This window comes from Malus sylvestris, chromosome 7, assembly GCF_916048215.2.
Source record: "Malus sylvestris chromosome 7, drMalSylv7.2, whole genome shotgun sequence".
Taxonomy (NCBI): domain Eukaryota; kingdom Viridiplantae; phylum Streptophyta; class Magnoliopsida; order Rosales; family Rosaceae; genus Malus; species Malus sylvestris.
In genome coordinates this window covers 4,067,877-4,138,170 of record NC_062266.1, presented here as the reverse complement: position 1 = coordinate 4,138,170, position 70,294 = coordinate 4,067,877, and the positions used below count along the sequence as shown (strand labels likewise).

At 39.4% G+C, this 70,294-nt stretch overlaps 7 protein-coding genes, 1 long non-coding RNA gene and 2 pseudogenes across 11 annotated transcripts; 4 read left to right on the top strand and 6 right to left on the bottom strand.

Annotated features, from left to right (window-relative positions):
* Positions 1–2,439: 2,439 nt before the first annotated feature.
* Positions 2,440–6,154, bottom strand: LOC126629663 (uncharacterized). Of its 2 annotated transcripts, XR_007625823.1 has the most exons (3): positions 3,139–6,154; positions 2,958–3,055; positions 2,440–2,782 (listed from the first exon to the last, which is right to left on the bottom strand). XR_007625823.1 is itself a non-coding variant. In XM_050299759.1 (2 exons), the coding sequence occupies exon 1, from the start codon at positions 4,692–4,694 to the stop codon at positions 4,020–4,022; it is 675 nt and encodes a 224-aa protein (XP_050155716.1). In that variant the 5' UTR covers positions 4,695–6,154; the 3' UTR covers positions 2,440–2,782; positions 3,139–4,019. The 2 variants fall into 2 exon arrangements, 1 of the variants encoding a protein (XP_050155716.1); XM_050299759.1 differs by lacking the exon at positions 2,958–3,055.
* Positions 6,155–8,980: 2,826 nt separating this feature from the next.
* LOC126629662 (uncharacterized) lies at positions 8,981–11,119 on the top strand. Its single transcript, XR_007625822.1, has 4 exons — positions 8,981–9,213; positions 9,315–9,383; positions 10,092–10,154; positions 10,931–11,119. It is a non-coding gene; the product is annotated as an uncharacterized LOC126629662 (long non-coding RNA).
* A 12,869-nt stretch (positions 11,120–23,988) lies between these two features.
* Positions 23,989–24,651, top strand: LOC126629027 (uncharacterized). Its single transcript, XM_050298921.1, has one exon. The coding sequence runs from the start codon at positions 23,989–23,991 to the stop codon at positions 24,649–24,651; it is 663 nt and encodes a 220-aa protein (XP_050154878.1).
* A 7,362-nt stretch (positions 24,652–32,013) lies between these two features.
* Positions 32,014–34,172, bottom strand: LOC126629660 (chitinase 2-like; annotated as a pseudogene).
* A 3,186-nt stretch (positions 34,173–37,358) lies between these two features.
* Positions 37,359–37,985, top strand: LOC126629659 (dnaJ protein P58IPK homolog B-like). Its single transcript, XM_050299758.1, has one exon. It carries the CDS (start codon positions 37,359–37,361, stop codon positions 37,938–37,940), a length of 582 nt encoding a protein of 193 aa, XP_050155715.1. The 3' UTR covers positions 37,941–37,985.
* Positions 37,940–38,560, top strand: LOC126629026 (uncharacterized; annotated as a pseudogene).
* A 199-nt stretch (positions 38,561–38,759) lies between these two features.
* Positions 38,760–39,701, bottom strand: LOC126629025 (uncharacterized). The gene is made up of 2 exons (XM_050298920.1): positions 39,681–39,701; positions 38,760–39,323 (listed from the first exon to the last, which is right to left on the bottom strand). The coding sequence occupies exons 1-2, from the start codon at positions 39,699–39,701 to the stop codon at positions 38,760–38,762; spliced, it is 585 nt and encodes a 194-aa protein (XP_050154877.1).
* A 102-nt stretch (positions 39,702–39,803) lies between these two features.
* LOC126629023 (uncharacterized) lies at positions 39,804–40,958 on the bottom strand. The gene is made up of 2 exons (XM_050298919.1): positions 40,905–40,958; positions 39,804–40,599 (listed from the first exon to the last, which is right to left on the bottom strand). The coding sequence occupies exons 1-2, from the start codon at positions 40,956–40,958 to the stop codon at positions 39,913–39,915; spliced, it is 741 nt and encodes a 246-aa protein (XP_050154876.1). The 3' UTR covers positions 39,804–39,912.
* A 132-nt stretch (positions 40,959–41,090) lies between these two features.
* LOC126629658 (peptidyl-prolyl cis-trans isomerase CYP22) lies at positions 41,091–44,121 on the bottom strand. The gene is made up of 7 exons (XM_050299757.1): positions 43,814–44,121; positions 43,670–43,693; positions 43,462–43,549; positions 42,856–42,948; positions 41,928–41,960; positions 41,755–41,811; positions 41,091–41,350 (listed from the first exon to the last, which is right to left on the bottom strand). The coding sequence occupies exons 1-7, from the start codon at positions 43,981–43,983 to the stop codon at positions 41,240–41,242; spliced, it is 576 nt and encodes a 191-aa protein (XP_050155714.1). The 5' UTR covers positions 43,984–44,121; the 3' UTR covers positions 41,091–41,239.
* Positions 44,122–45,529: 1,408 nt separating this feature from the next.
* LOC126629657 (protein unc-13 homolog) lies at positions 45,530–60,544 on the bottom strand. 3 transcript variants are annotated; one of them, XM_050299755.1, is made up of 27 exons: positions 60,324–60,542; positions 60,156–60,188; positions 59,873–60,048; positions 59,725–59,789; positions 59,012–59,357; positions 58,483–58,549; positions 58,230–58,383; positions 57,099–57,266; positions 56,849–56,959; positions 55,908–56,117; positions 53,990–54,091; positions 52,775–53,005; positions 52,401–52,475; positions 51,958–52,041; positions 51,150–51,332; positions 50,885–51,040; positions 50,552–50,644; positions 50,339–50,410; positions 49,830–49,947; positions 48,912–49,090; positions 48,244–48,325; positions 48,001–48,105; positions 47,814–47,920; positions 47,157–47,234; positions 46,963–47,058; positions 46,340–46,435; positions 45,530–45,841 (listed from the first exon to the last, which is right to left on the bottom strand). In XM_050299755.1, the coding sequence occupies exons 2-27, from the start codon at positions 60,161–60,163 to the stop codon at positions 45,668–45,670; spliced, it is 3,336 nt and encodes a 1,111-aa protein (XP_050155712.1). In that variant the 5' UTR covers positions 60,164–60,188; positions 60,324–60,542; the 3' UTR covers positions 45,530–45,667. The 3 variants fall into 3 exon arrangements, 2 of the variants coding, with proteins under 2 accessions (XP_050155712.1, XP_050155713.1); XR_007625821.1 differs by lacking the exons at positions 45,530–45,841; positions 46,340–46,435; positions 47,814–47,920 and having other exon boundaries at positions 46,987–47,058; positions 60,324–60,544; XM_050299756.1 differs by lacking the exons at positions 45,530–45,841; positions 46,340–46,435; positions 46,963–47,058; positions 47,157–47,234 and adding an exon at positions 47,245–47,337 and having other exon boundaries at positions 60,324–60,544.
* Between the last annotated feature and the right edge of the window lie 9,750 nt (positions 60,545–70,294).

Genomic DNA, 70,294 nt, shown 5'->3' with positions numbered 1-70,294 from the left:
TCGTTTCAAATTCAAGGCATCAAACAATGAGGCCAAGTATGAAGCCCTTCTAGCAGGATTACGTTTGGCCAAACACCTCGGGGTTAAACAAATTGATATTTTCAGTGACTCCCAATTAGTGGTCAACCAGGTTACCAACAACTTTGATGCTAAGGACAGCTCCATGGCAGCATATCTTGCGCAAACACAACTTTTGCTCAAGCACTTCCACTACCAGATCACCCAAGTTCCTCGAGCGGCAAACAGTCATGCAGACGCCCTGGCTCGCCTCGCCTCAGCTGTGGAAGACAAGATTGGAAGAAAAATTCATGTCGAACTGTTGGCAACACCAAGCACCATGGCCGCAGAAGTATGCAACTTACAACAGGGGGATAGTTGGATCACCCCGATCTATAATTTCCTTGCTCATGGCACCCTCCCAAATGATAAAGTCCAGGCTAAGCAAATTCGATACAAGTCTACCCGCTACCTGATCATCAATGATCAACTCTATAAGCGAGGTTTTAGCCTGCCATACTTAAGGTGTCTTACGCCTGCCGAGGCGGAAATCGTCCTTCGGGAAATACATGAGGGAGTCTGTGGAGATCATGCTGGATCTCGGTCCCTAGCACACAAGACTTTTCGCCAAGGATATTACTGGCCAACACTCCACCAGGATGCCATCAAAGTATCCCGCTCATGTGACAAATGTCAACGATATGCAACTATTCCTCATTCCCCTCCAGAGCCTCTTACTCCTATGATTAGCCCTTGGCCCTTCGCCCAGTGGGGACTTGATTTGATCGGCCCAATGCCGGCAGGGAAGGGCAAAGTCTGTTACGCAGTCGTTGCAGTGGACTACTTCACAAAGTGGGCCGAAGTAGAACCCTTGGCAACCATTACTGAGGCAAAGATAGAAGACTTCGTGTGGAAGAACATCCTTTGTAGATTCGGCATTCCCAATGCGATAGTCACTGACAATGGGCGACAGTTTGACAACAAGAAGTTCAGGTTGTTCTGCTCTAAGTTCAACATCAACTTATGCTTTGCCTCTCCAGCTCATCCCCAGTCTAATGGACAAGTTGAGGCCATCAACAAAATAATCAAGCGCACTTTGAAAACCAGCTTGGACAAAGCTAAAGGCTGTTGGCCAGAATTTGTACCCCAAGTTCTTTGGTCATATCGCACTTCATATCGGACTTTAACAGGAGAAACTCCATTCTCACTTGCCTTTGGCACAGAGGCGGTTGTCCCTGTTGAGCTCGAGCAAGCAACATTCCGAGTCCAGAACTACATTCAAAGTGAAAATGACAAACAACTCACCCTCAACTTGGATTTAGTCGAGGAACACAGAAACCAAGCTCACTTGAGGAATGTCGCCTACAAGCAGCGCATCTCCAACTATTATGACTCTAGGGTCAAGCCTCGTTCTTTCAAAATAGGAGACTGGGTCTTAAAGAAAAGATTACTCTGCGACAGAGTCCCGAGTGAAGGCACACTTAGTCCAAACTGGGATGGACCGTATGAAGTCATTGGCATCAGTCGCCCTGGCTCTTACACACTTAGAAGCTCCGATGGCAAGACCCTTGGCCATCCATGGAACGCTGATCACTTGAAGTACTACTACAAATAGACTCACGATGTACAAGTGTTGAGCTATAGCCGTTCGGCATCCTATGTAATGAAGGCCATTTGGCAATGAATTCAATAAAGAGGTAATTTAGCCAACTCAGCCCTCACTCTTTTACATTCATAGCAAGCGATGCCGGAACCCTTCTCAATCAGAAAGCAATCCGTCTTCCACAGTCACTACAAAACAAGCAAATGAAGACCGTGTCAAGCGCCAAAAAAAAAAAAAAAAAAAAACAGCTTCATCCAAAAAGCTTCACCCGAAAAGCTTCACCTCCAAAGCTTCACCCACAAAGCTTCACCTAAAAAGCTTCACCCAAAAAGCTTCACCTCCAAAGCTTCATCCAAAAAGCTTCACCCGAAAAGCTTCACCTCCAAAGCTTCACCCACAAAGCTTCACCTCCAAAGCTTCACCCACAAAGCTTCACCCACAAAGCTTCACCTAAAAAGCTTCACCCACAAAGCTTCACCTAAAAAGCTTCACCCAACAAACTTCACCCGAAAAGCTTCACCTCCAAAGCTTCACCCACAAAGCTTCACCCAAAAAAAAAACTTCACCCGAAAAGCTTCACTTAAAAAAGCTTCACCTACAAAGCTTCACCATCAAAGCTTCACCTAGAAAGCTTCAACACCAAAGCTTCACCTACAAAGCTTCAACACAAAACCTTGCTCCAAATAAACAAATTTTGTTCACAAAACCCAAGATGCCCTTGAACTTGTACAAAAACACTTGGGTAAACATAAACATTTTTTGTTTTACACCCACAAGGGCCCAAAATTTTCCTTCTTATTTATTCACTTATATATGTTCCCAAACATATTATAATAGATCCAACAACAAGCCAAAGTCCCAAGTTTCATAATGGACAAAAGTACAAGCAATTCATCAATAATGAAGGTGCTACAAAAATTAGAATCTGCCCCAAAATAGAAATCCAACCCAAGAAACTTTTTCTCTCTCTCCCTCTTCCGCCTCCTTTCATCTATCAAATTTCTGCAACCTCTGCTCTTCTCCAATGGAGCTGAATTTTGGACACCCTATAGTTCTTGAGCATATGAACAACTTTCAAGAAGGAACCATTTCTGTTTGAGCGACGGAAATTAAAGTGTTGAAGCTCCAAACATGATAGTCGGCTTCTTGCAGATTTCGAAGCTGTTGTGATGTTTCGAAGATCTGGAAATATTTAACCGTTAGTTCATCCTGAATTTTTGATATGTTATGAAAGAGTCGATGAGTAACAACTTCAATGAAGAAAGAATACCGATCTGAACAAGAGAAAATGGAGTTTCGAAGCTCACAACAAATCTGACGGGTTGACAGAAAAATAATAATCAGTCATTCATCATACCTGGATTTCTGGAGTTATACTGCTCCGAGGGATCTCAAATTTGGATATGTTGTAGTTCACAAGCTGAGGAACAACTTCAATGAAGAAATCATGCTGATCTGAGCAAGAGAAAATAGAGTTTCAAAGCTCACAACAAATCTGACGGGTTGACAGACAAATGATAAACAGTCACTCATCATACCTGGATTTCTGGAGTTATACTGCTCCGAGGGACCTCAAATTTGGATATGTTTTAGTTCACAAGTTAAGGAACAACTTCGATGAAGAAAGTATGTTGATATGAACAAGAGAAAATGGAGTTTCGAAGCTCACAACAAGTCTGACGGATTAACAGAACATTGATGAACAGTTACTCATCATACTTGAATTTCTGAAGTTGTACTACTCCGATGGATCTCAAATTTGGATATGTTGTAGTTCACAAGATAAGGAAAAACTTTCATGAAGACGACTTTGCAATCTGAGCTATAGAGAAAGGTGTTATCTTGCATCCACTCAGGCTGATTAGTGGAAACGAAAAGCAATTCCACCAAAGAAAAGATGAAAAAGAGAGAAAAGCCACTAATTGCACTTGATCTTGTCTAGTCAATAGCATGCAGCATCAAACACACAAAAGTTGGAAATATTTTTAGATAAAGCATATACGAATGTGTGACATCGAAACAAGAATTCGTTACTTTGACAAATTAGTAACACGCGAGACACCTCATTCGGCAACTCTCTTCGCCTGAAGACTTGAGGGACTCCCACCATATGCTACTGCACCTTGATACTCGGCAGTCTCACAACCACTCAGTGACTTGGATTTTTCAAGTCTCCAACCGAGAAGTTTTCCTCACTCGGGAAATTAAGGGAACACTACCTCAAACTACATGCTTCACTCACAAAGCTTCAACAATACAGGTTTCAACAAAAGCAAAAATTCAAAGAACTTTATGAAGAAGGCTTTGGTGTATTTAACACAATATATTGAAATGAAGCAAAGCTTATTTATTAATATTTTCGATAAGCCACAAATATGTACATATACATGAGTCAAAATAAACAAACAAAAGGGAGCCTTCACAAAGGTTGCTTAGGGGAAGTCTCAGCAGTCGGTAGAGCCCCAGAAAGAGAAAGCACCGGAGGGTGGTTATCCGGAGCCTCAGTACTTGACAAAACCCCAGAAGGATGAGGCATTGGAGGTTCATCATTTGAAGCTTCATTACCAGGTACAGCCCCAGAGGACGAAGGCAATAAATGCCTTTGGAACAAACCCACAAACCGCTGATGATCAAGTAAAACCTTACCATCAGATTCCTTCATCTGGTCAAGCTTCCTCTTCATGTTTGTAGCATAGTCATGGGCGAGCCGGTGAAACTGCTTATTCTCATGCTTGAGCCCTCTAATCTCCTGTTTGAGACTCATCACTTCAGCAGCCAATGATTCAACTTGGTGGGTTCTAGCAAATAGGCGTTGGGCCATATTAGACACAGAACCTGCACACTGAACACTAAGAGCCAGAGAGTCCTTAACAGCCAACTCATCAGACCGTTTGGAAAGTAGTCTGTTATCTTTGGGAGTGAGAAGGTTCCTGGCCACCACTGCAGCGGTCATATCATTCTTCATCACAGAATCCCCAACGGTAAGAGGACCAGTAGGGGATATGAAGGATGGGCGCCATATGTTGTCTGGAGAAGGCGTGGCTGTCTCTTCTCCAAGGTTCAGGTCAAAACGACGGTCGGATGGTCCAGACATTTTCAAATGTGTTGAAGAAGGAAGAGGTCAGACAAATCAAGATCTTAGAAGTGCAAGAAATGAGCTTCTACTGGTAGAGATTCAGGTGTGCTGTGGAACTTAATGCCAGCCTCTATAAAAATCTGCACTCGACGGAGCTTCAGAAATCGAAGAGGCGTTTGCTTTCTTAAAAGCTGGGCTGCTCAGAGACCACGAGGGCCGATCTCAGAAATCGAAGACGCGTTTGCTTTCTCAAAAGCTGGGCTGCTCAGAGACCACGAGGGCCGATCTCAGAAATCGAAGAGGCGTTTGCTTTCTCAAAAGCTGGGCTGCTCAGAGACCACGAGGGCCGATCTCAGAAATCGAAGAAGCACCTGCTTTTTCAGCCTCGTCAGCACCTGTCACATGCACAATCAGCTTTGCGAAAATTACGGGCAATCTGTCGAAGATTTCTGGTGAAGTAAAAAGCACGTGAATCTTACTGTTCAATCACCGCTCTCCATATGCACCATCAACTCCTCGGGTACCACATATAACTTTGTCAAAGATCTCTGACAAAGTTTAGGCACGAGAATTTCGAAGTTCCAGCTACCCTACTATTACCCATAAGGGTAAAGGAACAGCACCACTGCTTGACAACTGGAAAGTCCCTATGTGTGTCGACCTCCGTGTTTTGCGGCAAGACAGGTTGGCAAGAACGTCCAACCTTTACTCACATTCGAGAAAAGACTCCCAACATAATTACTTTCTCAAAAACCGGAGTAGCACCGCTTTCCGAATCTCGAAAGTCAGATCCTCGACGGGATTGCTTGTTCGAAAACCGAAGAGGCACAACTCTCAGAACTTCGAGAGCCAGATTTCCTTAGATAAAGCTTGTCTGTAATCTTCACACGTAACATCAGCTTTCCAGATACCACATACCACTTTTTCAAAGTGCTCTGACAAAATTAAAACACGTGAAGCTGGCAGCTCCCACTACATTGCTGTGACCAAGAAGGGTAAAGGAATATCATTACTACTTGTTATTGGGAAATCCCTATATACATTGACCTCCCTCCTCAACGGACAGGCAAACCTGCAAAAATGCTCAACCCTTTCTCGCATTCGAAAAGGCACCCTCAACATAACCTCTCGAAATACTCAGCTTTATTTCCCCCCGATAATACCTCAGCAAATAAGCCACACCAAGAACAAGAGTATCTCATATCATCAGGGTCGAAAGCAAGAGTATCCCATATCATGCTTTCTCCCTGTCTTTGTCTTTGTCCTTGTCCACACCTGCAGGACAAGGAGAAAGAGAGCAGTCAGTCGGAACCTGAAATCAAACCTCCAATTTGGAACTGACTGCCTGGAGCCTTTGCCTGGTTGCTTACTTAGCATTGCTCTCGAGTACTCATCCTCAACTGCTGTCAAGGTCACGAATTCCACCGGCAAATACCTCATGACAGTTGATCAGATATTGGCTCTTTACACTAAAGCTGCCAAGCGGGGATGAGTCACTATGAAGGAATGTTCTGAAGGACAATTTAAATGCAAAGGTTGCACACCACTTCTGCCATGCAAAAGATTGAAGCAGAAGGTTCAACGGTGGGCTGAAACAGATCACTACAGCACGACACCTTTCCAGACCACATTCATTATTCCGTCAACAGCAAAAGTATCCCATATCATCAAGGTCGAACGTACTCTAGATTTGATGGACTTGTTTTGACCCTCAAATTTTTGAGTCGGCCTTATACTCTGAAGGGCACCAGAAAACCCTCCAGCATAGTTCAAGAATAAGCCTGTGGAAAGTTACTTCTTCAAAAGCAAAAGTATCTCATATCATCTCTTATCCATTTGCTTCTCCTTATCCTGGCAGTTGAATGAGAGACAAGGAGAATGAGAACAATCAACCGGAAGCCGAAGTCAAACCTCTGATCCTGGGTTGCTTACTTGGAAGTTTGACTGCTTACCTTGTCTGTCACCTCTTTCGGCAGATCTCCTAGCTCGGCGACTTGGGGGACTCCTACTATAGGGTTTGTATCACACTTGACTAAGCCTGAAACTACAACTAAGCTTCAAGTGAAATTGATACATTACCTTGTGCGTCAACATCAGCTAAATACACCATTCCCGGATGGAGGAAAGGTACTTCCAGAGAAGGGCAGATGAAGATCAGACCACACTTCGGTACTTAGAAGTTTCGTGATTACTCAAGGGATTGGATCTTGCAAGTCCCCAACCGAGGAGTTTCCCTCACTCGGGAACTTAGGGGAGCACTGTTTGTACCATACTTGACCAATCCCGAAACTACCGAGCACCGGCCAACGCTATACTGTCAAGGACCCAGAAGAGTTCCCCTCCGACCAGGAGGCCAATCACTACTCGACACGTGTCAAGATTAGAAGCCAATCAGAGCGCAGCACGTGTCGACATCAAGAACCAATCATAACATGACACATGTCAATGTGACAAAGCTACAAGTTTTTCTATAAATAGGGGTCATTCCCCCACAATATTGGCTAATGCCATTTGTGTTAAATCATTCACAAGAACTCACTAAATTGAGAGCTTGATCCTTTGTACTTGTGTAAGCCCTTCACTACTAATAAGAACTCCTCTACTCCGTGGACGTAGCCAATCTGGGTGAACCACGTACATCCTGTGTTTGCTTCTCTGTCTCTATTCATTTACGTACTTATCCTCACTAGTGACCGAAGCAACCAAGCGAAGGTCACAAAACCTGACACTTTCTGTTGTACCAAAGTCTTCGCTGATTTTGTGCATCAACACAAGTCACCAACGAAATAACTTCCCTCACTCGAGAACTTAGGGGAGCACTGTTTGTACCATACTTGGCCAATCCCGAAACTACCAAGCACCGGTCAACGTTATACCATCAAGAACCCAGAAGAGTTTCCCTCCAACCAGAAGGCCAATCACAGCGCGACACGTGTCAACATCAGAGGCCAATCACAACACGACATGTGTCAACATCAGAGGCAAATCACAACACGACACGCGTCAATGTCAGAACAAAGCTAAAAACTCTCTTCTATAAAAGGAGATCATTCTCCCACAATAATCCCTAATGTCATTTGTACTAAATCATTCACTAGAACTCACAAAATGAGAGCTTGAACCTATGTACTTGTGTAAACCCTTCAAAATTAATGAGAACTCTTTTACTCCGTGGACGTAGCCAATCTGGGTGAACCACGTACATCTTGTGTTTGCTTCCTTGTTTCTGTCCATTTTCAAACTTATCCACACTAGTGACCGGAGCAATCTAGCAAAGGTCGCAAACTTAACACTTTCTGTTTTACCAAAGTCCTCATTGATTTTGTGCATCAACAATGTATAATTCCATGTTGTGCACAAAAATCTGAGAATGCAGTAGACTCATACTCTCCTCCTCTATCAAATCCAAGTGCTTTGATTTTTCTCTCAAGTTGATTTTCAACTTCGGCTTTATATGTCTTAAACATATTCAAAGCTTCGTCCTTGCTATGAATCAAATAAACATAGCAATACTTACTGCAATCATCAGTAAAAGTGACATAATAATTCTTTCCTCCACAAGTTGGTGTGGATTTAAAGTCACAAAGATCACTATGAATTAATCCAAGTAATTCATGTGATCTTTCCAGAATTGACTTTCTCATTTGCCTGGCAAATTTTGATTCAATACATATTTCACACTTATGATTAAAATCAATTTCTAATTTAGGTAATAATTCTAGTTTAACCATTCTTTGCATGGAACGAAAATTAACATGTCCTAATCTAGCATGCCAAATATTAGAAAACTCAACAATATAAGTATAAGCATTTATTTTATTGGCAGCATCGATGGCAATTACATAGAGTTTCACGAGGCCATCAACCACACAACCCTTTCCAACAAACATCTCACCCTTGGTAAGTACAAATTTGTTGGATTCCATTACAAGTTTAAAGCCCTTAGGAATCAGAATAGGTCCAGAAACCAAGTTCCTCCTTATTTTAGGAACCTGCAGCACATTCAACAAGGTGAGACTCTTTCCAGATGTGAATTTGAGTACCACTTTGCCTTTGCCCTCCACCGCAGATGAGGCAGAATTACCCATATACAGCTTTTCTCCATGGGCAACAGTGTTACAACCCGTCCCGGGATTTACTGTATAGAAAATATATTTTTGTATTTTCACCAAATTTGGGAATTTATCTTACTTTTAAAATTTGTTTTTGGTCTTAATTGGTGAGCCCGTGGGGCCCATCTTGTTTTATTTTTATGTTTTCTGGTCTCCCTCTCTCTTCTCTCAGTTCTCAGTTCTCTCTCACCTCTCCCGCAACTCTCTCTCTCCCTCACTCTCTTGGCTCTCTCTATCTTAACCCATCCGAGAGTTTTTCTTACCAATAAACATCACCATCGTCTTTATCTCGTTGCTACGAACTCAACCATAGTCTTGACATCTTGGAAGTCGAACCAGGAAGCCCCGTGCACGAGCTCCGACGCAGACCGACGGATTTCGAGGCCATTTCCGGCCAAACCACGACGATTTGGCAGGCGTGCAAGGTATCAATCTCTTCGTCTCATCGAGTACTATAACTTTCATTTTTGTTTCACTCAATTTCGTTGAGTATTGAAGAAGTTAGACTCATTTGAATCTTACCCAGTTTCCGGCGACCTCCGAAGATTTCAAGGCAATTGCCGGCCAAACCACAGCGAGTTAGACATCGTATGAGGTACCATTCTCTTCGTCTCTTCAAGGGCTACAACTTTCGTTTTTGTCTCGCTTGATTTCGTTGAGTAGTGATAAAGTTATGGCCGTTTAAAAGGAGTGTGGTTTTCCGGCCGATTTCCGGCTTTCTCTCCCATTGGGTCCAGCGACCCACCAAAACCCAAGGCTTTGGGCCTTCCCTGCCGAGCCCAACCCTTTTGTGAGGCCTTAGGGCCAGGCTTTGTGTGTGTGTGTTATGAGGGCCGGCCTTTGGGCCCGTGTGAGTGTGTTTTGGGCTAGGTATGTGTGTGTGGGTTGTGTGGTGTATGTGTGTGTGTGTGTGTACTGGTGGGTGTATATGTATGTTGTGTGGGTTTGGGCTCAAGCCCAAACCACCACCCCCTTTTCGTTCCTAAAACCCTAAACCCTTGGGCTTTAGGACCCAAGCCCTAATCCGGATCCAAGCCCAAAGCCCAGACCCGTTTGACCTGGTCCGACCCGAACCTTGACCCGTTGACTGACCCGGTCTGACAGTTGACCCGGTCAACGTTGACCGTTGACTTTGACTGGTCAATGTTGACCGTTGACTTTGACTTTCGGGTTGACTTTTCTGGTTTCATCCAGAAACCTTTCCTAGGCTAATTTCGACGTTCTGGACCCGTTTTTGAAGTCCGTTTTCCCAAATTCAATCGTTTGAGTAGAGTTTGACTAAATGGATCATTTATGTGCTTAGGTGAATTTAATGACGGCGGTTCCGTTATTCCTATTTGGTATGGCGTTGCACCAACGGTGTACGGTGAGTGGACCCCTTCTAAAATTACATGATTTGATAATTTAATTGCATAAATGATTAGTATGCCCACGGATTTATGATTTGATTTATGTGAAGCCAGTTGATTTAATATATTAATTATCGTCTCGTGTTTTGGTGAGGAATTAATTGTTGGCCTATATTGAGCTATATTTTAATGTATCGTATTTTCTATAAAAACCATGAACTGGTAGACTATCTGATAGATGGCGATAGGATGCTAGAACATGTTTTTGAACCCCTCTTTATAGTGTAGACGATGATCGGTAATCTATGCTACGAAGTGGTTATTTATGAGATGCGTAAATATTTGTGCGTACCTAGTAGACACTATGCCGCCTGGGGCGAGGAACTGGTGTTGGCATTTAGGCCAGGAGAAATAATCCCTAACTACGGGCTGAGGGACATGGAGCAGGTATTGGGCCGGGAGTTGGTAATCTCTGGCTACGGGTGCAGAGACCACGGAGCAGGCATTGGGCCGGGAGTTATATTTATTCGGTGATCTTACTAGCAGCACACCGCGCTTATGAGACGATCTGTGAGACGATTCATGCTTTGGTTTTACGCGATGATTTATTTGATGCTTTCCGCGTTATGGCTTTTGAGATATTTTGGCATGCTAGGATTTTTATTAAATCCATCATTTATTATGCTAGTAGTTTTCATTATATAAACTGTGGGGGATAGTATCTTGATAACGGTTTTATTATTATATATATATGAACTTGGTCCACTCACCCTTGTTTTGCGCCCCCATTCAGAATTTAGAATCAAGGCACCTAATCCCGGCGTGAAGGCATTTCCGCAGCAGCATCTTCGGATCCTCTCGATGTAGGACCCATTCTTTTATTCATTCAATTTTATCTAAATTCTTCTTAGTGATTAGGTTTAGTTGTATGCTCTGAGCACGTTCCTAAAACTTTTAACTCATTGTAATTCAAATTTCTAACTCTTATTTATTTCTTATTCTTAGCTTTTATATCGATTAATGACTTTCGTCACCCTCGGGTGTTGGCCATCACGTGTCTATCCTGGTATTCGGGAAATATCAGGGTCGGGGCGTGTCAAACAGGATGGTATTCAGTGAACAGATTTCTGTTAGCGTAAATGTGCTTAGTAGCACCAATATCCAACAGTCATTCACTCACATTTGAGACCATGTTGACCTTGGACACAACAGCAGCCAATTCTTCATTGGTGGTTGCCATGTTAGCATGGTTGTTATTGTTTCTATTGGCATGATTTCCATCCTTGCGATGATAACAATCTTGTGCCTTGTGACCAGATTTGCCACACACACAGCATGCGCCCTTAATCTTCTTCAGATTCTTGCCTTTGAGAGTAAAGGCAGATTGTATAAATTGCTTGGTTTACGGAGCCTTACACTATATTTGGATGAAGAAATTTAAGATTACTAAGGAATTTTAAAATGACTGAAATTTAAATGACGAAATTTTATTTTATAGAATTTGTGAATTTTCTTGTTTGGGTAACCTAAAAGAACAATGGAATTGAATACGGAATTTGTTGTTTTTAAACTCTCAATTATAGAAATTGGAAAATGACACTTATTTACATGGAATTTAAACTTGGGAATTGAAGGTCCCAAATTCCAAGTTTTTTTTCCATGCGGAAATTCTAAATTTCTATATTTATGAACAAGGGAATTGGTGCATGTCAATTTATAAATTCTGTCTTTAATTCAAATTCCAAGTTTATTTCCCTCATCCAAACATAATGTTATTCTTCTTCGGCTTGGCCTTGGAGTTTCCTCTCTCAACATAATTTGCATTGGCTTCAATGGCAGCAAAGCCACCAGAACGGTCTACCTTTCTGTGGTCTTCTTCCACTCGTAGCCTCATAATCAAATCCTCCATATTCATCTCATTACACTTCTGCTTGAGATAAATTTTGAAGTCATTCCAGGAAGTTGGCAACATTTCGATTATTGCCCCAACTTGGAAATGCTCACTGATCTCGCATCCCTCGGAGTGCAGTTCATATTTTTGGATTTCTTTGACTTGAGAGACAACAGATTTTGAATCCACCATTGTATATTTGAGAAACTTACCGATAACAAATTTCTTTGAACCGGCATCATCAATCTTATACTTTTTCTCCAGGGATTCCCACAACTCCTTTGCTGTCTTGCACAGAGAATAAATGTTGTAGAGATTGTCATCCAAACTATTCAGAATATAATTCCTGCATCAAAACTCGGAATGATTCCAAGCTTTAATTGGCATGACAGTCTCTTTCGTCATTGGATTCTCACTAGACTTTAAAGCTTCTTCCTTGACAACATGAGCGAGATTCATCGTTTTCAGGAAAAACATCTTCTGTTGCCATCTCTTGAAGTCCAGCCCTTTGAACTTCTCAGGCTTTTCAGAGTATTTTGGCACATCGCTATTCACATTCACAGATTGTTGATCCATAAATTTATGTTTCAAGAATGTTGGATATATGTGAACAATCTGTGATAAATTTATATATGCTAATAAATAAATAGTGTATGAACAATGAAATAATATTAAACAGAAATATTGAAGATCGAGGCTTGCATACCGCAATGTCTTTGAAACAGAAATTTTGCCCCTACTCAGTGCTTGTAGTTCTACGGATATCTGCTTTACCAGGATTCAACGATCAAGTCAGAATTCCAGTGCCGAAAAACTTGACTTCTGGCGAATTTTTGTGTGGTTCTCTCAAAAAGGATATTTGTGATTGTAGAAGAAGAATATTGATTTTCTGTGTCTTAAATGCCATGCAGATAGATGTATATATATTGAGATTATATCTGTTCGCAATAAGTATGAGAATGGGATGTGACTATTAGGAGATATCTCTTCATATGGGGTGTTGTGTTCTCTGCATTTTTTCATTGACTTCAGACTTCATCTGAAAAATGAGTCTGTTCAAATAAAAAATAATTAAATTTGATATTAATTAAAAACAATTAATTAAAGAATTTAATTTTCAGAGCCCCATGGCCCATCTTTTGATAATTAATTACGAATTAATTAGCACACTCAAAACCCAACCCCAAGGATGAGTCCAATTTTATTCTCCAATGCCTATTACTCCATTTACTTTCTATAAGGGACAAAACCTTATAAAGTGAGAAAATCTTTTGGGAATGACCAATGTGAGACAAAGGAATTTCTACTCAAAATTTCCAATATTCCTCGTTTTGTACTTAATTTGCCCCCTTGAAAATTTAGAGTGCTTACTATGTTGTATGTACTTGTAATTTCTCCAACCATTTATGATATAGCCAGATTTTGGATAGTAATTGTTGTACCATATATTAGACCTCAATATTTGAGCTTCATTACTTAGCGCATGATCTATGTAAGAGGGGAGAAAACCCTTATTCTATAAAAGGGCTCCCTCACACTCACTTAAGGAAGGAGGGAAACATAGAGAAAGGGAAACATACAGAGGACAAACAAGAGAGGAAACAAAATAGCAAAGAGAGCAAACACTGCCTCTATAGCCTCAATGTATATTTAACATTCATTTACATAGTGAAACGGAATCAACACCAGTGTGGACGTAGCCTCAGCTTGAGGTGAACCACGTAATATCTTTGTGTTCTTGTGTGTTTGTGTGATTCATAGTCGGATTTACTTTGGTCCAAGATCGGTCCGATTTTATGCATCAACATTTGACACCGTCGGTAGGAATCGACACAAAAAGCTCTCTACTTTTTTCATCTCACCACCATGAAACTCTCACAACCTCCACCGTGAATCTGTAAAACCCAAGAACCCTATCCCTCACCTGCGAGTCCCTCTCCTCGTTTCTCTCACGATGAGAGGCTTAATCTCAAATGCGAAACTCCTGGCAAGCAGCAGGCCATGGGCCTCATCTCTGCGCAGCTACATCTTGATTCCGATGGTCATTGAGCACTCATCCCGAGGGGAACGCGCGTACGACATCTTCTTCCGCCTCCTCAAGGAGCAGATCATCTGCACCAACGGCCCTATCAACGACGACACCTCCCACATCGTCGTCGTGCAGCTTCTCTTCTTGGAATCTGAGAACCCGTCCAAGCCCATCCACATGTACCTCAATTCCGACCGTGAAGAAGTGCGTGGTAGTTGGGTTTAGTTTCGACGGGATGGTAGCGTTTAAGCTAGCCGAGCTCTACCCGGACCGGCCTAGGTTCTTGTACTGCATATTATTCGACACCATTGCAGACACTGTGAGTCTGCGAGGAGTCAAGTGATGGGGAGTGGATCGGCCTACGAAACCTAGACGAAGGCGCTGCAAACTCGCCAAGACCACCAGTGGAAAACCAACGAAGAAGATGACTCTCCTTCTAATTCATGAACTAGTTTATTATTTAATAATTTATTATTATTTTGCGTTGGTCTTGTTACTGCAGCGTTTGCTTTACATCTGTGTGTATATTCGTTAACGGGAGACCACATCATACATTTGCTTTACAGCGTTTGCTTTACATATGCGTTTTCTTTACAGCGTTTGCCTTACAGTTAGCAATATATTATTTGTTTTTATGATATGTGTATATATAGTGCATCCCCATTGTCATTATATTAAGAGAATTTTAACGTCATTATACTAAGAGAATTTTAACGAAAAATTTCAGGTACGGTTTATTTTAATGAAAAATCACATTTTTACCCTAAAAAGTTAATCCTGATACTATTCATTTTATCTTTTATTTTATCTTATTGTTAAAACTCAAAATTTTCAAAATATTTTCATTAGTTTTCCTTTATATTAAAACTACACTCCTGCTGTGTGCACTGTACGAGAGGAAACATCATTATGTTTTCTCAATATCATCATCTATTTAATATTTTATTATTATTATTTTATGATATTTGTTGCTGTGTGCACTGTACAAGAGGAAAATCATTATGTTTTCTCAATATCATCATCTATTTAATATTTTATTATTATTATTTATGATATTTGTTGCTGTGTGCACTGTACAAGAGGAAACATTATTATTTTTCTCGATATCATCATCTATTTAATATTTTATTATTATTATTTTATAATATTTGTTACATGTGCACTGTACGATACTACCCACAGAGGAAAAAGGAGATAGGATGTTTATCTTTTGTTATTTCATTATTATCATTTATGTCTGACAACTCATTATTTAAAATTATTATTGCTTTATATGTAACTATAATAAAACCGTACAACCACTACAACATTTACATTATGTAATTATTTTATCACCTCACATGACTATTTCCTATGGCAAGTCTGACCACATCACAAATACTTATATTATTTGAATGGTTGTGGTGAAATACAACTGTTTGTGGCACAATATATTTATATACCTCCCTAATAGTCATCATGTGTAAGATTATTATCGTCAGATTGTCTTCCATTATTTTTCCCTAGTGACACATATTTGGCTATTGCTCATTGCCTAGTGATATGTGGGGCCTTTAACTATGTCACTACCACACAACTGAATAAATTATTTATTTGTAGTAGGCACATAGTACAATATTTTGCCTTGACAAACTTTGTCAATTTGATTTATTCATTATGCATTCATACTTATACGATCATTTATTGTCAAGAATTATTGAGCAACTAGCTCTATTGATCAACATTGTTGCTGATTAACGAAGCCTACCAACACTATTGATCAGCCTATGGATCACTAAGCCACATGCTTATGGTGACAAAGATTTAGTCTAAACGATGATCTCTTGTCTGACCGGACACCCACTTGCTCAGACACTCGCTTATTTGGACACTTATGTGCTTGGACACTCGCGAGCTTGGACACCCATTCGTTCGGGCACTTACGAGCTTGGACACCTTTGAGCTCGAACCCCAATTCACATACCCTACGGATGGCCCCAACTCAAAGACCCGACTTGTGGACCCAAGAGTTAACTCATAATGAGCGCACGCTGACGTCGAGTGCATACTCGTAACGAGGAACGCCACGAGCCGAGCCGTCTTCCAACGAGCACCACCTCTAGCCAAGCATGTCACGCCCTGATCCCGACATACGTCCAGGATCAACACGTGACTTCACAAAAAACTCGTATCCCAACATACCCCCGCATTCGGAATATGACAAATCACAACTCAAGAGTTGAATTCACATAGAAATTTTTTATATAGTTTATGGATGCATCTAACCTCTTCGTTAGATTGCCTACGTACCCTCAATAAGAATCAAGCCATTCGTAGTTCAACTTCGCTATAACTTGACATAAAACACAGTCCGTTCAAGCCAAAAGACATAACATTCCTCAATCAAACATTTGGACTTTACAAGCATGAATTATTCGATTCAAGCTACATAACAACCCACATGACAATCAAGGTTTCTATTTCATCCATCATATAAATCATTATGTTTCACATAATACCGCAATTCATAGTATATAACATATCAAAGAACCAATGAAGCACAATATTATTCTCAATTCACAATGATCACTGATCTAATCGTATTAATAACAATCATATTCAACATCATTCCACAATCACCTCAAGTAACCCATTCCATGAAACAAGGATGCATGATCTTAGCATTTATCTACGTTAATCGATCAATATGATAACATATCTTTTCATGAATTTAATTAAAGAACTCTATATAATTCCCTACTTGGGTTATGAGCAACAGTACGACAAATCTAATTTATATTCACAAGGTTTAATGTGAATAATTCCCATTCATTTGAATTTAGGGTTCTAGACTAACCTTTTGGAAATGTGCACGAGTAAGGATTCCGGACCACTCAACGGAATCCCACCACATCGGGTTCCGAACCACTCAACTGAACCAAAATATCAATTGGTTTCTCGTAATTTACCCAGACCTGTTGCATGTAAAATCAGTGCCATCGATCACGGTTTATTAATCTCAAATATAAGTTCGTAAATATGAATACATAGTCAAGTCTCTAATAACTCCAAAGGAGTCACCCAGACATCCAACGGCCTTTTAAATTCAAACCACAAGATTCTCAAAATCCATTGTTCATATGTACATTAAAAACTAGGGCTAGAATGATGCAGTTCGGCCGAAGTCTACATCTTTGAAGCTATCTCAATCCAAATTCAATAAACCCCAAGGTGAACACGATCCCTGACCATCTCTCAACGGAATCACGAAGTATGAGGGATCCCGGACCCTCTTAACAGGATCCAAGTGGGTATGATTCCGAACCATCACTCAACAGAATCGCGGAATACAATGCATAATCACCACTAAATGAAACCCAAGTTAGATACGATTCCGGAACATCACTCAACGGAATCGCGGAGTAGAAGGGATTCCGGACCATCTCTCAACGGAATCCGAGTAGATACGATTCCGGACCATCACTCAACGGAATCCAAACAAGCATATGATTTCCCCATCAAATGTACCACGTACAACTAATCCTTCTCACTTCTAGAATGCATATGGTCCCCCAACGCAGATATACCAAGCAAGACCATTAGTGACCCCTCAACGCGGATTAACCAAGTGCGATCCATATATAGTATGGTCCCTTAATGCGGATTAACCAAGCAGGACCATCCATGTACCACTGCTACATTATGCAGTAAATTCAACACACATTATACATAGTTGTACGCATACACGTTATCGATTCCACGTATCAACCAAGCATCTAGTCATATGGAGTACAACACAAGAAATTCCCTTAATTACTATTTCTACTAAAAAACTAATAAAGTACCTGACTCATCTTCTGACTTTCATCTCTATCCCACACTAGGTAGTAATGCTAAGTTCATATAGGTATTCAGTTGGCAATCATATCCAAATAATTATCAAACAATATTTAGATCCCAAATTAATACGAATAATAAAGAATAACACTTATAATGGAGTTTCCCTAGAACCTCCTACCTTGTGTTCGACTATCTTTGTCAACACAAGTCCTCCAAACTTTCCAGCACAACATCTAAACCAATTTACAAACGCATGAACAAATGAAAACAAACACAAGTAAATGCATATTAGCAAGCATGGAAGCGAGTAATTACAAATTATTAACTTGTGTAGCATAGACATTATTTTAGTGCAACTTATACTTCAAATAACAACACTAGTATAAATCAAAAGTAATTTAAAGAAAAACAAGAGAATGATTGAGTACTAAAGAAACAATACTCCTCCACAAAAGCTGCATAAAAACTGCTTTGATCAACCAAATTGAAACTCACTTTTGAAAGCTCAATCCTGAATTAAATGGTACGAACTTAAATGTTTTTGGAGACATGTTTGGTGTAATTTATAACCACATAATGTTGGTAGAAAACAGAACTCTAAATTGGAAGTAATGCCAATTATAAAATGGATCCCAAAACTAGAAATGCAGAACTTGTTGTCTGGCAGCTTTGTGACTCAAATTTGATCATAGTTTTGGTCAACCAAAACTCAATGGAATTAAGTGAAATCAGATGGTTTTGATCATGGACATGTCTATTTTCAAAACACGCAATATTAGTTCAAATGAGCTCACAAGGACATAGAAATCAAGAGCCAAAGTAGGCTAATTGAAACATAGTTTCCCTCTGCAAAATGAATAAGTTTTCTGCAATGTAAAACCCATACTAGTTTAATCCAATTTACAATTTCAGGGCAATCCCAAACTATCCAGGAATCATATTCAACTTCTATTTCAATGTGTTAGCTTACCTATAACATGCTTAATTCTTCCTCTTTTAGCCAAAGACTACAAACAATTCAATAAAATTAAAGTATGTATCATTTCTTGTTCTTGTCCTGCCCTCCAAAGTCGTTCATCAATCTCCACTTAGCTACTAAGCTCTTGAATCAATGTTACCACCACAACTCCCCATCAAGAACACCAGAAATTCAAGTTAAACACATAAATCTCAAACTTGTGGGAAAATAAAACTTGAAATTCGGAAGATCCACTTACATATCTTGGAAGCGCATGAAGAGAGGAGTATTATTCCCTATTGGGTCATGACCTATCTCCGGTGAGGTTAGCCGAAATAGGCGAAAAAACCACAAAAGCCGTCGAAGCTTCTAGGCTTCAAAATATGGGCATGTTTGGTTCCATCATATGGGTTTGGTATCAATTTGAAGAGCGCTTCGCTACGAATACATAGGTTTCGACCGTGTGTGATTTCGTTGCCGTACTAGAAAGTTATGATTCCATGAAATATTTGGAGTGAAGGAGAATTAAAGGGTAGAAGAATCAGCAGCCCCCTTGGTTTTTCACGCAGGAAAGAAGAAAAAGGAAGTCCTTAGCTTCTAGAAAGTTTCACTTGAATTTACTAAAATGTTCGTAACTATACTGTTATAATCTGGACTCGCAAACGGCTTTCGTCTAAACATTCGTGGTTTCAAGATCTATTCAAAAATATAAATTGTGACCTCAAACGGTCTACAGATTTTAAATAATTAATTTCCAAACTTTAAATTTCGTAACTGATTTAATTAAAATCTAAATTCAAACAAATTAAAATAAGTTCTCGAGAAATAATATAAAATCTCAATAATATAAATACGTAGATTATAACAGTGAAATCCAGGAACAGGATTTCACAGAGCAACCGCCTCGCCGCGAGCACTGCCTCTAGCCAAGCAGCCTCGCAACGTGTGATACCTCTAGCTGAGTATTACTTTACGTTGAGCATTGCCTCATGTCGAGTACTGGTTCAGGACAACATCTAGTCATTTCAGCCCACATATGGATTGGGTTTGAAGTCTCCAGCCAAAAGATTCACCCGACACATAGACCCATATACAAACCCAACAAGCGGATCCGAGTCATGTCGAGAATTAACTCATAATGAGCTCATGCTGACGTCGAGTGCATACTCACAATGAAGAACGCCACAAGCCGAGCCGCCTCACAATGAGCACTGCCTCCAGCCGAGCAACCGCCTCGCTGATAGGAGCATATTTATGCGACTTAGTTAGCTTGTTCTTGTGCATTTACGTTGTATTTCCTTAGTTATTTTAGTGTTTAAAGTTATTTTTGTGTGTTTTCAGACTCTAAGTACAAAGTATGCAAGAAGATGCATTTTGGAGGCCTTTGGAGCATGTTTCGGGCTTGGAATGGATAGCAAATGCATAGGCCAAAGTGGATGGACGAATTTGAGAACTAAAGAGGCCAAGAATATGAAGAATTATGGTCCAAAAGATGAAGAAAACAGCCCAAAAATCTGTCACCCCAACTTGCATTCCTTGCCATGTAAACCACATAGAATTCCCTTTGGATTCCATGCCATGCTTGATCACTCTTGTCCCCTACATAATTTCTAATTTCATGCTTCAATTCATTTAATTATTACACTCAATTACTTGATACCTCTTGTTCCCTTCACTCATTAGATTTTAGACAACATTTACATCCATTACATGCACCAATTGATGCTCCATCATTCACATTTGGAATCCAATGCCATGTGCAACACATGTTGTTGCACCTTTGACCCATTTGTTGACACATTTCACCTCCTTTTCCATCTCTATGCAATGTACACAATCATTCATGCTCCCTAGCTACAACACCACTCCATTTTACCCTTCACACTTTGCATCATTACTTCATTTTCACCCTTGGACCATTGCACACCACACACACAAATTGCCATGCATTTCATCCTTAACCTAACCTAATTTTCTAAGGTTTTTGGGGCCTATAAATACATGTTTACACCCCTTGGCCAAAGGACAATCCCCCATATTCATCATTTTATCACAAAAATTCGTCCATACACACCCTAGGAAGCAAAACACCCCAAAAACACCATTCTAGTGCCTAGAAAACATAACAGCCACTCCACCTTCTTCCACCCTCTTTGCCTAGTTCTCCACCACCCTCCAACCATTAAACACTCCTCCACACTCACCCTAAACCCTTCCATACCATTCCCCATCCATTCTACATCATAAAACTACCCAAAATATGTCCATAACCCAATCTGCCGCAAGCAAGGGAAATGAGGAATCTTGGATGCACTTGCTACCAAGTTGGAGCATTTTAGGTGTTTTCTTTCCTTTGATTTTAATGTCTAATTTTATATATCTTTGCTTTGTGAGTATGAGGAACTAAACCCCTCTAAGTTAGGGGGTGATTCGAAACTATGTTCATACTTGCAATATGATTTGATTACATCCAGTTATGATTCATAAGTTGTGAATTCAATTTACTTATCCGTTCATATAAAAACTAATTTGTGTATGTTGGTTAAGAGTGCACGCTTAATTTTCATGCATGAATTTGACGCTAGAATATAAGGGAGTTTCACCTAATCGTTATAAACTTATATTCACAAGTAGTGAAGGTTGCTAGTCACAATCACGTTAAGTAAACTCTTGGCATAAGTTTCATGCAAATCATAGTAACGAGTGCCTCGTCAATGCTTATGTTTTTCATAGAACTTAATGATTCTTGCTTGTATCTCTATTATGCAATTCATGTAGGGAACTTGTAGGGAATGTTTTGGGTTGTCGTATGCAATCATCCAACCTAATAACTTGTGGAAAAACTGAGGGTTAATTAGTGCAATTCACGGTTAATTTGGGGCGTTGAGTATTCATAGCTTATCGAAAAGCAACTGGAAATCGTTTTGTATGCAAGTGTGACATATGTGGAGAAGAACCTCCTAGCTAATCTTCCATCCATAAGTTTCATTCAAATTCACTTACAATCTGTTTTGTTTTACAAAGTTTGTTTTGTTTTCAAATTCATTAAAACCAAAATCCCCATTTTACTTTATTGTTTCAAAGTGTTTAATTTCTGTTTTGGTTGTGTGTTAGAGTGTTTTGATTCACCCAAATTTGTCTAAGAATTTGTTTACTTTGTTCTTGTCTTAATTTAATTATTTTCGTCGAAAATCAACCCCATCTTATTTCTTTGAGTCATATTAATTAGAACTTGTCTTAGATTATGTTTTTAAGTGTTTTAGTTCATTAGAAAACCAAAATTTGTCCAAGTTTGTGTGAGAGTCCCAAAATTGCCCAGATTGTGTTTTTAAGGTAGTTTTGAGTGTTTAGGGGCTGTTTTGAGTCTTTTGGTTTGTTTTAGTGTTTTAAAGTATAGTTTTGCATTCTTTGAGTCTAGTTAGTGTTTGAAACTTTGTTTTCACGTTTTCAAGTCAGTTTCCAAGTGATTTAGCAATCCCTCCTAATCCCCGGCCTAGAACGATCCCTACTTACATACTTTACTACAATTGATAAAAAGAGGGTTTAATTTGTGTGTTTAGTTATTTTACGCATCACTCGCCGCGAGCATTGCCTCTAGCCGAGCAGCCTCACAACGTGTGCTACCTCTAGTTAAGTATTGCTCCACGTTAAGCACCGTCTCATGTCGAGTATTAGTTCTGGACGACATCTAGTCACTTCGGCCCGCACATGGATTGGATTTGAAGTCTCCAGCCAAAAGACTCATTTGACTGAAGACTTGGGGGACTTTTGTTGTACCATATATTGGGCCTCAGTATTTGGGCTTCATTACTTAGCCCATGATCTATGTAAGAGGGGAGAAAACCCTTATTCTATAAAAGGGCTCCCTCACACTCACTTAAGGAAGGAGGGAAACATATAGAGGAAGGGAAACATACAGAGGAAAAACAAGAGAGGAAACAGAATAGCAAAGATAGCAAACACTGCCTTTATAGCCTCCATGTATATTCAACATTCATTTACATAGTGAAATGGAATCAACACCAGTGTGGACGTAGCCTCAGCTTGAGATGAACCACAATATACCTTTGTGTTCTTGTGCGTTTGTGTGATTAACGGTCAAATTTACGTTGGTACAAGATCGACCCGATTTTGTACATCAACAGTATTATCAAGAAATAAGGTAGCACAAGGGGAATGACAGAGATCTTGGGGTTAATATTTGAGAATGATAAGCGTTCTTTTATAAACAACAATTCATAAAAAATTAATACAAAAAAAAAAAAAAATTCACAACCAGATCGAATACTTTACTTAAAAGACAAAGCCACAATTAAAAAACCAATTTAATCTGCTATGTAAAGGCGCAGAAAAAGCCTCATGCGTGTGTGAAAAATGCACATACCGCATATACAAACATAAACCAAAATGAATAATGCCAATTTGTACACAGAGAAAACTGGGTTGATTATCCACTGAAGATGACAACATAGCCGGGCTGGTGGCGGATATTGACGTGGTGGCAGGGTCGGAGGACGTTGCTGGGTTTGTATGTTTTTTTTTTCTTTCAAAAAAAAAAAAAAATATATATATATATATATATATATATATATATATATATTCACTTTTTTAGTAAGGGTAAATTGGGTCTTGGCACTTTATGGGGGTGAACTTAGATGTGTGTTGAAAGTGTGACTAGAAAATCTCTTTTTAATTATAGACATTTATTGATAATTACCGAGTAAATCTTCGAAAACAATGTCATAGGTTCATCAAGCGAAACAAATCCAACTCATGTACTAGGGCCAACTTAGCCAATCCAAGTTCATAGGAAGTCTTTCATCTTGCCAATCCAAGTTCATAGGAAGTCTTTCATCTTGGAACTATATTTGGAGTAGGAACGTTCTTGTTGACAAATCCAATCCAGTTAAGGATTAGAAATCCTATTTTAACAAAAATATACATGAATTGGTCGGTTCCTAATTCAACTACACATAGGAATTGAACTTTCTGCCCAAGTATCCTTTTTTTTTTTCCTAGGGTTTTAACGCGTCACTTAAGTCACAAGAATACCCTACTTTGTTTCTGGTTCCTAGTTTCCTTCACTACTCTCTCTCTCTCGATCGGTATATTTCTCTACACCATGGCTTCTACTTTAAATTCAAGCGCAGTAGCATGGCCACTGGCCGCAGCAGAATCCCCAGCAACTCCGTTCCTCAAGCATTGTGTCCTGACCACATCTCCAACCTCGCACAGATAGCTGCCGTCAAGGCCGGAGAAGCTGCAGAAGCATATTTCATGCTTGGGAACTTCGAATATGCAATCAAGCAGGCCAAGGCAGCAAAAGAGTTCGATCCAGATTTGCATGGTATGGACAGCTATATAACCGCATACCAAATTCATTCTGCTGTGTCACACAAGCAAAACCTGTACCATGTTCTTGGCATCGAAAACCCTACAGTTGCCGACTCAGAAATCATCAAGAAACAATACAAGAGACTGGCACTAGCCTTTCACCCTGACAAGAATAGATCAATCGCTGCGGAGGGTGCTTTCAAGCATATTAAGGCGGCATGGGACGTTCTCTCAGACCCTGCTAAGAAAGATGCATACGACAAGTGTTTGAAAAGAAGGTTTCAAGCGGCTCATGGTTCCAACAAACGTAGAGCTAGTGAGTGCAAATCACCACCGTCCCATAGGTCCAGTGCCTTCCCTCGCAAAAGGTCTAGCCCTGGTGGTAATGGGAGCTGCTACAAGAAAACCATTAAGATTATTAGAAAATCAAATCCAGGCCAAAAGGCAACTGTTATGATGGTAGCCGTATGCCGTGTGGCTTAATGTGTTCCTCACTTTGTTATAAATTTGCCTCCTTGAAATTTTGGAGTGCTTACTGTTGTTTATGTACTCTTTATTCAATACATTTTTGTTGAATTAATCAAATTTCGAATCTCTTACACTGTTCCCTCATCCCACTTTTATATTTTCTATCTAGTCATGATATAAATTATACATATACTAAAACCCAACAAAAGTTATCACTGTTCATTAACAGTGTTCTTCCATTTCCATCCCTGCTTCTTTTTGTTATTTCAACTTTACCCTTCCTTCCTATATCTCCACCCAGCTTTTCTCTAGATCCTTCCCCATCTATACTAAAACCTAACAAAAGCTCTCCGATTATTATTTATACTAAACCCGGTGGAAAACCACACACCTGGCAGCAATGGTACATGCCTTTCCACAAAAAATAATTAAAAAACCTTACCTCATCACACCTGGCAGCAATGCATGCCTTGCCACCAAAATATAATTAAAAAAACAAAAATCTGGAACATGCACAGAAAAGCTGAGCATGGATACTGAGTGAGATAGGATAAGTTATCCACTGTTTTGCCACGCGTCGATCATCGTGGATAAGTTCTCTTCAATTGCATCTCTCCAAATCTCCTTTAGTTTCCAAAACTCCTTCAGTTTCCATTTGCTTTCCTTTTCTCAACCTTTGGTTTCCGATCTTCTCATCTTTCTCATTTTTCTCATTTTTCTCAGCCAAATCATCTGTGCAAATTTCTTGCGTTTAAAACCCTTGGAAAAATAAATAGTTGATGCATCTTGCGTTTAAAATCCCTGGGTTAGTACTGATTTTGTTGGTTTTTCGATTTTATCAGGGTAGATTTGTTACCTCCAAGGTCCACCTCTGTTTGGTGGTGAGATTTTTTAACCTTTATAGTATTGCTGTTTTATTTTTATTTTTTTGTAGTTTTCCATGTTCAAGTGGCATTTTTGTATGAATTTTTTTTCTTCTAACTCTCGGTGTTTTCTTTATATCGTTAGATCCGATGTCTGATCATTTTTTGTATCTAATTCTCGGTGTTTTTCGTTTCAGAACACGTTGCTCTATGTTTTTTGGAATTTAGTTTTTGTAATTTTTGGTGTTTTGTTTATATCCTTAGAACTGCCGTTTGGTTGTATGATTTGCTTTTTTTTTTTTGTTTCAGGACACTTTGCTCTTCGTTTTTTGGGGCTTCTATGTCCAGCTTCGAACCCGTTTATGCTCAAGGTAAATAATTTCAGTTTTTTCCTTTTAGCATTTTCTGCAACAAATTTAATTTTATTTTATTTTAATATTGTGAAGTTGTGTTTTCTGTAGTGTGAAAGTCGAATATGTGGGAATTATATATATAGATTAGATTTTGGTGTCTTTTAGGGTTTTATTCTGGAGCTTGCAAACCATTTTTGGGTCATGTATATACTTTATCTCTTTGCTGTTAAATTTATTTTCTATTTGGGTTTTTTGATTGTTTGTCGTTCAATTTTTCCCTGATAACTTAAAAAGAGAGGAATGGTCATGATTAATTTTTCCGTATTGAATGTCAAATGATCAGTGTATACAACAACAACAACAACAACAAAGCCTTTTCCCACTAAGTGGGGTCGGCTATATGAATCCTAGAACGCCATTGCGCTCGGTTTTGTGTCATGTCCTCCGTTAGATCCAAGTACTCTAAGCCTTTTCTTAGAGTCTCTTCCAAAGTTTTCCTAGGTCTTCCTCTACCCCTTCGGCCCTGAACCTCTGTCCCGTAGTCACATCTTCGAACCGGAGCGTCAGTCGGCCTTCTTTGCACATGTCCAAATCACCGGAACCGATTTTCTCTCATCTTTCCTTCAATTTCGGCTACTCCTACTTTACCTCGGATATCCTTATTCTCAATCTTATCCTTTCTCGTGTGCCCACACATCCCACGAAGCATCCTCATCTCTGCTACACCCATTTTGTGTACGTGTTGATGTTTCACCGCCCAACATTCTGTGCCATACAACATCGCTGGCCTTATTACCGTCTTATAAAATTTTCCCTTGAGCTTCAGTGGCCTACGACGGTCACACAACATGCTGGATGCACTCTTACACTTCATCCATCCAGCTCGTATTCTATGGTTGAGATCTCCATCTAATTCTCCGTTCTCTTGTAAGATAGATCCTAGGTAGCGAAAACGGTCGCTTTTTGTGATCTTCGCTAAATTGCTCCGGTCATTAGTGTGGATAAGTATATAAATGGATAGAGATAGGAAAGCAAACACAAGATGTACGTGGTTCACCCAGATTGGCTACGTCCACGGAATAGAAGAGTTCTCATTAATTGTGAAGGGTTTACACAAGTACATAGGTTCAAGCTCTCCTTTAGTGAGTACAAGTGAATGATTTAGTACAAATGACATTAGGAAATATTGTGGGAGAATGATCTCGTAATCACGAAACTTCTAAGTATCGGAGTGTGGTATCATCTTGACTTGCCTTATCTGTCTCATAGGTAGATGTGGCAGCTTCTCTGGAAGTACTCTTCCTCCATCCAGGGGTGGTATCTTTAACTGGTAGAGATGCACAAGGTAATGTATCAATTTCACTTGAAGCTTACTTGTAGTTTCAGGCTTGGTCAAGCGCGATACAAACCATGTAGTAGGAGTCCCCCAAGTCGCCGAGCTAGGGGATTTGCTGAAAGAGGTGACAGACAAGGTAAGCAATCAGAGCTCCGGCTGATTGTTCACCTTCTCCCCATCTTGCAGCAGCATGAAGGATAAAGAGAAGAAAAATGAGAAGAGATGATATGGGATACTTTTGCTTTTGAAGAAGTAACTTTCCACAGGCTTATTCTTGAACTGAGCTGGAGGGTTTTCTGGTTTCCTCCAGAGTATAAGGCCGACTGAAGAATTTGAGGGTCAAAACAAGTCCATCAAATCTAGAGTACGTTCGACCCTGCTGATATGGGATACTTTTGCTTTTGACAGAGTAATGGATGGATCGGCACGTGTGCTGTTACGCTTGTCTCCACATGCTTCCTTGTATCCTTCGCACTTGCCCTATCTGTTCCTCAAGCAGATGCGGTATCTTCCCTGGCAACATAAGATGTTGAAGATGAGTACTCGAGAGCAATGCCATGTAAGTAATCAGGTAAGGGGTTCCAGGCTGTCAGTTCCTGGCTGGGAGCTTGATTTCAAGTGCTGACTGATTGCTCTCTTTCTCCTTGTCTTGTAGGTAAAAACAAGGTCAAAGGAAAAGACAGGGAAAAAGCATGATATGGGATACTCTTGCTTTTAACCCTGATGATATGAGATATTCTTGCTCTAGTATAGCTTGTTTGCAGAGGTATTATCGGGGGGAAAGAAAGCTGAATATTTCGAAAGGCTTCGTTGGGAGTGCCCTCTCAGATATGAGGAAGGGTTGAGCATTTTTGCAGGTCTGCCTGTCCGTTGGGGATGGAGGTCGACATATATAGGAGTCTCCCTAACAACAAGTAGTAATGCTATTCATTTACCCTGCTTGGTCATAGCACGGTAGTGGCAGCTGCCAGCTTCACATGTTTTAACTCTGTCAGAGCACTTTGAAAAAGTGGTATGTGGTATCTGGCTCTCGAGATTCGGAGATCGATGCTTCTTCGATTTTTGAGAAAGCAATCATGGTGGGGGTCTGGCTCTCGAGATTCGGGGAGCAGTGTCTCTTCGATTTTTGAGAAAGTAATCATGTTGGGAGTCTGGCTCTCGAGATTCGGAAGGCGGTGCCTCTTCGATTTTGGAGTAAGCAATCTTGTTGGGAGTGTTTTCTCGGATGTGAGTAAAGGTTGGGCATGTTTGCTAGTCTACCTTGCCACGAAGCACGGAGGTTGACACACAGGGACTTTCCAATTATCCAGCAGTGGTACTGTTCCTTTACCCTTGTGGGTAATAATATGGTAGCTAGACCTTCAAAATTTATGTGTCTAAACTTTGTTAGTGCTGTTTCTTTGCTATTCTTTTACCTTTCTTGGTCAGAGCGATGTAGTGGGAGCTGCAAGCTTCACGTGCTCAACTTTGGCAGAGACTTTGACAAAGTTATCTGTGGTACCCATGAGCTATTGTTGCGTGTTGGAAGTGGGTGATTGAACAGTAAGATTCATGTGCTTTCTACTTCACCAGAAGTCTTCGACAGAATGCCCATAATTTCCGCAAAGCTGAGTGTGCGTGTGACAGGTGCTGACAAGGCTAGAAAAGAAGGTGCCTCTTCGATTTCTGAGATCGGCCCTCGTGGTCTCTGAGCAGCACAGCTTTTGAGAAAGCAAGCGCCTCTTCGATTGATTCGGAGAACGATGCCTCTTCGATTTTTGAGAAAGCAATCATGCTGGGGGTCTGGCTCTCGAGATTCGGGGAGCAATGTCTCTTCGATTTTTGAGAAAGTAATCATGTTGGGAGTCTGGCTCTCGAGATTCGGAGGGCGGTGCCTCTTCGATTTTGGAGCAAGCAATCTTGTTGGGAGTGTTTTCTCGAATGTGAGTAAAGGTTGGGCATGTTTGCTAGTCTACCTTGCCACGAAGCACAGAGGTTGACACACAGGGACTTTCCAATTATCCAGCAATGGTACTGTTCCTTTACCCTCTCTTCGATTTTTGAGAAAGTAGTCATGTTGGGAGTCTGGCTCTCGAGATTCGGAGGACGGTGCCTCTTCGATTTTGGAGCAAGCAATCTTATTGGGAGTGTTTTCTCGAATGTGAGTAAAGGTTGGGCATGTTTGCTAGTCTACCTTGCCACGAGGCACAGAGGTTGACACACAGGGACTTTCCAATTATCCAACAGTGGTACTGTTCCTTTACCCTTGTGGGTAATAATATGGTAGCTAGACCTTCAAAATTTATGGGTCTAAACTTGTTAGTGCTGTTTCTTTGCTATTCTTTTACCCTTCTTGGTCAGAGCGATGGAGTGGGAGCTGCAAGCTTCACGTGCTCAACTTTGGCAGAGAACTTTGGCAAAGTTATCTGTGGTACCCATGAGCTATTGTTGCGTGTGGGAAGTGGGTGATTGGACAGTAAGATTCATGTGTTTTCTACTTCCCCAGAAGTCTTCGACAGAATACCCATAATTTCCGCAAAGCTGAGTGTGCGTGTGACAGGTGCTGACAAGGCTGGAAAAGTAGGTGCCTCTTCGATTTCTGAGATCGGCCCTCGTGGTCTCTGAGGAGCCTAGCTTTTGAGGAAGCGAGCGCCTCTTCGATTTCTGAGATCGGCTTTCGTGGTCTTTGAGCAGCCCAACTTTTGAGAAAGCAAACACCTCTTCGATTTATGAGATCAACCCTCGTGGTCTCTAAGCAGCCCAGCTTTTGAGAAAGCAAACGCCTCTTCGATTTCTGAGCAGGCGCCTCTTTGATGTCTGAAGCTTCGTCGAGTGCAGCTTTTTATAGGGGCTGGCATTAAGTTCCAAAGCACACTTGAATCTCCACCAGTAGAAGCTCCATTCTTGCACTTCTAAGATCTTGATTTGTCCGACCTCTTCTCTCTTCAATACCTTTGAAAATGTCTGGCCCCTCCGACCGTCGTTTTGACTTGAACCTTGTTGAAGAGGCAGCCCCGCCTTCTCCAGACAACATATGGCGCCCATCCTTCGTCTCCCCTACTGGTCCTCTTACCGTTGGGGATTCCGTGATGAAGAATGATATGACCGCTGCGGTGGTGGCCAGGAACCTTCTCACTCCCAAAGATAACAGACTACTTTCCAAACGGTCTGATGAGTTAGCTGTTAAGGATTCACTGGCTCTCAGTGTTCAGTGTGCAGGTTCTGTGTCTAATATGGCCCAACGCCTATTTGCTCGAACCCGCCAAGTTGAATCATTGGCGGCCGAAGTGATGAGTCTCAAACAGGAGATTAGAGGGCTCAAGCATGAGAATAAACAGTTGCACCGGCTCGCACATGACTATGCTACAAACATGAAGAGGAAGCTTGACCAGATGAAGGAAACTGATGGTCAGGTTTTACTTGATCATCAGAGATTTGTGGGTTTGTTCCAAAGGCATTTATTGCCTTCGTCTTCTGGGGCTGTACCGCGTAATGAAGCTCCAAATGATCAACCTCTGATGCCTCATCCTTCTAGGGTTCTGTCCAGTACTGAGGCTCCGAATGATCCCCCTCCGATGCCTTCTCTTTCTGGGGCTCTACCGACTGCTGAGACTTCTCCTAGGCAAGATAAAATTTCTATGTCAAATGGTGAAATATCACGACTTGGTTTCCAGTTTTAATGTTCTTTTTATGTGTTGTCTTTGCTTTCATAAATTGATACTTTGTTGTTGATAAAACTGATTTGGTTTTGTAGACCATAATTTTTAAGCAACAAAATTAAGCTGGAAATTAAATTGAGGTATGAATGCTTCCACTTATTCAGGTTAGTCAATTGATCTTTTCCTTTACTGGATTTTATTTTTGAATGTTGTTTGATAAAACTAATTTGGTTTTGTAGATTAAGATTTTTAAGCGAGAAAATGAAGTTGGAAATTCAATTGAAATTGTAATAAATTTGCAAATTTGTCAAGTATATCTTACATTTGTGGTTCCATATTCACGTTACCCATAACTATTGAATTTTGTCTCTTGACTGGATGAATTTTTATAGCTTCCAGGATCTACAGTTGCAATGCCTTTGATGGATAAAACACGGAGGACCCAGCTACTCTTATAGAGCTTCTTTAGCATTGTAAGTTAAAATTGCATATCATTTTTTTTGCTTCATGGAATTCATTATGTTTAATAGCATACCAATTATGTGATATCAATTGTTATCTTAGCAGCTTCTAACAATTTGTAAAGTACGGATAAATGTGTAGAAGTTTGAATTATACATATGAAAGTTTCATCTATTATACTCTTACTAATTTTTGTTACACAATCAATCATTCACAGGTAATGCTATTCAGAGTGGTTCAAAGAATTTCAAGAGCTTCATTCATCTAATTTATGCTTTTCATGTAAAAATTATTTCAATAAATTCAAACATCTTTCGGTGTAGATAACATTAACATTCTGTAACAATATATTATAGCTTTGAAACATTTTTTTCACACGATTTCTAATCCCGCAGCAACGCGCGGGCAAATATTTCTAGTACTTTCTATTTATTGAAGTAGTGTCTTTAGCAATCTATGGTAGCCGAAGTTGGATAATCCTGTCAAAGACCGGGTAGAACATGAGAACGAAAAATATCAAATAGGATTAATGTAGTAAGAATGATAACCTTTCTTTTATTGGCAGAAATACATAGAAAATTAATGCAACAAAAAAGAAAAATTCGCAACCAGAACATACGTAACTTATGTAACAAATCATAAATGAAAAAATAACTATACGCTCTTGCACGAGTGAGACCGCATTCGAGGAGGCTAAGTATATATATTTCAACCAGGTACTTAGACTAGTTAGCACTACTAGTAGAATTGAGCAAGAAAGCTTTGGATTTTCTCTCATAGTAAAAGTTGTTTTTAGAAGAAGCATCCGCTGAGAAGATCATGACCCCATTAATTTCGAATCCATTTGTCTGCAACAGTGTCAAAGCATCAAAAAAGGCATCCCCTTGAATTCCTCTTCCATCTACTTCATAGGCAGGCAACAACTTTTCCTTCCCAAATTGTGCGGCTCGAAGCTTGAACGCTTGCAGATACCCCTTCGCGGTAGTAACCTTATCAGTGTAGAACTGGTGATTGACATAGTCTATAACATCTGCATAGCCATCAAAGAGCTGAACATACGGCGCAGTTGTACTGTAAAACGGTGCAATACTAGCAACAGAAATGAGTCCTTTGTTTTTCAAGCCAGTGATGAGCTCGCCTATACAAAAAGCAAAAGAACTCGATGAATTACTGCTCTTCGGGTTTGGGAAGTTTTCGTAGTCTATGTCAATGCCATCAAGATGGTAAGTGGTGATTATCGAGCCAAGTGACGAGACAGCGTTAGATACCCATTTTTTCGGGTTTATTGGATTGTACCAGTGAAGGACTTTCACCCAAGCTCCAACCTGAGAGGCTTACCATGACTTTCACATTAGAGTGTTTTTGCTTGATGGCTGCAACAGATTGTGGGGTTAATGTAGATTGCCAATATGGTGAGAATATCCCATTTTGTTGCATGCATGATGGGTCTGCATCAATCGCAAACCCGAGTATGAAATGGAAGTCGATCTCACTGTCAATCGGTACAGAGTCAAATGTTATAGGAATTCCGGTGGCTCCTATGTACTCATTCATCAACTTCCCATCTGAATCATGCGTACATAACGTCACGGTTACCGCACAAGAAAAAAAATATTGGATATATGGCTTATGATGGCACATACATATAAATAGTGAAAAGAAAATACAATTGTTCCATATCAAAGAGACTAACGGTTTGCTTCCCCTTGCATACTCTAGTTCGATTCTCTCTCCCCGTAATTTATATTAGTTCAAAATATCGCTCTGATAAAAGGATCAAATAAACATTTTATGATAAATGAATATATGTACGGGGATAAAAGTTGTGAAAATATTACTACATAGTAGTACATACCACAACATTGTTGAAACATGAAAGCAACTGCTGCCACATAAAGGAGAGAGAGTTGAAGTACTTGAGCCATCCTTCTTTGATTTTTAGCTTGAATGAAGATATGTCGAATGAAGGAGTAAGGGTCTAGTTTTATAAGTCCATTGTAGTTCAGATTCAGCCGGCCGGCCTTCGAAACCGAAACCAGCACAATGTGGAGTAAGCTGGAAAGATTGTGTACTAATGAAATAAACAAGAGTTTTGAAGGTTACAAGAATTTCATGTATATTTGTTTATTAACTAAGGAACTGGTAATAGTAATATTTTGGTGACCTTTTTTGTGGCGCTACCAAGGTTCAGTCGATGTTGCAATTTCTTTTAGAAAAATAAAAGCATCTTTCTTGCCTCGCACGGTTGCTTCACGACAAGAATGGCTCCATCGCCGCCGAATGGTGCTTTCAAGATTTGTTCAACACAGCCTATGACGTTTTCTCTAAACCCTGCCCTGGCAAAGGCTTACTACAAAGTCGTAAGGTCGATGGTTTTGGTTAACCATTTAGATTTTAGTTTTTTTATTTCGACAGAAAGGATGGAGATCAAGAGGGGTGGAGGACGTGTAGTGGGAGGAGGGAGGAATGAAGGAAAACTTTACGACAGAAAAGCTACTTAAATAGATTTGGACTTGATCAAGTTGGCTATAACAGAAGAAACTTAATTTCGATTCTTAAGCACATAAGTTAAAGGGAAAAGAAAATGATGTTCGTCACCGAGACAATGACATGTTGACACAACAGTTCGATCTTTCTAATTCTAATTTTATTAGAATCCATTGTCTCGTTAGTAAGCGAAGGTCTCTGTTCGAATGAAGATGTCACACAATTTTTGTTTGGTCCTGGTATGGAAACCCAAAGGCTGAAAATATACAGCAAAGAGAAACCAGAGAGGCCAAAATATAGGCCACAGAGATACCAGCGAATGGAAGGAGGTCCAAACAATACAAATGCATAGAGCAAAACAAAGTGCGACTAGAGGCAACTAAACTAAAAGAGATAACAGACCATTGATTTATTTTTATATTTCATATCGGAAAAACTGAAACCCGGATCTTTGAAGAAAAAAAAAACAATAAGGTGGCGTTTGTTAGAGAGGATTGTTTGGATAGGATAACTCACTATATTGGAGACATTTTGAAGGATAAAATAGAAGATAACTTTTCAAGTTAAAAGTTACTCATGAAGAAAAGGTATCCTACTAATCCTTGATTTGAAGGTTCCCCCCGAAGAAAAGTTATCCCTTTTAATCTTTACTATTTTTGTGGGAATTCGTAAGAATACCTTTTCTTCGTGAATAGCCTTCAACTTGGACGAAATGTGAAAGTTTGCATCCATTTCTTCCTTTAAAATGTCTTCAATATGCTGAGTTATCCTATCCAAGCCGATCCCCTCTTAACAAGGGCCACCTTAGTGAACAACAGAAAATGCATATGCAATAAAATTAACAAGTCTATGAACAAAAGGATCCTTCATCTTAAGAAGTCAGAAGTCAGAACATTATATTATTTTTCATTAGAATTACACCCATAGAATGTTCTTATTGGGAAAATTAAGATTCTATTGGTTACAAAAGTTTTTACAGTTATCAATAAAGCTGCTCATAAACTCAGGATTTACATCTCTCCGCTTCAGCAATAACACAAGCTCGCTTAACTTCGGAGTTCTGATGGAACCCGAAGTCAGTGAGTTCCCAAAAGGTCTCGCATTAGATAGGGATGAGAATATACATATAAGGATCACTCCCCTGGGCAATGTGGGATCTCACAATCCACCCCCCTTAAGGGGTCCGACGTCCTCGTCGGCACACCACGGCCAGGGTTAGGCTCTGATACCAAATTATCACATTCCGGCCCGGGCCCCCACCACATCTCGGGCCAGCTTCACCACCGTAGCACGATATTGTCTGCCGTGGGCCCCGACTACGCCCTCACGGTTTTGTTTCTGGGAATTCACGCGAGAACTTTCCAGTGGGTCACTCATCATGGGAGTGCTCTCGCGCGCTACTCACTTAACTTCAGGACTTCGGAGTTCCGATAGAATCCGAACCCAGTGAGCTCCCAAAAGACCTCGTGCTAGGTAGGAATGAGAATATACATATAAGGATCACTCCCTTGGACGATGTGGGATATTACACGGGCCAGGATGTGACAAAAGAACCTCACAGCATAAAAACATAAACAGAACAATAAGCTACAATGCTCATCCAATGACATAACTGTATCTTGCTTCTTCATTTGTCAAAACATTAATGACTTCTTAAACAACAGCAATTGAAGTATGAACCAGTGACCTTAACAATCTATATCCGACAGAAAGATGCAAAAAAAAATTGTCTAGTACACCTTTATTTAACAGCTCTGAAAGCAAATTCCCACGGAAGCACAATCCAGGGAACAGCGGAGAATAAAAAATAATTGCTCTTATAAAAATCTTTGAGAAAAGCAGAGGCCCCCTGATCTTTGGTGCCCAAATCCTGCACAAGCCCTTGGTGACCAACCACGTACTGGCCAATGATGTGGTGTCGCTGCTTTGCATGCTTGGTGATGTTATTCAACTCTTCCATTGCCTTGAAGAGCAGCATATCGATGACCTGCATTTCCATACCATCCACAAAATGAGAATTGTTTTTATAAGTCACAAATCAAATTAACATGAAGCGCGTCAGCAAGTAGGCATGGATAGTAATGAAATTCCTCGTTATTCTTTCCACAATTCTGATTTAGTACCAAATAGACACAACTTGATATACAACCAACTCACTAGAAACTCTTCGCAATTTATTCAACACATTAAATTTGCATACTACCGAACAATGTCAAAGTGCATCACATGAATGACTCATTTCATTCAATTGTTTAACTCAATGAAAGCTTTGTTTTTAGGCCAACAACCACAAAATTCCACAAAATGAGAATTGTTTTTATATGTCACAAGTCAAATTAACATGAAGCACGTCATCAAGCAGGTATGGATAGTAATGAAATTCCTGGTTATACTTCCACAATTCTGATTTAGGGCCAAATACAACATGATATACAACCAACTCAATGTAGAAACTCTTCACAATTTATTCAACAAATTAAATTTTCATGTCACCGAACAATGCCAAAGTGCATTACATGAATGACTTATTTCATTCCGTTGTTTAACTCAATGAAAGCTTTGTTTTTAGCCTAAAATAATCATTTCCACGAACATATAGAGACGCAAACTGTGTGAAATTTGCTACAGAAAAACAAAACACCACACAAATGATAACCTAACCGCAAGAAGGAAAAGATGAAAAAAGTTACAGAAAGGATTTATCTTCACAAATTATCAAAACCTAATTACCAATACATACGTATTGCAATCCAAAGTCCGGGGTTTATTCAGAATGAAAACATGGGCAACATGCATATAATGTGTATTCATTTAAGTATTCAATAAGTCTCTTACAATTTATTGAAAAAAAATAAAATGCAAAAGGAAAGTTATATATTTTCTGTCTAAGCTTGAGTCACAATGTAGACGGGTGCCTAGGTGGGTCTAGGCAGGCTAGGCGGGCGCCTTAGCAGGTCTATGCGCCATTTCTTAATTTTCAAACGTCTAGGCATTAATCGGGGCGGTGACCAATCGCCTAAGTTGGCAGAAATTTTTAGAACAGTTGACAACATAGCCGGGCTGGTTGTGGATATTGGCGTGGTGGTAGGGTCGGAGGATGTTGCAGGGTTTGAATTATTTTTTTTTTCTTTCAAAATATATATTCACCTTTATAGTAAGGGTAAATTGGGTCTTGGCACTTTATGGGGGTGAACGTGTGTTGAAAGTGTGACTAGAAAATCTCTTTTTAATTATAGACAATTATTTTATATATATATATATATTAGGAGATACAAATCCAACTCATGTAACTTAGCCAATCCAAGTTCATATAAAGTTTCTCATCTTGGAACTATATTTGGAGTAGGAACGTTATTGTTGAGAAATCCAATCCAGTTAAGGATTAGAAATCCTATTTTAACAAAAATATACATGAATTGGTCGGTTCCTAATTCAACTACAAATAGGAATTGAACTTTCTGCCCAAGTATCCTTTTTTTTTTCTAGGGTTTTAACGCGTCACTTAAGTCACAAGAATACCCTACTTTGTTTCTGGTTCCTAGTTTCCTTCACTACTCTCTCTCTCTCCTCCAACGTCGCACAGATGGCTGCCGTCAAGGCCCTAGAGGCTGCAGAAGCATATTTCATGCTTGGAAACTTCGAATATGCAATCAAGCAGGCCAAGGCAGCAAAAGAGTTCGATCCAGATTTGCATGGTATTGACAGCTACGTCACCGCATACCAAATTCATTCTGCCGTGTCACACAAGCAAAACCTGTACCATGTTCTTGGCATCGAAAACCCTACAGTTGCCGACGCAGAAATCCTCAAGAAACAATACAAGAGACTGGCACTAGCCTTGCACCCTGACAAGAATAGATCAAACGCCGCGGAGGGTGCTTTCAAGCATATTAAGGCGGCATGGGACGTTCTCTCAGACCCTGCTAAGAAAGATGCTTACGACAAGTGTTTGACAAGAAGGCTTCAAGCGGCTTATGGTTCCAACAAACGCAGAGCTAGTGAGTGCAAACCGCCACCGCCGCATAGGTCCAGTGCCTTCCCTCGCAAAAGGTCTAGTCCTGGTGGTGATGGAAGCTGCTACAAGAAAACCATTAAGATTATTAGAAAATCAAATCCAGGCCAAAAGGCAACTGTGATGATGGTATCCGTACGCCGAGTGGCTTAATGTGCTCCTCGCTTTGTTATTAATTTGCCTCCTTGGAATTTTGGAGTGCTTACTGTTGTATTTGTACTTTTTAATCGATAAAATTTTTTTGAATCAACCAAATTTTGTATGTGTACTTTTTAATCGATAAAATTTTGATGAAACCATAACTTCATGAGCTAAGGAATTTGCATACCAAGTTCATTTTGCCATGTCACACAAGGAAAACTTGTACCGTGTTCTTGGCATCGAAAATCCTACAGTTGCCGACTCAAAAACCATCAAGAAAAAATACAAGAGATTTGCACTTGCCTTGCACCCCGACAAGAATGGATCAAATGGCCGCCGAGGGTGCTTTCAAGCATGTTAAGGCAGCGTGGGACGTTCTCTCTGACCCAGCAAAAAGAGAGGCTTACGACAAGTCTTTGAGACAACGGTTTCAAGCGGCTCATGGTTCCAATAAGCGCAGAGCTAGTGAGTGCAAACCAGCACAGCCGCAGAGGTCCAGTGCCTTCCCTCGCAAAAGGGCCAGCCCTGGCGGTGATGGGAGCAGCTACAAGAAAACAATTAAGATTATAAGAAAATGTAATCCATGCCAAAAGGTAACTGTGATGATGGTGTCCGTATGCCAAGTGGCTTAATGTGTTCCTCGCTTTGTACTTAATTTGCCTCCTAGAAATTTTGGAGTGCTTACTGTTGTATATGTACTTTTTAATCGATAAAATTTTGTTGAATCAACCAAATTTTGAATCTTTTACACTGTTCCCACATCCCACTTTGTATTTTCTATCTATTTATGCCTCCAATATAAAAGTGGGATGAGGGAACCGTGTAAGAGATTCAAAATTTGATTAGTTGAACAAAATTGTATTGAATAAAGAGTACATATACAACAGTAAGCACTCCAAAATTCCAAGGAGGCAAATTAATAACAAAGCGAGGAGCACATTTAGCCACTCGGCGTACAGATACCATCATCACAGTTGCCTTTTGGCCTGGATTTGACTTTCTAATAATCTTAATGGTTTTCTTGTAGCAGCTCCCATCACCACCAGGGCTAGACCCTTTGCGAGGGAAGGCACTGGACCTCTGCGGCTGTGCTGGTTTGCACTCACTAGCTCTGCGCTTATTGGAACCATGAGCCGCTTGAAACCGTTGTCTCAAAGACTTGTCGTAAGCCTCTCTTTTTGCTGGGTCAGAGAGAACGTCCCACGCTGCCTTAACATGCTTGAAAGCACCCTCGGCGGCCATTGATCCATTCTTGTCGGGGTGCAAGGCAAGTGCAAATCTGTTGTATTGTTTCTTGATGGTTTCTGAGTCGGCAACCGTAGGGTTTTCGATGCCAAGAACACGGTACAAGTTTTCCTTGTGTGACACGGCAGAATGAACTTGGTATGCAAATTCCTTAGCTCATGAAGTTGTGGTTTCATCATAAAACTAATTGACGAGGATTATTTGCTGGTGGTTGGATCCACATTCCTTAGCTCATGAAGTGTCTTAAGCATCGCCAAGAGTCTAACAAAATTGTCAAATGAGTCTTCAAAGTTAGAAAATATCCTACACTCTCTAGATTAGAGAGTCTATATCCAACTCTTATGATTATTAAAAGTTGGCTTTGTTAAAGCTTACTAAAATGAAACTAAAACAAGGTGGTCCTATGATGGAAAATAATAAGTACTTAGATTTGTGGAGTATATACGTTGGAGCAAGATTGTGAATCAACAAATTTTAGTCTTCAAACTGTCAAGCGAATCAACAAACTTGTATTTGAAGAAGGGTCATCATAGATTGCTAGAGACACTAGCTACTCCAATAAATTGGAAAGTATTCATATCATGACTAGGTAGAAAATATAAAAGTGGGATGAAGGAACAGTGTAAGAGATTCAAAATTTGATTAATTCAACAAAACTGTATTGAATAAAGAGTACACATACAACAGTAAGCACTCCAAAATTCCAAGGAGGCAAATTAATAACAAAGCGAGGAGCACATTAAGCCACTCGGCGTACGGATACCATCATCACAGTTGCCTTTTGGCCTGGATTTGATTTTCTAATAATCTTAATGGTTTTCTTGTAGCAGCTTCCATCACCACCAGGACTAGACCTTTTGCGAGGGAAGGCACTGGACCTATGCGGCGGTGGCGGTTTGCACTCACTAGCTCTGCGTTTGTTGGAACCATAAGCCGCTTGAAGCCTTCTTGTCAAACACTTGTCGTAAGCATCTTTCTTAGCAGGGTCTGAGAGAACGTCCCATGCCGCCTTAATATGCTTGAAAGCACCCTCCGCGGCGTTTGATCTATTCTTGTCAGGGTGCAAGGCTAGTGCCAGTCTCTTGTATTGTTTCTTGAGGATTTCTGCGTCGGCAACTGTAGGGTTTTCGATGCCAAGAACATGGTACAGGTTTTGCTTGTGTGACACGGCAGAATGAATTTGGTATGCGGTGACGTAGCTGTCAATACCATGCAAATCTGGATCGAACTCTTCTGGAATGAAGATGTCACACAATTTTTGTTTGGTCCTGGTCTGGAATCCCAAAGGCTGAAAATACACAGCAAAGAGAAACCAGAGAGGCCAAAATATAGGCCGAAGAGATACCAGCAAATGGAAGGAGGTCCAAACAATACAAATGCATAGAGCAAAACACAGCAAAACAAAGTGCGACCAGAGGCAACTAAACTAATAGAGAAAACAGACCATTGATTTATTTTTATATTTCATATCGGAAAAACTGAAACCCGGATCTTGGAAGAAAAAAGAAACAATAAGGTTGCGTTTGTTAGAGAGGATTGGTTTGGATAGGATAACTCGCTATATTGGAGGCATTTTGAAGGATAAAATAGAAGATAACTTTCATGCTTTGTTCAAGTTGAAAGTTACTCATGAAGAAAATGTATCCTTACTAGTCCTCAAGTTGAATGTTCCCCCGAAGAAAAGTCATCCCTTTTAATCTTTACTATTTTTGTGGGGATTCGTAAGAATACCTTTTCTTCGTGAATAGCCTTCAACTTGGACAAAATGTGAAAGTTTGCATCCATTTCTTCCCTTAAAATGTCTTCAATATACTGAGTTATCCTATCCGAGCCAATCCTCTCTTAACAAGGGCCACCTTAGTGAATAACAGAAAAGGCATATGCAATAAATTTACAAGTCTATGAACAAAAGGATCCTTCATCTTAAGAAGTCAGAAGTCAGAACATTATATTATTTTTCATTAGAATTACACCCATAGAATGTTTTTACTGGGAAAATTAAGATTCTATTGGTTACAGAAGTTTTTACAGTTAACCATCAATAAAGCTACTCATAAACTCAGGATTTACATCTCTCCGCATTCAGCAATAACACAAGCTAGTTTAGGGCGATTGTTGGGTCCTGTAGCCACATTCTCAATCTTCCTAACAACCAAAAGACCATCTCCAAGCACTCTCTACATAAAATTAACATAAAGAAAACGTTTGTCAGTACTACCAAATAATTGGAAGGTTAAACCTAAAGGCAAACAGGTAATTTAGGGCCAGGTGACAAAAAGGATAAATAGTCAGTGGAAATCTCTAGGACAACATATGCGTGTTTGCTTGCTCACCGGTGTGTGTACTTTTGGTTCCTAGAATCATTTTATGCAAAAAGTTTCACAGTACAAAATGACTTGTATCTATTCGGGATAAGTATTATTAAATTCTCATTCGGGATTGATGCATGGTAATACTTATTATGACTATTGATTGTTTTTGGCAACTAAATAACAAATTTCTCTTTGATTAGTATAAGGTGACTTGTATGTTTGAGTAATATAATGCATTGTTGACAGAAGAGAAAAGGATCATAGCTTACCCCGAACACAACATGTTTATTGTCAAGCCAGTCACATTTCGCGCAAGTGATAAAGAACTGAAGTGCAAAAGCAAACAAACATTAGCCACAACTCTGTGTGTGTAAGAGAGAACCAAAGAGAGACAGTTTTGTTTTATCTTATTATCAATAAGAAGCCATAGTTATTGAATTACCTGGCTCCCATTTGTATTTGGTCCACTATTTGCCTGAAAAGAAGCAAAAGATTATATTGATTCAGCGTCAAAAGTAGAATTTCATGTTGGAACTGAAAAATATGTGTCTCAGTTTGTATGTGCATGTGTAAAATTTCCTGCTTTTGGACAGGATCCTCAGCCAATCAAAGAATAAAATCTTACAAGAAGTAACAAATAATAAAACCCTAATACAGGTTATTAATTTTGGGCGTACACCTATTAGGTTAATGGCCATTGGAATCCCATCAATTCCCATTCTTCTTTCCCTGTTCTAAATGAATATTGCAGCAACCTAAAAAAAGGTTGAGGATAAGAGAGAAGGACAAAAACCTACTGGTACATAAAGGTCTGCCAATACAGAAATGCCGAAAGACCAATGAACATGTTAATAACACTACAGAAACAATTGAAACTCATACTCCTTCCAGAAAACCAGGAATGCCGATGTGATATGCTAATATTACTCTTCAAAAGTTGGATCTTCCATTTTGAAAGACTCTCACCCAAATTTCACCCAAAATCAAAGGCTGGTGAGACTTTAAACTCCAAACTCACTCGCATATAAGTAAACCAAGGCCGGTGAGACTTTGACATAAAAGGACCAATCACTAGCAAAAGTACAATTTTTTTAACTGCCAAAGAAAGGTTGAAAAGGTACAAAAGCTCATCATTGTAAATTCAAATAGAAACTAATTTTTTTGTATCTCCGAGTACAATTTTGTAGTATTGAAGGACTAAATAAAAAGCTTAACCCATTTTAAATTCTACACACATAGAGATTCTAGTGCACATGGGAATTGTAACATGAAGGTACGGTAAATCAAACAAATGTTTGATAGAATCCAAAAGTAAGGGAAAAACACAGCAAAAGTTATTGAATACTGAATGCAACATGAAAAATGCATACCATTGACAAGAGGCCAGGACCAGTGTGTTTGGCATCAAAAGTCTCGTCATCAAACTTAAGTCCATAGATGGAAACACATCCACTACCATCACCCTGCAAATCAAGATCTTCATTATAAAAATCTTGTAACAAGCGGAAAAAAACTTGAGCATCAATAATTGTTAGTAACATCGATGTTTTTATGTTTTATTGTTTCAGAATTATGTTGACACCAGATCAAAATTTGTTATGACCAGGGCATTGCACAACCTCATGAATGAGTACAATCTCCTTTATATGTGTACCTTTTAGTGTCAAAACACTTTAAGCTTGAAATAACAATTACCCATTTTATATCCAAACGATATCTTTTTTAACTAAGAAAAGAAGAATACTATTGTACGCAGTGTTGTGCACTGATTAGAGATGAATGGGGCAGAAGTTACACATTGAATGTATTACAAGAACACGGTTAAAATAGTTTCGATTAAAAAGACCACCTAGCTGATAATAGGTATGCATATTCATATTCAGAAAATGGTAACAAACCCACAATGCCAACACATTAAAGAATCGAAACAGCATATGTAAACAAAAGTAGATACTGGTTGAAGAAAGAGGAAAAACCTTGAGAAAGTCACCAGCTTGAATCATGAAATCCTTAATCACCCTGTGGAACTGGCACCCCTTGTACCCAACTGGCAACCCAGCTTTTCTGCCAATTTACAAAATCCAATTCAAATATTTTTTATAAAATCCAAATAATTAGTAAAAATCAAAATCCCCAAAATTGAAGAAAAAAATAATGGGTTTGTGGGTTTGGGGCTTGCTCTACCTGTACTCGCCGGTGCAGAATTGCCTGGAACAAGTAAAAGAGAAGACAAGCAAGCTCAATTAGGGACGAAACGACGGCGTCTTAAACGAAGAAGTGGATGACAAAAGAGGAATAGTAATAGAAAGAGAAAGCGAGGGAAAATGCCTGAAATTCTCAGCGGTTTTAGGGGCAATATCGGCGAAGAGCTCCATCTTGATGCGACCGGCGGGTATGGTACCGATGGTGATGTCGAAGAAGACGATTGGGTTTTTAGGGTTTGGAGGCCGCAGATGCCACTCCACTCCTCCCCCTGCGTTCCCTCCACCGGACGCCATTGAAATTGATACAAAAAAATTCAGAGAGAGAGAGCGGAATCTGAGTGCTTTTTGACTTGGCTGTTAGAGAAGGTTTAAGCTAGGGTTTTATTATGGGTTTAAAGAAAGAGAGAGAGAGGGGGGGGGGGGATTGATTCAGTCCAAAATCAACATTGTTAGTTACACTTTTATTTGTTTACAGAGGCTAGTTACATGTACACCCTCTCAAATTCAACTCGAGTCTTCATGTTAGTGTATTATCTTAGTGTGTAGTGTCGTGTCAACCGATTAAGCTAATAAGTGATAAAATTTAAACTCAGTGATAAACTTTAAACCCAAACATAATCGGCCAAAATAACAGGAGTTATGACTTAACTCAACTAGCAATTCACATTAGTGAATTCTTTTTTAAATAGTTATATAAAAAGAGAACAATTTATATGATATATGTACATTACCCCATGACGTCCTATGCCAATAATATAAGAACTCGCAGGCATACCGCATAAACTTTTAAGCTTAAAAACAAGACGGGATTAAGCTTAAAAAAATAAAATGGGCTTTATTAATACACCGTAGTTAGTGAACAACAACCAAGCCCTAAAAATGCCAATGAATTGTAAGCTAATGTTGTACATGGGTGAATTGATTGTGAAGTTGGTCATGAAGTTGTTTGATTAATTTATGTAGGGATTTAGAAGGGTTGATACGGATGGATGGGAGTTTGCTAGTGAAGGGGAAGAGATATTTTAGTGTGTCGAAAATGTGCACTAAGTGTCATAATATAAGTGATTATATATTTTTTAGGAAGTGATATTTCAGTGTGTTGGAAATACGATTCGGTACAACAAGTGTCATAATATAAGTGGTTAGATATTTGGAAGGAAAAAAAATTTACAACCACTTATATTATAACACTTAATGTACCAAACTATCCTCGCACATTTTCTCTGATGAGGAAACTAATAGGCTTAATCAGGATTGATTAATGTAGTAATTAAAAAGGTTAGATCATTAGGTTGGGTTTTCTTAAAGCCTCATGATGGATTTGCAATAATGTGGTTTGATTCGTCTTTGACGAAAATCGAACCTAATACATCTTACTAACAAGTAAAGAGGAATACCACTAGACCGTAGCATTAAGTGACAGTTTAGAAACTAATTTTGAATGTATGGAGAGAGTGATAAAAAAAAATACGTCTTTAATTAGCATAGAGATAAAAAAAACGTGTACGAATAAAATTTTCCAAACAGTATGTATGAGTGACTTGTGATCGTCTTTCGTTGTCCTCTACAAATGTCTATTAAGGTTTAGAAACAGAGGATTATGATTGTCAAAATAAACGCCTCCAAGAGCGATATAATTTTTCCGTGATATGTTCAGAGAAACTAGTCACGGAAACCCAAGGAGTAAGAGGAACGGCGTAATCACCTTCATTTGACAGAACCGTCACCCGTCAATCCCGCAGAGTTACTCTTTCCACCGGCGGTAATGTAGACAGAAAGTGCATTGCGTTTTATTTGCATCAGATATATGTTTTACTTTCATATCTTAAGGGAAAAGATATACGAATCCGAAAAAATACAGATTTAAGATGTAGGATAGCTCGTATTACATTTACATAAGTTACATAAACAAAGATAAAAACAATGAATTAAGCTTTACATTTCCAAAGAGGACTTTTCTGAAGAGCAAAGATAATCCCTACGCCGAGGACTTGGGTATCTTGTACTGTTTCTTGAGGAATTGAGAGGCCTCTGAATCACCTCTGTGACATAATACTCTCAATAGGGTCTTAGAATCCGCCCCTAGTTTGCTTCTACTACCCTGCATTTCCAGGCCACCAGAAGACTTCAAGTCGTCGATCAGTTCTCGAGTCTGCAAACAGAGCGAGTAAAAAGAAAAGGGACCCAGAAAAAAATGGACGTCAGACAGCTTATGTTCAATGTTATACCAAGATAGTAGACATTATCATGATCAAATGTTAAATTTTGCGAGAGTTGCGTGCTTATGTGTGCGCGTGTGTGTGCATGTGGTCGAGCTACACATTAAGCTTGGCGATGAATGCTTGTTAGCTCCTTTATCCGCTACATCTTACAATTTCTTTCCAGTCAATAAGAATATTATTTGTGGCTCGTTCTACGGTTCAAAAAGATGGCTATTTCTCTCTTTCTCCCTTTCTCTCCTTTAGTTCTTAGCAAACCAACTTGTTAAATCACAGCGAGAGGAATGTCAAAAAAATGAATCGGAAAATGGCATCTGTCTGATTGAACACTTTGCGTTTTAACACTTATTCCTATTGGCAATAGAATAGTATAATGCCTGAAATAATCTGATTCACTTGTAAACCTTCAACCAGAGAAAAGATGAACTAACCTCGTAGCTGTATAACTTTACTACATCCCGAACACGTGCTACCTGATTCTCAACAACTCCTCGCGGAAGCCCATCTCCTCCAGAGATGAAAAACTCCTGTTTTACATCCACACTGACACAAATTAAGAGCATGTTTACAAATTTGAAAGTCTGAAATCACACAAAGTAGACAAGTCTTGGAGAAATCTTAAGACATAAAAGAGACCAGTTCAATTCTTCTTTCGCCACATGAATTTCAAGCAACTTTCAAATGCCTCCTTGAGTAAATTTTTTTTGAACACGCATGGTAAAAGTGAAGATTAAATTTGTGGAGATAGGTTATGCAAGTTTGCTGTTTGACTATCTATCTTCATTGTTGTTGGTATTAAATAGTGGTTGGCCTATATTCTAACAGTCCGTGCTTTTAAGAAGCAAATCCTAGAACTAATCCCAACAATGACAACCCCGAAATGCAGGTTGATTCTCACATGTTGGGCCGGGCCCTCCAATGGTGAGGGGTTGTCCCCATGTGAGGACGGTTAATAACTGTTTGCCCACAATCTAACAGCTTAAACCTTTGAGAATAAGGGTCAACCAATAAACATTCGTCACTTCCGATATTCAAAGGGGCACAAAGCAGGTACCTTGAGGACCTCCAAATCTTCTTCTAATAGCTTTGCATCTCCCACAGAGAAAATTCGTGAAGGGCCACCATCTAATAGAACACGGAGTAAACCATCCTGGTAAAAGATAAAAAAAATTAAACATCGAGTGAAATATACATATATTACAGGATTTCTGACAGATTTGTTCAAAGAAGCAAGGGTGTGGAGGAGACCAGTGTTGCCTGAAGGAGACTTGTCACAATGCGATCCCTGAGTGGTTCCACAATTATAGCACACAGTTGACTAAGTTCCTGCAATAGTTGTTTTCAATATCAATAAAAAAAATTACATGGAAACAGAAAAAGTAGTTGAAAGGGAACTAATAACTGAAGAATAACATAGTTGACTAAGTTCCTGCAATAGTCCCTTTTTACGTTCTTCTGAAACCTTAGCAATATTGTAAAGAACTGCTAATTATTCAATCCTACCAAGGTTGATAGAGGACGGAAGTCAAAATTGACCGTATGAATATCCAATTTTGATGTAGTGCGAGCATGATTCATATCATCAATAACCTCCAACACAAAAGTTATGTCATGTTGATTGTGCCACGTCCCAACTACAACTACCATTTGAACCTATTATTCAAGTTGATGCATCTTTCTACTTGATGAGACTTAGCTCAAACCCCCAGGGCACCCTCAATTTAATGGTTAGACTGTACTACCACTATGCACATGACAATAAAATTAGCACGTGGAATTTTATACAATTTAGGCGATAGGGGTTCAGACGAGGTAAATTCATAAAGGGTGGAACATAAATGATATGCAGTGTGATGAATACCACATAAAAATAGGAAAAAAGCTTCCGAAAGGGATAAATCTGACCGTATCAAGTGGTTCGTACACTGCTTCAAACCTCGAAAGAGGAACACTTGGTTTATATAAATTGTCAATAATTGGTTCCCTCAAATCCCAGAAGATAATCTTAGTTCCTGCAGAAAAAGTTGCTAAATAAACAAGTGATCTAGATTTCCAAGGAATTGAACATCATTTAATAATGAAATTCTTGTACCAGTGAACTGGCAAATTCGATCTATAGCAGCATTGATATCTTTTCTACTGCCATCAAACGTGTCCTTTTGGGTGAAACTTTTTGACTTCTCGTCCATGGATTTCTCTACAAACAAGAGGTCAATATATCAGCCCTCAGAAAGATTGCAAGTAAATAATAGCATATGCATTTCTCAACCAAAACTCTTGTAATTGGAAAGATATCAATTAAGTATAAAGTTATAAACCACTTTTCTACACATACTGATAAGTTTTTGGCGGGGCTGCTTCTTCGTCCATCGCTCCCAAATGCTATCTTCCAACTTATTCAGCTGGCTGATTGCATACTGTGAATAGCACAAATTATACCAGACTGTTTTAGACAATCTTATTGGCAGTCAAATTACTATACAGAATAAAGTATATGGTCAACATACAAACAAACATAACGGACGTGGTGTAAGAAACGAGATGACCTTCAAATATGGATGCAACTAAAGGTCATTAGCATATTATTATAACAGAGTGCCATCCTTCCATATGAAACTTAGGTCTCATTAGCATCCATGTTTTTACTGGAAAAGTATACATCTATTTCTAAAGCCAGCTCCGTTATGCCTGTAGATTGGCCAGTGCTTCTTCAACAAGTTACAAGAGAAAGATATCACTTTGATTTAATTTTGATCCATGTACAAGGATGGAAAATATCAAAGATTGGCAGGCAGCATTTAAAGATGCACATACATATAACTAATCATTTTCTAGGCAGCGTACAATATAAGAACACAGACATTATAAGTTCATGGGAAGCCTAGAAGAGCTATGCTTAGTTGCATTTAACTCTAATATCATTTAGAAATTCCGAGAGAGAGAGAGAGAGAGAGAGAGAGAGAGAGCAGGTTCTTAACAAAAAGAAGCTAAAGCTGAACTTACATGAAGTGTGTTTAACTGAACACAAAGGGTTGGAGTCGTTCTAAAATTAATTTCAGTAGACCTTCTCTCATCAGGCAGCCTAGGATCAAATAGTTCCTTCTTTACAAAAGCCTTTATTCCAACTTCCTTCCTGTATCTTGTAAGAATGGGCACTGGTGGAATTAAATCCTCCTTGGTAGCTGCATGACCAAAATAAAAATTCAAGGTCCACGTGGGTAGAATAAGGGCAGATAACAAGGAAAAAAAAGGATAAAACCATTTGTAGCACGGAGAGAAGAATGAAAAATCTTGTTTGCTTAATATACACAGTTGACCATTACTGGTACTCAGACTTTGCTAGTTGGAGGTCCTGGGTTTGAAACCACAAACCACAGGACCCACTTCTTTGTTCGTTTGCAAGGGGCACGTGAAGAAGGGTTTAGCTTCACGTGCATGATGGGTTGCATATGATGAAGGGTTTAGCTTCATATATAGAATTGACTCATTCCTTAACAGCTTAATTTTTTGGGGTCCAGTGGTAAAGCAAAGAACAATTGAGCAAAATAAGTGTTACACTAATATCCACCAAGAAAATCAATTAAAAATCAATTATCTATAAGGCCAGATAAACAATTTTTGGCAAGGGAATATAAGCGACATAGAGTAAAGGAAACATGGAAATTTTCAGTACTGTGACAACACACCATGACCAATTTAGAATTGTACAACTCACCCCTACACGATGATATAATCACAAGGGAACACAGGACTTAACCTACAACCTTTGTGATGTTGGAAAAATGAAAATGAGAAAAAGGTTCAAGGGCAAACGAAGAGCTAGGATCTCTATGAAATTTTCTTAACTCCTGCAAATCCTCAAGACATAAATTATGGGTTCTTTTCCCTTTTGTAAATTTAGTTCTCACAAATAGCACCTACCCAACTTGTCAATGACACGATTAGCAAACACTTGAAATGCATTGTCAACCCCGCGAAACAAACCACTCAATTCTGTAGGCCTCATTGGAACCTTGAGATCAAAAAATTGGTCAACAGTCTGCACGAAGAGATGTTTACACGGAAACACATCAGTATTGTTAGAGGTAAGGTAACTGACCATTGCCAGAAACAAATAATAGATTTGAATACCAAATCCAACAAGTACGTCCAAACAATAAAAAAAACTGATTTATCACTAAGTGTATGACATGTTTGTTATATTTATACATATGCATGAAGTAAAATTTGGTGGCCTCCAATAGGAATAACTGACAATATTGTCAACTACCCATGCAATTTTGTTTTAAAATAAATAGGTAATTTGTTATAAAGACATGCAGGTATAGTGGTATACCGTATACACATAGGTAAGTTATTATAAAGACTACATCTAAAAATCTCCAAAATCTACTATATACAATACCATACCCAAAAGAACAAAGTCATACCTCCTCGACAATCCTAAATACTTCAACGATTGAACTCCCATGCCGCTGTTGAGGCGATATTGGGTCCCACCTCTGTCAAATGATCACATGAATATAAGAAACTCAACAGAGGAACAACGAAGTAGGGAATGTAGGTTTTCAAGATGAGAACAAAAGATAAACTAACATAAAATATTCAAAAATAAATAAATAAATGATAATTGTAACTTTTACCTCTTGCTGAATAGCCCGTTCAACCCAACCTAAGATCCTCCCAAGTTGCGAATTGACCCAACGCATCACCAATGTTCCAGATATAGATTCAATCTAAGATAATATAAGAAGCTTAATAAGAAGATGGTAAGAAGCAATGCAACTGGTGCTACATAGTAAACCAGACATCTTGTTTGCATCTTTGTAATTAATCAGCTTTAACTTAGCGGAACCAAGTCTATTTTTCAATTGTGTGTATCCATGACTATACACTATCAGAATAAGTTCACTTTGAATTTTGAAACTAAAAAGAAATAAGGAAAAAATGTAATGTAAGAAAATCGAGCCACTCACCTCGTATGGAGCTATTTTCCTACAGTATACATTTGCAGTTTCCTCTCCACAAGCGGACGTAATAAGTTCCATAATGTATTGCTCAAGGTTGTCAGCTGCCGGAAATACAGATACTACATCTTCCGTCAGATGTTCAGCAGCACCAAGAAAAGGTTTCTGAAATAACACATTAATACTAAGTTCTCATCCACCTAAAAAAATACTGTATTATGGACAAAATATATGTAAAATGTAATTCACATTATGAAACAGCATATAAGCTTACCAACTTGTTGCCATAAATCCTATGAAGGAGTGAGGCTGAGACAGCAGTTGCTTGTGGATGCCTCTGGGATAAAATTGGCATGAACATGGTTGCATCTTTTTTCAAAAGTTTCTTCGTCTCTTCCGCAAGCAATGCCAAAGGATGTTCATGCTTTAAGTCTGATTTTTCAACAGAATGTAAGATCTGTACGACGAGAAAAAAGTTGAAAAGGAATACTTAAAGCCATGTTTCAGCACAAAGTTTTTAATGAAAAATTAGAGTACATCAACATTGAACTTCAAGGGTTATCAACAGGTCTGGTGTGCAGTGTGCTCGTTGTTATATTATATATACGCATATGAGTTCAGTGAAGAGTGTGACCATTAGTTAAATTGTGTACTGGACGCTAAACAGATTTAGCCACAACAAAACACGACACTCTGTTATATCCAAAACTTAAATGCTTTCAGGAGAAACTTAGTTCACCAGTTTAACAACCAATGAAACATAGCAACTACAGACTCTTTACTGCTGCATAATAAGAACAAACATCAATCCTAAAGGAGAAAAGCCATGATCCACACTGTACAAAATAAGAGCAATGGGGAAAAACATGATTCACATTCTCCTCAGATTGACATAAAATGCACAATGACGAGAGATGCAAATACAAGGCCTTCCCCTTCCCGTTCTAATACCTTGATCATTGTTGGTCTACAAAAGTTCCAAAAGCTTAAGTTTAACATTAAGTTTCATCTTTATGAAATACTAAGCTTGCTAATACTACTTTGTCAGCCAACAATCTTATAAAATCATCTGTAACACTTACCCTTGTAAATGCGTTCTTAATAGAAGATGATATATATAATTCTATCTGATCTCGATCTGTGTTGGAGGTAGATTGCAGCATTGCCTATCAAAAAAGAAACTTCAGCTTTAAACATTTTACAATTTGACAATACATTTGGATTTCTGTCATTTTTATTAAACCAAAAACAAAGGAGAGAAGAAATCCAGATATTGTAGTTGAGGAAAAATAAATTTCATCACACAAGAAAAATAACTTCAAAATGTTGGAAAGTGATAATAGTTTTATTCTACAAAAACCATGGAGCTCCTCGTCATGTCACCAATTGGTGAAAGTGGTGATGGGTCCCACCACTTCACCTGACACCTTAGCAGTGCAAACGAAGTTTCTCCCCACTGATGAGAAGCCAAGCATTATTCTCTAATACAAGTCAAGCACAAAGTTTCTTTTGAGTCTACACATACTGCTTCAGGTTCCTCCAGCAGAAGTCTCCGAGCAATCATCGCAACTGCTACTATATTCTCCATCAGACCTGGCACCTATAATGTACATGAGAAGTTTAAGAGAATTAAGTCGCAAAACTATCCTTGGTAAAAGTGACTAAAAGTTGAAGAGAGCTGCATAAAGTATATGCATGAGTATATAACAACATGATAGATCATGCAAGCAGTGAAAGGGCACAACGCATATGGTGGTTATTTCCAGAATAGTAAAAGAACAAGCATACAGAGATTAAAATAGTTATTCAACAAAAGCTAGCATCTGCCTGACAAAAGAAAAGATCGAATTAAGCACAAGGTCCACACCCAAGTATAACAGTCCTAGGATTTTAGCCTACCTCGGCAAAGTGCAGATGGTAGTCTCCTAATTGCTTATCAGCCCACTTCTGAATTGGCAACAAGAATGACTGTAAGAAAGATAAATCTTGGTACCCCTGATCGCTTTCAACTCTACAATGCAAACTCTTCAAGTGTGACCTCTCATGTGGTCCCCGTTGTTCCTTCAATGGTATTTTCTTTAACTGTTCAATGGCATGTTGTAAAATTCCTTGCTCGCTAGTAATAACATGCTGTGATCACAGAACCAATATAAACTGTGAATGTGATGATTTTGATTAGCAAGAATTTTCTAATGGAACTTCCACAAAATGTTGATGAGAACAAACAAAAAGGAAACAGAAGAAATAGAAAGAACACAACTAGCTGAACAAAAAATTCAGAATTGAAATGAATAAAAAAAAAATTCTAGAATGGAGCGAATCAAAGAAGATTAGAGGGTAGATATTTGACATAATAGAATACTGACACAAGAAGCCACTCATCAAAGACATTCAGTGATTCCACTGTGAGTATCTTTATACTTGAAACCATCTAAAAACATGCATGCATGAATTTATGTACCTATATGACATATTTGTAGTAACCATCTAAAAACATGCATACATGAATTTATGTACCTATATGACATATTTGTAGTACGCTTCAGTTCTCCAAGAAAAGAGTTACCAGTTCAAAAGTACAAGAAGAAATGTCAATTTGTTAAAAAATAAAGCTGAAATCTATTACCAGTGCCATTCAGTGCAAGTTTCAAGATGCTCTAGGTATACAGTTATAAAATGTTGGAAATACATGAGGTTTCCCAAAATATGAAATGCCAGCAACATGGATGAGAGATTCATGTGAGGGAAGAGGAGTGCCTCCCTGTGTAACTCAAAGGCCTATAGGTCTGAAGGGCCTCAAACTAAAGGAAAATTATCATCAAGATGTTATATAACTATATATGGTATCTGCATACTGCACATATGTATATCTCTGTGTGCGTGTGAGAGAGAGAGAGTCCTTTGTAAGTCCACATCTTCCAGTGAATATACGAAGAAAAAAAAAATCTTTCTAGAATATAGATTATAAACTCTAACAGTATGAGACAAGTCAATCGTACCCTCCAATCTCCATCACAAAATGAAGCTATAAACAATTACATTATATAAGAAAAAAAACCTTTTTTGTGCCTGTAGGTCATTGCAAATAGTAAATAACTCTTGTGGGTTTTATACCTGACGGAACAAGACCCATGCATAGCAGGTGTAATGAATGGTCTCCGTTATTCCTAAAACACGCCATGTTGACTTCAAGAGCTCGAGTATTTCTTCCACTTCCTGAAAATAAAAATAAGCTAGAGACTATGAGAGGCAGAGAAAAAGCCTAGCTTCTGTGTTCTGCATAAATTTCATATCTGGTGACTTAAGAGTATTTACAACTGGAGCCTGCATATAATGGACAATGGGTGTTATTGATTTTGATGCTTGTGTAAGGTTAAGTAATTTTTCACATTTGATTTTTTAGTTAAGAGCTGAGTTATAGACTTTTTTTCCTCACAGAGGCAGTACTGGAATATCATAAATCGTGGACAACTTTGTATTTGGTATTTATAAATTGTTGCGAGTCCAGAAATTCCTCAGACTTCCAGGAGTCTTGGGAATTAAATAAATCCATGTGTTTAAGAAGTAGTTACCTTAAATGGATAATAATCTTATTACTACTACCTTGGTCTAAGACTATAGTTTAGTCAACTATACTTCGGAGCAGCGATAGGAACTCTAAAATAATCATCGTACAGATAAATTGTGCTTAAGAGGAATGCAGTATGACTGATTTGGAGGGCCAATAAGAATTCCCTAACACCATTTGTGAAGAAAGTTGAGGTTCCACCATAAAACCAATTAGCAATATGGAAAGTAGCTCTACTACTTATAAGCACATGCAAGGCCCCTTCTCCCATCAATGTGGGATTCATTCTCAACACGCCCCCTCATGTGTGGCAAATTTTCAAGCCTAACACGTGAACAACACAACCCAATGACGTGGAGCACGTGTGGCCGTTGGGTTTCACACATGGGACAACCAGCTCTGATACCATGAAGAGAGTTGAGGTTCCACCATAAAACCAACTGGCAATATGGGGAGTAGCTCAACTACTTATAAACACATGCAAGGCCCCTCTCCCATCAATGTGGGATTCATTCTCAACAATTTGAACTTTAACTGTGTTCTATCTCTTTCTCTGTATGCTGTTCATCTTGTTAGAACAAACCCTGGTTTTTCTCTTTCATCACCTCTTCAAGATTATAACTCTTGTTCCTTTCTTACCCAATTAAAACCCTCTATGCCAACATTCCAAAATATTATTATGAATGGGTAACCTTTCCGTGCTGCCAGAATTCTGAAAGTATCCTTCTATGGTGTCCATCAGTTTTCAGCCATCAAGATTCAACCTTTTCACTAATAAAACCTTTGGACATTTCTTTCTACAGTTCCAAGCCTTGAATCTATAATTTTTTAACCCTAACTCGATAGAACCCACCACATACTCAAAGGTTTCGTTTCCTAGATCACCCAACATCACTATCCAGTACAGCAAACTACAACTATTTTGCTGTACAACTTCTGAAATCTGTGTTTGATTGCGATACCAAGTTGACACCGAAAGTACGCAACAAATCCAATTTTCAAAGAATTAGCTAAATGTCATATTCAGGGTTGTTTGGTAACAGATTTTTCGTTGGTTTTTTGTTTTTAAAGAGGGAGGGATGGATGAAGACAAAATGTTGGTGAAATCATATCTGAAAACAAAACAAAATACTAAAAGCAATTCAAAATAGTTGTTATTTCACACATTCACCTGCATTTATCCCTTATTTCTTCTTCCTCCCTACCTCTTTTCTAACATACATTTTCCTCTAAATTTAATGAAAAAGAACCAAAAACAAACGCAGAAGTATTACTGAATGAGCCCCAGGTACCAGTTAAATTCAAAATTTCAAGCAGAATGGAGATCCAACTCCAGAAAGCTTCTAAACCTAACCAATCAAGCAGAAAGCGACTTGGCAACATAGATGAAAGCACTTCTTTTGTCGATTTAAATCCTCCTTTGGCGGAGTCATGCTACCATTGCCAAGAACAAAAAGTACTAACCTCAGTCAGCTTTCCCTCATCCAACATATCAAAGACACTGAGAAGCAGTTTCTCATACAGTCTAACGTTCAAGTGATAACCATCAGCCCAGTGGCATACTTCACCAGTTAAGTCACCACGAGCAGGCCTCTCAGCAAGTGGAGTGGCAATCTCTCGAAGAGTTCTCAAGCATTCTGTTCTTTGGAGTTCACCCGTGGATGGTGGAAGAGACTGCAATCAAAAGAGAAGGAAAAAATGGAAATGGAAAAAAAACAGATACATTAAACACTAGTAGAAAGCAATAAATTATATCATGAATACTACGAAAAGATATAAAGGAAGTATCCAGATAAGCAAAAGAATAATGTATCATTCATTTTTACTTTATATATTATGAAAAGTAAAACATTTTGATTTGTTAAGGAATCAGCCAAATCTCTACATTTTCTTTAACGCTCCAGGAACAAGTCAGAGCCTTCAGCAGAATGTACAAATTCAACTGACCAATTGATAGTTTATGAATGTGGCCAACCAGAAAGGCTTCTAATTTAACAACTGGCTGATTTAAGGCAAGAGAACTCCTTTTTATGGAAGAATAACATTAAACTCCATTTTATCAACTCAACCTTTCAAATCAATGATACCAAAAGGATAACCGTTTCCAGATAAACTATCAATAATACCTTGAAATGGGTTTAGGGTTTAGGCATGTTTTGGTTTAGGGTTTAGGGTTACTGAAGGAAGTGAGCTGTGTGTTGGGCTTGCTAGTGTGGTTATAGGAGCAATTTTGGAACACGTGGTGGGTTTTCTAAGAAAAAGATAAGAGTTTTAATTGCAAAATGTGGTTTATTTAGAATGCGGGATGAACTCTGGGTTCAAAATCAAATAGAAAAACGTAAACTTTAAATGTCTATTCTCATAATAGGGCGCATTGCAACCATTTAGACAAATAGAAGACGCACCTCAGATTCTTCAATCTTTGCTAAAAGAATCCTAAACTCACTCGGCTTGCGTCCAGACTCCCCAAATCCAACAGCAGGGAAGTTAAGAAGCCCCTCCTCCAAAATATTCAACTGTGACAAAAAAAAAATTGAGAATTTCTCAATTTGGATGTTGTCTACAGATATGGTAACCCTCCCTCCAGTTTCACCAAATAGGACCAATAAAACATGCCAACAGAAAATGAAGGAGACTGTAAGGAATTGAACTTACCTGCCTATTCTGCCACCGTATATACGCCTTCTTGTCAGAAAATTCCGTTCGTGAAATACAACATAAAAGTTCCAGAGGAACTAGTATGGTATCCATTCTTTTTCCCACTTTTCCTGCTAGGGCATTAAGCAGCCCTTGTCTAGTCCTGATGTCCATTGCCTCAGATATCTGTGCATTCGTAAGTATGGCCAATAAGAACAAAAAGAAATACAATTCAGCACAATGGAGCATAAAGAACCATGTCAGCAACCAGCAGGATTTCAAAAATCCTTCTGGGTGATGCCACATATACTACAATCCAAATTAATGAGCAATAGATAAGGTCACTCAAAGAGGAATAGATTCAGTATGTACCCAAACATGGAAAGAAATAACTGATCCTCTTAACAACTTTTACGGTACATAGCAGCTCAAAGTGATGACCACCAATGCACTACAAGATATGCATGTACTGTATCTAATTACTGGCCTACTGTTAAATATAATTATAATATTATACATCACAAGTGCTAGGAACTAGCAGAACCAGATGATGATATGGTCCATACTCCATAGAACTGAGAAGCTTATACATGATAATTAACCATCAGTTAATTAACCCTCCAACTTCAAAAGAAACATAAACTCCTTCGTGCTTACATAGTTTTTAACTACTACCGTACGGGCTTGTTTAGTACTCTAGACTGAACTGTACAATTCAGTCTAACGCAAATGTATAGTTTGTATTGTATTAACCTTACTACCATATGGGGGTACTACACAGGATTAAGAGGCCGGATATGCTGTACTGTGTCACGTATTGTAATGTTTAAGAGGACAAACAGGACTATACAAACATAAAATAGGTTTATAAAAATAATTTTATTTAGGAAATGAATATGCCCGCAAACATATTTGTAGCTACCATTAATAAATAAACATAATTAATTTCTAAGTCTTATCAAACACCATCTATGTGATAGCCTCACAAGTACTTCTGAAAATCCATATGCCAATTGCGTATCTAATTGGGATGATGGGGAAGTTCCATATTTATAATACCAAAAATTAACTCAACTATAAATGGAGAGGAAAGGAAAAAGGAAACAGAGTGGTATTGCATTTTTTGAAAAGTAAATGACTACTAAATACCTCCATTTGGACACGCATGGTCTCCAATAACCCAACCAGTCCAGGGGCTCGTTGAGACTGGCTCAAAGCATTTTCATTTCTACTTCGTCCAAGTTTCCTCATCAGCTTGGACCTTTTGTCTTTCTTTTTCTCTTTTGAAGGCACAATGAGACCCCTGTTCAGACAGAGAGAGGGCAAGCATGGATGGTGTCATAACAGAACATTCAAGGCATTACAAAGTATTTGCAGACCAAATAAGAAACTGAAAGTATACCCTGAAGCACCAGCACATGCTAAAAGGACTTCATATGCAGTTTCACGGAGACCATCTTCTGTGATAGCTGAAAAAGAAGAAAAATTATGACAACCATGACATGTTCCAGTTTTCATCAGTCAACCTAGGAGTTGGAAATGCAATCTTGCTGCTGATTGCCAAATGTTCGTCGGCTATCAAGAAAAAGCAGACAGATCTGTCTGTACAGTTACCACAGTATACCCGTAGATCAGTTACTCTAGTCTATAAGACTATGCCTTTTTAGTACTTCCCAATTTTTCTAATATCTAACAAATATATCCAAATTTCAATAATAGTTACAAAAAAATTGTGGGGTACAGATGGGTAGTAGTTATAGATTGAAATATAGCCAGGGCCAGGCCATAACACACGTTTTCACTCTTGAGTAACACACCATATAGGTATGGAACAATCTACAAAATTAGTGTTCCAGCTATTTTGCACCTTGGCTCCACCCAAGACACAACACTAAAAGCACCATATCCACCTAGGCTTTGAAATCTAGTACCTGTCTTAAAAGAAGGCAATCCAAGAGCAAGATCAGCAGCATCATTTCGTGTCCTTCGTGAAATGAGGAGACTGTCAGCCTCATCAATATAATCATCCTCAAAATCTTCAATATCATCTACCGTAAGTTCCTGAACTTGTGTAGAGTTAAAAGATTCTGATTTTGACACGCTTAATGCATCTGGAGATGAGTCAAGGTCAGGAACAGATGATATGACACCAGGAGGCGGCACGATAACAGGAGGCGGCACAAACTCAGGAACAGGAGGCGGTGCCCTTTTTGGAGGAGAACCAGAAAAGTCAGGATTCGTAGCCAAAAAGAACTCGCCAGCAGAACCTGTATTGTTCTGGTAAAGTGGAAATAATCAACAGAAAACATATAAACAAGCAAACGAAAAATGGAGGAAATGAACATGACAATAGGCAGAAGATTACTGATTAGGAATGAAATGTTTGTGAATATCCTAATCCAAATTACAAAAGAAAACAAACTAATATATAAGTTATGTATTTAACCGCAACCCAAAAAAGAGGAGTACAAGCGGAGGAGCTACAGAAGACCATTTAAATGAGAATTATATATGCATGACAGGTCTTAATTGCAATCCACATTACTAAATTTCCAACCAGATTCAAATTCTAAAGCTGAAAAGGAAAAATATCCGCTAATCCAAACAAAATAACTCACTAAATCATGTCATAAATTGCACATACCATTTGGGGCAACCCAGTATGGTCATGGTAGTCTCTAATAGCTTCCGAAAGTTCAAGCATTCCACCTACATTGTAACAAACAGTCAGTGTGTGCAAACAAAGAAACTACAACTCGAAAAATCGACAATAAATAAACGCAAGAAACCACCTTTCTTAGCACAATTGAGCACATAATCAACACTGACTTGGTCTAGATCCACATCATCCAGCGTAACCGCACCGGGAGGCATTATAACCTTCTTAATCAAGCTTCCCGCAAGTATAAAATCAAGAAGTAGGCGCCTGTCGCGGCGAAACCGCTGTAAAAGCTCCACCGCATTTTCCCTGTATTCGATCATCAAATTGAAGTTCATTTCTATTGAATTCAGCTAAATTAAAGAATAAAAAAAATACACATTTCCAAAAATTAATTAGTAAAGCTTAACACTTACTCGTCCATCACGAAACGATTCCAATTATTCTACCTGTGAAAAAAAAAAAAAAACCAGAAAAGCAAGAAAGCTCAAGCATAGTGCAAAGTTGCGTACTTTGCTCTGTTTGGCAAGCAAGAAAAAGTGAGAAAAAGTGATCGAACTTGAGGAAGAAACTCCATTTCTTACCTCAATTTTCTCAGCAACCAAACACTGATTAGCGCATTGAGTTTGTTTGAGTGAGTGAGAGAGAGTCAAAGAAGGAGCTGAGAGGAAGGGAAGTGAACCGGCGTAGTTTTTGGTCGGTGTTGAGTTGGGTTTGGGTAAAGCTTGAAGCGGAAGGCCAGGCAACGGGCTCTGAAGGCGAAGAAAAATCCCTGTTGGTCAGATTTGGATCTCAAAAGTCTTTTTTTAATCATTTAATTTTGTTTTTTAACCTTTTGCTGCTCACTTTATGCGCTTATTTCTTATCAAGTAGATCCGTCTGGTTAAGTAAAATAAAAGTAATTAGTGTCACTTAGTACATCCTAATGGTATTCTTCTCTATTTGTAAATGTGTAGACATCGAAATTTCGGTAAATAAATGTTGACCGATAAATAAAAGTTTCAACGCTCATGTATTACATAAATTTTACACGTAGCGTGTGTCTAAACAAAAATCGAAATAAGTTGGAAAAGTCATCAAACAGGACACGTGTCAACACCTGACAGAAACGACTTATTTCATCTGGAATATTATATTCAAAATTAGGCCTTGGAAATTTCTATAAATAGAAGGCTAATTCATTCATTTAAAGGAACCAATGGATATTACACTTTGAAGCTCTGAAGCTCTGAAACTCCGAAGCTCTCAAGCATCCAAGTTCCCAAAGAATCAAGAAAGCCTTCTTCGTTCTTCGTTCATCGTTCTTCCAAGATTAAGCCCCGACGGCCCTTGGATCAACAATCACCAACTCAAGATCAAGCTCCGACGGCTCTTGAAGAAAGTGTTCTTCGTTCTTCGTTCATCGTTCTTCCAAGATCAAGCCCCGACGGCCCTTGGATCAACAACATCAACAAATCCACACATCCAACCGTTTTTTCAAGATCAAGCCCCGACGGCCCTTGAAGAAAGTGTTCATCATTCATCACCCGTTCATCCTAAGATCAAGCCCCAACGGCCCTTTGGATCAACAACATCAACAAATCCACACATCCAACTGTTCTTCAAGATCAAGCCCAAAAGCCCTTGAAGATCCGTTCATCCATCAACCTTCAAGATCAAGCCCAAAAGCCCCTTGAAGAAACGCTCATCCTCAAGATCAAGCCCCAACGGCTCCTTGAAGACCCGCTCAAAATCCACCTTCAAAGATCAAGCCCACGGCCCTTGAAGAACGTTCATCCTTAGATCAAGCCCAACGGCCCTTGGATCAATCGCACATCCACAAATCAACACCTTACGGAGATCGAATCAGAGGATCAAGTTAAAAGAGATTGTAACCCAAAATCATCAAATACAAATATTTGTTTGTGCACGTTGTTCTTGTCTCTTTCGTTTCAGGAATTTTCTATGTTCACAAATTGGCACGCTCGGTGGGATCATCTCTGCCTCTCATCTCTTTCTCCGTTCAAGAAATTTAAGCGCACTGCCAAAATTAATGGCATCAAGGAAGGCTCAAACTGTTCCCGCAACCGGCGCAAAGAACAAGAGCGTCATCGTCGCAAGTGGTGTCACTTTGGGCATCACGACTCGAAGCATGGCAAAAGCTAGTTCTACCGCCTCTTTCACCTCTGCATCAACAGTACGAAGGGAACAAGATCACCCAAGGCACGAGCCTTTGATCACCTTAGCCTCACTAAGGGCACCAAAGGGGGAAAGACCAAGGGAATACTCTGAATCCATGCTCTCCGATGACGATTCAAGCGGCAGTTCAGCCATGCAAGTCATGACCGCTGGAGCAACTTCAATCGATGAACAGCTTGCTCAAATGAATGAAGCAATCGCAAGACTAACTCGAACTATGGAAGAAAAAGACTTGCAAATCGCGGCATTAGTCAACCGACTGGAGGCGCAGGACAGCGAGAAACCCGACCCAGAGGATGATCCACTAAAAGGAGGAGCTGGCGGAGACGAAGAACCCTCGGTGAAAAAAATCGATGGGAAGCCGAAACCAGACCAAGCAGCGGCGCTCATGGGATCTCTCTTTATCCAGCAGCTGCAGGAGATGATCACCAATACCATCAAGGCACAGTACGAAGGGAGCTCCCATGCCTCCACGTTGTACTCAAAGCCTTACTCCAGGAAGATCGACGCCTTAAGGATGCCGAAGGGCTATCAACCGCCGAAGTTTATGCAATTTGACGAAAAAGGAAAGCAGAAGCAACATGTCGCACATTTCGTCGAAACCTGCAACAATGCAGGGACGGAGGGAGATTACCTCGCTAAGCAGTTTGTGCGCTCGTTAAAAGGAAACGCCTTTGAGTGGTACACGGACCTAGAGCCCGAGTCCATCAACAGTTGGGAACAGTTGGAAAAGGAATTCCTCAACCGCTTCTACAGTACCCGCCGCACAGTGAGCATGCTAGAGCTGACGAGCACGAAGCAATGGAAGGAAGAACCGGTCATGGACTACATCAACCGATGGCGTAATCTAAGCCTCGACTGTAAGGACAGACTCTCCGAGATTTCTTCAATCGAGATGTGCATCCAGGGCATGCAATGGGGTTTACAATACATCCTTCAAGGTATCAAACCACGAACTTTTGAAGAATTAGCCACCCGTGCCCACGACATGGAGTTGAGCATCACCCACCATGGAAAGAAGAAGCCAATCACCGATTTCAAAAGGGATAAGGTGTTCACTTCAAGAGCAGACAATCATGGGAAAAAGCCCGCCAATGAAGCTTTTACCATCAATACCACCCCTATCAAGACCTCGTCCGCGCCCGTCAAAATCTCTTTCAATAAAGCAAGGGAGATAAAAAAAGGTGAGCCTTCCCACACCCAAGATAGGTACAAAAACACCTTGAGGGAATTGGAGCAGAAGGTATACCCTTTTCCGGACTCCGACATGGACGTAATGTTGGACGACCTGCTGGAGAAGAAGGTGATTGAGTTACCCGAATGTAAACGCCCTGAAGAAATGAATCGCATCAATGATCCCAAGTACTGCAAGTACCATCGTATTGTAGGTCATCATGTGGGCAAGTGTTTCATCCTAAAAGAACTCATCATGAAGTTAGCACAACAAGGACGGATTGAGCTCGACCTAGAAGACACAGCTGCGACGCACACCACTACGGTCGTGTTCGGATCCTTTGATCTCGTGCTTCTTCAAGAAATGCCTGACCATGCTCGGCAATACTCAAACCATACTACACATTCTGCACCACCGTCACTGGGGGCAAGCAACCAGGACGCACCTACTGACGATGACAAAGGATGGACATTGGTGACCTATAAGAGGACGAGGAAACCAAAACCGCAAGCTATAAAGCAAAAGGGGGAACAAGGGAGAAAGCACCGTTGTCGCGACAATAGGAAGCCTAAAAGAAACATAAGAGCTGCTAAGCCAATACATGCTGGGGAACCTGCGGAGCAAAAGCCACGCATTCCCGTCTCCTTGCACGAGTACTTCCCAGATGACTTCTTCCAACATTGCACTATCACCGCATGTCACATGGTCGAAGTAGAAATGGAAGAACCCTCAAAGGGCAAAATTGTCGCCGCTGAGGGAGAAAATACTCTGACACTTGAAGAAGGTCTGCCAATACACTTTAGCATCGAGGAAGCGCTACAATTGCCAAAGAAGATACGAAGGGCATTGGCGACGGTTTTAGCGAGTCTAGACGACCACGAAGTACAAGAAAGTAAGAACAAATGCTTGAGGCCTCGGCCACACGAGTGTGCCACATGCTGTGCCGCCGAAGACACAATCCACTTCGCCGACGAAGACTTGTTGCTAGGATCCAAGCCTCACAACCGACCTCTCTTCATCTCTGGGTACGTAAGGGAGCACAAAGTCAGTCGCATGCTTGTGGACGGCGGGTCAGCCATAAATATCATGCCAAAGTCAACAATGACCGCAATCGGCATCAAGGTGGATGAACTATCCCTAAGCTGTCTACTAATCCAAGGTTTTAACCAAGGAGGACAAAGAGCGATGGGCATGATCCGAGTGGAGATGACCATTGGTGAACTCAAGTCAAGCGTGATGTTCCACGTGATTGATGCAAGAACTTCCTACGGTCTGCTCTTAGGAAGGCCTTGGATCCATGCGAATGGAGTAGTACCGTCCACCCTTCACCAATGTTTAAAATTTTACCAAGAACGAGTGAAGGTGATCTATGGCGACACCAAGTCATTCACCGAAGCCGAATCACACTTTGCAGACGCCAAGTTCTACATGAATGAAGACACGGTGCCCGAAACTCTTCCAAAAGAGATTAAATCCATGAGCAAAGCAGCACCTAAAAAATAGGAGTGGCAAGCTATGCCCAAGAAGCAAGAAGAAGAAGCTATGCCATCTTCAAGCAAAAACGACGATGAGCTTTCTAAACCTGCAACAACCAGAGGAAGTAGGACGACCTCAAATGGACCAAGCGTACCCGTCTTCCGATACATCCCGACGTCGAGAAGAAAGAATGGTCAATCCCCGTTCGAAACTGCAGCGAGCAAAGCCGATGCACAGCGGCACATAGATAATGTAAAGTTGCTCAAAACGAATGCAGTTTTGCCTCTGACCCAGCTAGGCGACACTAAGGTTGCAAAACCATCACAGGGCTTCATAAAAGGCCTGCCAAAGGGGGTAGAACCAAGCTTTCTCCCAACCAAAAGGACCGAAGAAGGTTTTGATCCAAACGCCTACAAACTTATGTCGAAAGCTGGGTATAACTTCACCTCCTCTGCAAATTTGGGAAAGAATGATTTGAACACCGTCAAAGACAACGAACGTGATCTCACTAAAACCCAGAAGAAGTTGGAGAAGCATGGTTACGGGGTTAGCAACAACAAAGCTGGACTTGGCTTCACACCAAATGCACTGGTGAAGATCTCCAACAAGGCAAAAAATGCTAGCGCTCAACACATCAGCGTAAGCATTATACAAGATAAAGAGGAGCCTCAACCTGCCCCCCGGACATCAGTATTCGATAGAATGAATTGTTTAAAGCCCAGAGTTTCGGCACCTAAACTCATTGGCGGTCAAAACAAAATTGCCGTCTTCAAAAGGCTTAACACGTCAGTATCTCGAGGCTCTGTTTTCAAAAGGTTATCAAAACCTAAAAAGCAAAGCAATACGACTAGCTTTCCTCCACGACAGTCAGTTATGGAAAGACTTGGAGAAGCCAAAGAGTCTTCCAAAAAGAGAAAGACGACACCAGAAGTAGAAGAGATCGATCGCCTGGCAGAAAAGGATGACGTTCGAAGTTCCATTCCTTCAAGAATGAAGCGCCAAGCAATTTTGGAGGTTAACACAGTTGGATCACTGAAAGTGAAAAGGCGCACCATCATTCACACTGGACAATCTTCATGCCAACTAGCTCGAGAGGTTAACACCGAAGAAGAAGCCCAAGACGTCTTCCACATCACAATCCAAGAAGGTGAAGAAGATGAAAGCCTCGAGGAAGATGTCATTGCAGCACCGTCACAACTCCAAGATGGGGGGAACCAATTCATATTACACCTTGAAACTCTGAAGCTCTGAAACTCCGAAGCTCTCAAGCATCCAGGTTCCCGAAGAATCAAGAAAGCCTTCTTCGTTCTTCGTTTATCGTTCTTCCAAGATCAAGCCCCGACGGCCCTTGGATCAACCATCCACCAATTCAAGACCAAGCCCCGACGGCCCTTGAAGAAAGCACCATCGTTCATCATCCGTTCATCCAAGATCAAGCCCCAACGACCCTTTGGATTAACAACGTCAACAAATCCACACATCCAACCGTTCTTCAAGATTAAGCCCAAAACCCCTTGAAGATCCGTTCATCACTGTTCTTCAAGATCAAGCCCAAAAGCCATTGGAGATCCGTTCATCACTGTTCTTCAAAGATCAAGCCCAAAAGCCCCTTTGAAGATCCGCTCAAATCCACCTTCAAGATCAAGTCCACGGCCCTCGAAGAACGTTCATCCTTAGATCAAGGCCAACGACCATTTGGATCAATCACACATCCACAAATCAACACCTTACGGAGATCGAATCAGAAGATCAAGTTAAAAGAGATTGTAACCCAAAATCATCAAATACAAATATTTGTTTGTGCATGTTGTTCTTGTCTTTTTCGTTTCAGGAATTTTCTGTGTTCACAAATTCCCCACTTCAAGGCGCGTCGTATACATGTGATTGTCACGTGTAGGAGATGTGTTTTGAAGTCCCTTATTGTAGATGTCGAAATTTCGGTAAATAAATGTTGACCGATAAATCAAAGTTTCAACGCTCATGTATTACATAAATTTTACACGTAGCGTGTGTCTAAACAAAAATCGAAATAAGTTGGAAAAGTCATCAAACAGGACACGTGTCAACACCTGGCAGAAACGACTTATTTCATCTGGAATATTATATTCAAAATTAGGCCTTGGAAATTTCTATAAATAGAAGGCTAATTCATTCATTTAAAGGAACCAATGGATATTACACTTTGAAGCTCTGAAGCTCTGAAACTCTGAAGCTCTCAAGCATCCAAGTTCCCGAAGAATCAAGAAAGCCTTCTTCGTTCTTCGTTCATCGTTCTTCCAAGATTAAGCCCTGACGACCCTTGGATCAACAATCACCAACTCAAGATCAAGCCCCGACGGCTCTTGAAGAAAGTGTTCTTCGTTCTTCGTTCATCGTTCTTCCAAGATCAAGCCCCGACGGCCCTTGAAGAAAGTGGTCATCATTCATCACCCGTTCATCCTAAGATCAAGCCCCAACGGCCCTTTGGATCAACAACATCAACAAATCCACACATTCAACTGTTCTTCAAGATCAAGCCCAAAAGCCCTTGAAGATCCGTTCATCCATCAACCTTCAAGATCAAGCCCAAAAGCCCCTTGAAGAAACGCTCATCCTCAAGACCAAGCCCCAAAGGCTCCTTGAAGACCCGCTCAAAATCCACCTTCAAAGATCAAGCCCACGGCCCTTGAAGAACGTTCATCCTTAGATCAAGCCCAACGGCCCTTGGATCAATCGCACATCCACAAATCAACACCTTACGGAGATCGAATCAGAGGATCAAGTTAAAAGAGATTGTAACCCAAAATCATCAAATACAAATATTTGTTTGTGCACGTTGTTCTTGTCTCTTTCGTTTCAGGAATTTTTTGTGTTCACAAAATGAAATGTCTTAAATTTGATTTTCGCTATAAGCGAATTTGAACACATTATTGCTAACCTATTGTGAGGCTAAACTCACCCCCTCCCCTTTAATGTAGATAATATCATTTGTTAAAAAAATAAGAGTAATTAGCAGCATTTTACTAATGATGTTCACTCAACATTACAAAATTATCTCAAGTAACTATCAGCATCGTAATAACTAATTACATACCAACTACATACGGTTTAGCGATATTATTTTACTAGCAAGTAATAAGTCTCAAGTTCGATTCTTATATATGTTATATATGTTTTGAGTTCAATAAATACTATAAATAAAAAGAGGAGTGCAATGAGAGAAACGGGAAACATAAAAAATAACTTTCTTTTTTAGAAAAAGATGTAAATAGAATGTGAAAATGTGAAGTGGCAGTGACATTAGAACCTCATGGTCCATTATAAAAAATAAATAAAAAACCAAAAACCTAGATGGTGTGAAATGTACATGGCCTTTCTTAGGTTAGAAGTCTAGCTAATAACTTAATTATGTTGCTAAAATTTTGACTGACTAATTGGTTAAATAATATGAATTAATGAAAATTCATTTGTTTTTAGTTACATTTGAGTGTATCGAAGTTTAGACGTAACCTACTCGCTACACTCACCACCAATCTCACACCCAATGACATAAAAAAATCCAATTAAGATGTGAAAAAAGCGAATTAATTTCATTGCGGATGCTATTAGTAAATTCGGGAGATCCATTCAAGGAATCCTTACCTAATTGAAAGGGATTCTATTCTACCTTGTCAACCTTTTTCATTTATCACATTCAAAACAATTTGAAATAAGTTAAGGAAAGAGTCATTTCAATTCCATTTCCTTTGTGCATAACATACATTAAGATTTTCTCTCCTTTTTAAACAAAATAATGAAACATTCAACACCATAATTCATGACCATGAATAAAGGAATGGATTTCTTCCCAATTTAAAAAAGCCAACCCATTGTCTCAAGCGTATTCTTCTCCACTCGCAAATAAGACACCTAAATTCGACTTGTAGCATAATGAGGAATTGTTTCTTATATAAAAAAATACATAATCCCAGTGAATTATCCAGTCAAATCCAATCCAGTTTTAAGCACCACATGTTAACTTAGAGAGCACCACTAGGATTGGTGGGCACTCTGAATCTTGAATAAATAATGTATATGAAACTCACATACATCAACGGAAAGAAACATTTCAATATCCCACAACATTATACATACCAAAGATTTTGACAACCCTCCTCCTTTATCCGGGCTTGGGACCGGCTATGCCTAAGAAACATTAAGACGTGTTGTATTGAGATATCAATTTCGGTCCATGTTTTTCAAGTATTTTAATCCGTTAACAATCTTGATCCTTTACATCAAATTGGCGCAATCATGCAAGAGCTCAAAGATGTGAGATATACACAAGGAAGGAACAGTTGTGTATTTGACCCTTTAAAATTTAACAGAAACCGAAAACCAAGATTGATAAAGGATTATAACACAGAACCAAAACAAAATCCAATCAAAATACATGAATAAAAAAATGTATGGAAAAAGTTAAAGAGACCACATTTTTATACCGCACTAGCATACCATCTGATGTAGCAAATAATGTGTACATGCCACGTCAACCAATGACTGTGTGCATCACTTACCAATTACCACATAAAATGGTACAGCAATGTGATACACATGTGATCTCCCTAGCATACTCAAAAATATATATAACCCTTCATTTAAACAACATTCTTGTTCGCTGATTTGGTTTGATTTTTTTAGGGTAAAGTACATTTCACACCATAGAGGTTTGTAGTCTGCTTCAAAATGGATCATGAGGTTCCAATTTTTTCATATTCCACCCCGACCTTTTTTCCTTTAACCAATTTATACCTTTTGTAAGATTGACCGGCTTTAACCAATGACGTGGAAGTGCGGGACCCACCATCAAAATGTGCTCGATGTGTTTACTGCGGCACAGTTAGTGGGTTTGAGGGTGAGTTCAGCTCTGACACATAATTAGTTAATAGTTGACCAGACAATCAATCTAACAAAAGGTGTAAATTGGACAAATGAAACGGTTGAGGTTTAACGTGAAAAAGTTGAAACTCATGGCCAAACCTCGATGATGCAAATTGTACTTAGCCTTTTAATTTAATTGTTAAATTTTCATCAAAATTTATTATAATGTTACACTACAGCCACTTTTTTTATCGGCTGGCTCATATGTTAACCCAAAAAGAACTGAAACAACGTACAACACAAAAGTCCTCCGCCCAGCTGCGAAAGTTTTGATTATCCTAATATTCCTGCAACCACAGAAAAATAATAACAACAAACGAAAGCAAAAAAATATAAAATTAAAAGTAAATAAAATAAATAAAAGGGAAGAACAACTCACACATAATTTATACGTTTGTCAAAATTACAAACCAAATAGCTAGATTATCACGTATTTTTTCAGTAACTCCCAATAAATATTAGTAAACGCTTCCTTTAAATCTCAGTAAATTCGAGTTCTAGTGGCACCTTCCCTCCTTCCTTACGCTCCAACACTTTGCAACTAAAAATTACTAACAGTATGGGAACGTTATCGACAACTTCCCACGCTCATAGAACAACTTCTCCAATCCGCAAAATATAATGCAAGATCCTAGAAGTCGCACATCATGCAAAGTTTTCTTTCTAGTTCTGATTACAATAACCATTTTGTTACCCGGAATCAAATTGACGGGGTTCACTTAGTAGCAAGGTGATCCGGCGAAGCAAAACCTTCACAAAGATCAAGATTAATAGCAAGTTGGTTGCTCAAGATGCATGTTTATACAAGATTAAATCTCCTATGATTAA

Excerpts from the sequence above, each read along its gene's own strand:
- LOC126629663 (XM_050299759.1), bottom strand. The coding sequence starts at position 4,694 with ATGTCTGGACCATCCGACCGTCGTTTTGACCTGAACCTTGGAGAAGAG.
- LOC126629027 (XM_050298921.1), top strand. The coding sequence starts at position 23,989 with ATGGCCACTGGCCGCAGCAGAATCCCCAGCAACTCCGTTCCTCAAGCA.
- LOC126629659 (XM_050299758.1), top strand. The coding sequence starts at position 37,359 with ATGGCTGCCGTCAAGGCCCTAGAGGCTGCAGAAGCATATTTCATGCTT.
- LOC126629025 (XM_050298920.1), bottom strand. The coding sequence starts at position 39,701 with ATGACCCTTCTTCAAATACAA. Across the intron at positions 39,324-39,680 it reads TGACCCTTCTTCAAATACAA|GAATTTGCATACCAAGTTCA; the intron begins GTTTGTTGATTC and ends TCATGAGCTAAG.
- LOC126629023 (XM_050298919.1), bottom strand. The coding sequence starts at position 40,958 with ATGGATGCAAACTTTCACATTTTGTCCAAGTTGAAGGCTATTCACGAA. Across the intron at positions 40,600-40,904 it reads AGGCTATTCACGAAGAAAAG|TTTAGTTGCCTCTGGTCGCA; the intron begins GTATTCTTACGA and ends TTTCTCTATTAG.
- LOC126629658 (XM_050299757.1), bottom strand. The coding sequence starts at position 43,983 with ATGGCGTCCGGTGGAGGGAACGCAGGGGGAGGAGTGGAGTGGCATCTG. Across the intron at positions 43,694-43,813 it reads AAAACCGCTGAGAATTTCAG|GCAATTCTGCACCGGCGAGT; the intron begins GCATTTTCCCTC and ends TACTTGTTCCAG. Across the intron at positions 43,550-43,669 it reads TTCTGCACCGGCGAGTACAG|AAAAGCTGGGTTGCCAGTTG; the intron begins GTAGAGCAAGCC and ends GTAAATTGGCAG.
- LOC126629657 (XM_050299755.1), bottom strand. Across the intron at positions 56,960-57,098 it reads TACGGTGGCAGAATAGGCAG|TTGAATATTTTGGAGGAGGG; the intron begins GTAAGTTCAATT and ends TTTTTGTCACAG. Across the intron at positions 54,092-55,907 it reads ATGAGGGAAAGCTGACTGAG|GAAGTGGAAGAAATACTCGA; the intron begins GTTAGTACTTTT and ends TTTTATTTTCAG.